The sequence below is a fragment of the Pezoporus occidentalis genome, unplaced genomic scaffold (genome assembly GCF_034315485.1).
Source record: "Pezoporus occidentalis ecotype Australia unplaced genomic scaffold, CSIRO_AGI_Poc_V1 ctg126, whole genome shotgun sequence".
Classification (NCBI taxonomy): domain Eukaryota; kingdom Metazoa; phylum Chordata; class Aves; order Psittaciformes; family Psittacidae; genus Pezoporus; species Pezoporus occidentalis.
The window spans coordinates 540844-612932 of record NW_026913060.1 but is presented as its reverse complement, the minus strand read 5'-3'; the positions used below and the strand labels follow the sequence as shown (position 1 = coordinate 612932).

At 42.8% G+C, this 72089-nt stretch overlaps 2 long non-coding RNA genes across 2 annotated transcripts; one reads left to right on the top strand and one right to left on the bottom strand.

Annotated features, from left to right (window-relative positions):
- Positions 1-31576: 31576 nt before the first annotated feature.
- On the bottom strand, positions 31577-48929 carry LOC134158108 (uncharacterized). Its single transcript, XR_009962591.1, has 2 exons — positions 48814-48929; positions 31577-32412 (listed from the first exon to the last, which is right to left on the bottom strand). It is a non-coding gene; the product is annotated as an uncharacterized LOC134158108 (long non-coding RNA).
- Positions 48930-54497: 5568 nt separating this feature from the next.
- On the top strand, positions 54498-56277 carry LOC134158105 (uncharacterized). The gene is made up of 2 exons (XR_009962590.1): positions 54498-54587; positions 55745-56277. It is a non-coding gene; the product is annotated as an uncharacterized LOC134158105 (long non-coding RNA).
- Positions 56278-72089: the final 15812 nt, after the last annotated feature.

The following is a 72089-nucleotide window of genomic DNA, read 5'->3' as shown; positions in this document are numbered from 1 at the left end:
TCATCCATTTTCCCCTTCTTGAAAATGGGGGTTATATTTCCCTTTTTCCAGTCATCGGTAACTTCACCTGACTGCCATGATTTCTCAAATATGATGGCCAGCGGCTTTGCAACTTCATTCGCCAGCTCCTTCAGGACCTATGGATGGATCTCATCAGGACCCATGGACTTGTGCACGTTCAGATTTTTAAGATGGTCTCAAACCAGATCCTCTCCTACAGTGGGTCCAAGGTCTTCATTCTCACAGTCCCTCCGTCTGCCTTCCAAGACTTGGGTGGTTTGGTCAGAGCCTTTGCCAGTGAAGACCGAGGCAAAGAAGTCATTCAGAACCTCAGTCTTCTCCACATCCTGTGTAGCCACTTCTCCCGAGTGCTTCCTGAGGGGGCCTACATTCTCCCTAGCCTGTTTTTTATTTGCTATGTACTTGTAGAATCCCTTCCTGTTATCTTTAATACCTCTAGCTAAGTTTAATTCTAACTGGGCCTTAGCTTTCCTAACCTGGTCCCTAGCTTCTCGGACAACATCCCTGTACTCTTCCCATGCCACCTGTCCTTGCTTCCACTTATTATAAGCCTCTTTTTTCCCTTGAATTTTCCTCAGGAGCTCCTCATCCATCCAAGGATGTCTCCTGGCCCTCCTGCTGCACTTCCTTCTGGTTGGGATGCAACACTCCTGAGCTTGTAGCAGGTGATCCTTGAATATCAACCAAGAGCCTTGGGCTCCTCTGCCGTCTAGGGCTGTATCCCATGGAACCTTCCGAAGCAGGTTCCTGAAGAGGCCAAAGTCTGCTCTTTTGAAGTCCAGGGCAGTGAGCTTGCTGCACGCTCTTCTCACTGTCTTGAGGATCTCAAATTCGAGCATCTCATGATTGCTGCATCCAAGGCTGCCCTGGAGAGTCACATTTCCAGCCAGCCCTTCCCTGTTGGTGAGCGCGAGGTCAAGCACGGCACCTCTCCTTGTCAGCTCCTCTATTACTTGCAGAAGGAAGTTGTCTTCCACACAATCAAGGAACCTCCTGGATTGCTTGTGCCGGGCCATACCGTCCTTCCAACAGATGTCAGGGTGGTTGAAGTCACCCATGAGAACAAGGGCCTGTGAGCGTGAGGCTCTTCCTATCTGTCTATGGAGTGCTTCATCCGCAGGTTCTCCTTGATCAGGCAGTCTGTAACAGATCCCCACAGTAATGTCTCCCATAGCTATATTCCCTTTAACCCTGACCCACAAACTCTCTGTTAACTGATCACCTGTCCCCAGACAGAGTTCCATACTCTCCAGCCTATCCCTAACATAAAGGGCAACTCCCCCTCCCCGCCTGCCAGGCCTGTCTTTCCTAAAGAGCCTGTAACCTTCCATTCCAACACTCCAGTCATAGGAGCCACCCCACCATGTTTCTGTGATGCCTATTATATCATACCCCCGTAGACGTGCACACATCTCTAATTCCTCTTGTTTGTTCCCCGTGCTACGGGCATTTGTATAGGGGCATCTGAGCTGAGCTCCAAATGAAGCCGGCTCATTGGCTGGAGCGGCTGGGATATCTCTACATTGCTCTGAGCATTTATTATAGGTGCTGGCAACTGACTGGGTGTGTTGGGATGGAATGATGCCCCCCTCCCCCAGCACATCTAGTTTAAAGCCTCCTCCAACACATCTAGTTTAAAGCCTCTTTGACCAGTCCTACCAAAATTGCTCAGACCAGCTCCACCAGCCCCCACTAGACCTGGCCTATGAACTTGGGTCCCATGTTCAAGGCACCCAAACCCCTGACTATGACACCACCCTTTTAACCATTTATTAACCTGGCTAATTCTTTGCTGACAATGACAAACCTATGCAGCTGTAACACCACCATGCTTCACTGGAGGAGAAATGGAAGGCAATGTAGGAATACCTAGTGGGGAGAAGGTGGCCTGAACAGCACATTAAACTTCTGTAGGGAAGAAGCAAGAAACATCACATCCAAGCAAAACTATAAATTACACTTCGGCTATCCCAAAACAGCCAAATCATGACATAACCTATAACAACAATTTATTCTCCTCTAAAGGTCACATTAGTTAGCAGTGGGCAAAGTGAAGGCCCTTTTTTTGCAACTTTGGTCCTCAGATACTGTGTCTGTCTTATTAAGACTAACTTGTTTTCTACAAGATATACACTGAAAATCTTGAGGCTGCTCAGCCAGAATGTGCTAAGTAGAGACTTAATGGGCATTTTACATGGTACGATTCACCATACTTGGACAGTGAGTGATAGTACACTTTGGCAGAATGTATGCAATTTGACAGCAAAAAGGAATTTGATCCTGATATCTTCCCTCAAGTATTCTCAAATTCAGGAAGGTCCATGAATGAGGGAAATAGGGCACTCTCTGATGATAGATCATCATGAAAAGTGATATGGTCCAACTCTGCAGTACACTTTCATGTAGTTCAGGTGATCTGCTAACTCAAGGACCAGTGAACCTGAAAACTGGCAGTCTGCATCTCATGAAGACCAGGCTGTCCCAGCCTGAGCAGAGATGGGTACACCACCCATTTAAGAGAGTGCCAAGCTAAAGGGTCAGGCTGCTGCAATAAAGGCACCAAAGTCAGAAGAAATTACAGGGAGACAGCAATGAAGATGAAAATACACACACACCAAAAGAAACGACTTGTAGCCAAGGCCACCAGCGGTTTTTCAGCTGATGGAAGAGTCAGATACAAGGGATACTGGATGTTTCCTGTGAAGTCAGGAACTGTATGGAAACTAATTCTTCACCTTCAGTGACAAAGCACACAGCAGCTACAAAATGGTTTAAAAAAAAAAATCCAGGACATTCAAAGCTGAACCATTCTCAATAGGACTATTGACTAGGCTTGTCTCTATCTTCTACACCCTGGTGCTGATAACAGCGACTCCTGTAAATAAGCAAATACTGGGACAGAGCACAACAATGGCAGTTAAAAAGGGAAAGATGGAGCAATTTGTATGAAACTTCTCAGGTCAAGTGCAAGTTGGAACACAGGGGAAAAGATATGGAAAAGATAACAAAAAAATCAATCTATGAATGCCTGGATTGAATGGTAGCTTTTCCTGTGATACCTTCAGACTGCATTCTCTGAATAAACTGCCTCTTTCTTCTTGACATCAGTGGAATCTTTTTCTGTTCTTTTCTCAAAACATGGTGCATAAAGCCCATCCTCCAGCCTTCACAGACAGAAATCCTATACATCAGGGTCAAGAGCTCCAACATGATAGAGGATACCTCTTTGGGATGAGCGAGTTCTTCACAAGGTCAGCACTGAATGGTAGGTAAGTCAGTAGATGATAGTGAGAACATGTCTTTCATTAGACAAATATCTTTTTTCACCAGGGACAAGAAAATACCAGAAATAATGCCCAGCCCTCAGTGAGAACAGCTGGAGCTTTGCTGTAGACTTCATTTGTGTAAGATTTTCAGTCTTGCTATCAGCCTGGACTTTGCTCCAGGCAGTTCCTCCTGGTCTCCAACCCAAAGTCCTTCCAGTAAAACCATTCCAACATTAGTTTTTTTTCCTCCTTGCAAGCAACCAAGCAGAAGACCAGGCCATGTAATCTGTGGCTTCTTTCCTGTGGGGACACCTTCATTACCCTGGCTCAGGTATCTGTTAATGTCTGATCTCCTCCTTACTTCAGAGAGCCCCACTAACTGATGCCTGTTCCCTGTCCATATCCATCAAAACGTTCTCTGAACTGACTCTCTAGGTGTATAGGACCAGGTTCATCCAAGCCAAGACAAGGAAAGATACTGATAGAGCCTCCAGACACAATGCGGTGCTGTGACACTTGGGCTGGAGTGGTGTTCTACACTGAGTGGCTTTGGCAGGAGGGTATGGGGAGAACAGTCTTTGTCTTTTCCAGAAAATCCATGCCTAATATATAGAGACACCTCTTGCTGACAGAGTAGTCTGTGCAGCACCAGACAGGATAAAAGCCTTATTAATGTTGGGACATACTCCTTCACTCTCAGCCATCTTGGAACTGCTCTTTTCCTTCCTATAGCTTCAAACACCATCATCAACAAAATGATAGTCAGAAGGATGTTTTCATTTAGAGATTGATAGTTCTCTTTCCTTTCTGGTAAAGGCCTAGGCTTGTGACTGGAGATCTGCTGGATCAAGGGCAGCCAAGCAGTTCTTTCAATCTGCAAGGGGATGGAGCAGCTTTTTTAATAAAAAGGAGAAAGAACTGTTTCCTCCGTGGCTGCAAAAGCTTGTAATTGACCTGACAGAGCATGCAAACCCTGGTTTGCATGGGAAATGCTCTCTTTCTCCTTACACATGTGCTCCTTTGTAATACTGCTGGGGGCTGCTATGCTGCTGTCTGAAGCATCTAGCTCTTAATTAAGTGCAGCAGGGTCTGCTGACACAATGAGACAGAACAGGAGATTGCGGGTAAAGCCCTCACCGAAGACAGCTTAGACAATGCAGACAAACCTGAAGGAAGATAAAGCAGCTAAAAGAGACCTCCATCTGCACACCCCCCCACACCCCCCCCAGCACCATCAGAGCAGACTGAGAAATCCCTGGCTCCAAATCCCACTCCCCTTTTTGCTTCACTCATGGCTGAGAAAAAGTAAGTGTCTCCCTAGATCAGGCTCAAAACCTGTCTTTTAAAGAGCTGCAGATCAAGGTGAGTACTACCTGCTAAAAGAGAAACTGTTTACATGATTTTCATGTCATGATCAGCTCTCTGCTGAGCTCCCTTCCCATTTGTCCCAAGGGCTGCACAGGGAGGTCCAAATAAAGGGATCATATCCCAAGAGCTAAGTGTTAGATATAGCAAAGAGATGCATACAGAAATAGAAGGGCACAGGGCTTGTAACTGTTTTTTTTAGCTATAGTTTTACTGAAATTCAGCATCAATAAAAAGCTTAAGCGAACTGAACTGGAGATGGAGGAGAGAGCATAAATTCTCGGTGTGCATATGGATTACTTGTTAAAGGTACACTGACTGTGCCAACCCAGAATTAGTTGGTCACTCGCTCTTACATGGAGGATACTGGCTTGAAGGAGTGGGATTTAAAGTTTCTTGAATCAGTGTGTTAAAATTCAGTATTTATTAGATCCTGCTTTGCTGAGTCTCTTAGTTGTGGGGAGAGGTACTGCTGCTTTGCTTCCAAATTCTAGTCAGGGTTTTAATTTCCACCCATTCCTTCCTCCTCCTTGCTTTTTCTCTGGTGCCTCACTTCTTCTCCTGTTTCCTTTTTCACCATCTGTCCCCAAACAGTACTGCTTGCCTACTGCAAAAAAATGCAAGTATTGCCAATTTATGCTGCTTTTTTTTTTTTTCTTTACCAATTTATATTTCTTTTCTTCCTCTCTCTTCATAAAATATTGAGTCATGGAAAACAGAGCTGGGAAAATCTGCATGCCTCAAAGATTCCCTTTGCCTAAATGATTTGTCTAACCTGATATTAAAACCATTCAGAGATGGAGATTCCACAACTCCTCTAGGCAAATCTATTGCCTAAAAATAGACTTATGTTTATCAAATAGTCTGAAACTATAATCTGTACTAAAGGATTATTTTGTGTGTTCTACTATACTAAGGCTGGGAAGAACAAGGAGGCCAAAATAAGCTTCTGCCATCATTTCAGGGTCAGAAGAAGTCCTTAGAGCACAGTCTTCCTGGTTTAGTCACAGCCAGTCTTCTGGCAGCTCTGCGTACTGAAGTTAACCTGCTTAGGCTGGTTCTGATATGTATATGCAAGGTCCCATGGTAAACAGTATATCAGTATCTTAGTTGTTGAGATTACAGCTCTGAGTTGTGGCTACTTCCTTCCACACTCAGACATTTACAGACACACAACACCTACCTTGGAAATAATCTTCGGTTTCAGTTAGAGAGGAGCAAAATCTGGGACAAGATGTGAGAGGTTTTCTGGGAGAAGACTGGCTTTGGTGAGTGTTTGGGGTTACTTTTCCCCCAGCATGGACAGTTAGAGACCTTCAGATGATTTAGGAATAAAAATGAGACGTTTTTTGTCTCCAGTGTTACAGTGAACACAAGTTCTCCCAGAACACATTGCTCCCCCCATATCATGCTGCTGGTTGAAAGCCCTAAGACTCCATGCACCACAGATCTTTGACCTTCCTTGAAGTGATGTTTTTTTTTGCCTAGCATGAAGAAAGTCAAGAGTCAGCCAAGGAAATGTGTACTCTGGCTGCATGTGTTATGAAGCTGTCAGTCCTCAGTCTAATGTTCTGGCCTCTTCTTCCAAAAGAAGTTAAAACCAGATGCATATTTTAATAGAAAATGCAAATTACTCTAGTTCCTACATGTATGATCCATGCCTTGCTTAGCCCAGGCTTGTGCAGCAGATTTAAAGAACTCAGAAACATTTCCTCAATTGGTGTCTGGGTCAAGTACTCGGCATGATAGAACAAAATCAAGTCCTGTCCTGTTCATTGGTCATAGCTGTGGTTCTGGAACAGAAAGTGTTGACTAGTCAATAGAGCTGAGCTGAGAATGAAAAGGAAACATAGGGTCCCACCTTGCTTCCCTATGTTGCTAGTGAATGTTAATATTTATTTGCTTGCGTTACTCTCTTCTCCACTGACTGCAATCCCCTGGTCTTCAGATGGAACACTGATGACTAGTGAGGTGTACATGTTCCCCAGCGGAGCACTATTCCTCACTTCTGCCTTTGGGTAGTCTGGAGGTCTACTGAAGACAGAGAAGCAGGAAGCCATTTTGCACTAAACAGCCTAACCTTAGAAAATGTTCATCAATGGCAGCTCTAGAAAATGTGTGACCAATGAGATCACAGCAGGTCCCTAATTTAAAGGGTCTTTGTTTCCATCCCATGTGCTTCAATTTACCTTGACTTTCAGAGCTCTTAAATGAGCATCCACAAAGTGAATTTAGAGGATTTAGTGCATTTTCCTGTTCAGAATAAATAATGAAGTTTTTTTCCCCAAAGTATCCAAGAGCTTAATGCTGTCTGCCTCGTAACTGTTGTAACAGATGCCATAGAAGGGTAAGGGTATTTGAAATCAGCAATTGAAGTTTCCATCCAGGAATTTCCTTTTCCAAACAAACCCAAGATTCAATAAACACTAGATAAACACTAGAGAATCAAAATTATCATTCTTGTAATGATTATCTACCATTCCAGACCACATCTTGCCAACGATGTTTAATCTCCGGCCTCCTGTCCCAGCATGAAGGAAGTTGGATGGGAACATTTATGGCATATGTTAAGATAAGGCAAAAGGCATCCAGTTGTGATTCTGAATGGTTCTTTGCACCTGCAAAAGGTTGGTGCTGTGGCAACCTAGTTATGCTGCTTAGTGGTCCCAAATTTGCTCCCAGCAAAAAGTTTAAGCCTCTAAGCTAAATAATGGTGTATTAGTGTTCTAACTTCTGCTTAGCCTGGGAATTGAGGTTAAGGTGTCTGGCTGCTTGGACTATGAAAAATATGATTTGCCATTGAAATGCATATGGCCTAATTATCTTGAGGCCAGCATTCCTAACTACAAAGTGATGAGATCCTCCTAAGAGTGTAATCTCAGACCTAAGTGTGTGATCTCAGACATATTCCCTTCCCCATGAAAGGGTTCTGAGGATCCGTGCCTCATATAAATAGCAGTGTAAAACCCTATACCTAATGTTGTTGGAAGAGGCTTTTTGCTGTCAGAGAACTTGAAGCCTATGAGGAAAAATTGGCTCTTTGACTGATGTCCAATGTCAATCAAGTTTGCAGAGGCTGGGAGAAATCTGGCATAGCTCATGACTGACCATGAAGAGGAAGATTATTGTCTAGGAAAGAGTGTTGTGTTTGGCTAGCGATGCATGGCCAAGTTTAATGAATTAATTGGAGGAGAAGCTTATTTGGGTCTTTCTGGACTATTTTCACTCTGCAGACTAAGGTAGTTGCTTTCCATGATGCTCTAAGCCTGTAAATTCCTTCTGGCCTGAAAAATATTTTTATTATTATTATTTTTAAGCATGTAGACTAAACACTATCCATACATCTCAGAGCTGCCCAACAAGCTCTTTCCCTTGCATTGGGAAAACAAAGCCCTTTGGATTGTTTATAACCAGTGCTTTAGATGGCTGACTTTGCAGGACCTCTCTTGTTTTTTGGTGACACAAGGGAGGCAATAAGAATGTCACTGAACCCCCAGACTTGCTGTGCTTTTCTTGAATGAGTACCACACATAAACTCTTCAGGGACAGCTAGTCTCTGAGAGGACAAATTCCAATTTTGCACTGAGTGTCACAAATCCAGAGTCAGTTCACTGAAATCAGCAGAGTTATTTTGGATCAGGAGAGAAGAGAATGTAGCCTAAGGTCAGAACCTGAGCTGAACAGTCCTCAGAACCTGCAGAAACTAGATGGTATTTACTTGGAAAGCCAAAGCATATCTGAAGGTATTCAGACTTGAGCTGTCTGACTTGACACAGCTAAAAGCTGTTCTAGTTCTCTAGCTCTTATTTGGTAAGAGACTTACAGCTTCTCTGGCTTCTCAGCAAGAACACTGATCAATCCACCATCTCCCTCCAATGACTCTTGTAATGACTTTTACAGGGTCACTGGGATTATCTCTTTTCCTGGTTACAGTAGTGGGGCCAGCATGTGACATGTTCAATGGTGGGTTAATAGAGCCTTAGGTAGAGAGACAGGGACTGAATATGGATGAATGAACAAATGGAAGTATAGGTGTTGAAGAGACATAGAAAGAACAAGAGAGAAATCAGTCCCTTCCACAGTGCCTTCAAAATGTTTTTTTGGGCATAAAGATAATGCCTCTTCCCCTTACGCTCCACCACCAAACAGAAATAAACAGTGGAGGGAAGGCTTTTCTATTCTGTGATAGCACTCACGATACACATGAATAAGAATGATCAACTGAGTTTTACCTTGACATTATTATTACTTGCCAGGTATTTCGCTGTCTTTTAATAAGGCCCTTGTATTGGCTTCAGCACTGTTTGTGTAACTTCTGGGTATTATCCCACGTCTATAGCTAGAAAACTGCTGCTTCTGCAAAAAAACTAACTTGGCTTCAAACTCTTTTCCTCTTCTTCACAGTGACTTTGAAATAAGTGGAGAAGCTAGTCATTAAAAACCCATCCTATGCATGCATATGCATTAAATTCATACAGTTACATATACACCCCCCCCAAAAAAAAAAAAAAAAGGTGCAGTTATCTTTGATTAGAAGATAAACTACAGAACACTGATTTGTTCTCAACGAGATCAGTTCAGGTACATCTTCTCCAGCACCAATGATTCTGCCCTACAAGTTTAGCCTTAGGATTCCAGAAAACCTACATCAGTTTTCAGCTCCACCACAGTTTTGCCAAAGAATCTTAGAAAAATAATTCAGTCTACAAGGATCTGTTTTCCCATCTGTGATACTTATTCCCAGCCTCCTGGGAGGTTTGTCAGGATGCTGGTTGTGCAAGAGTTATTTAGTTTTGTACTGGTACAGGATGCAGAGATGACTGTGACCTGCACCTCTCAGGGCATTGCAGGTGAGACCTGGCTTTGTTCACGTCTCATTTGGAAACTTCCATAGAGGGTGATATTAGGTAAATTCTGAGTTCAGAATTGTATGGCAAAGAGGTGTCCTTCCTGTGGTCTGTCACACACCCTTCAGCGCCCACTCCTATGTTTTCCAGTGCTGTTCCCAGACCTTTATGAAAAACTCAGTAAGTGAAAGGTGACACAGCTAAGCCAGCCAAATGACTTAGTTTAAAAGCCCTGTTAGAAACAGTCAGCAAGATAAAATTACTGAAATTTCTTTTAAAGCTTTTCCTCTCCTCGTCTTCATTACTAGGAACCCCTCTTTCTCATGTATTAAACCTCTCTGGTCCAGGAAAGCCTGGGCTAGAAACCCTTAGGAAGGAAACTACCATGTCCTTTGGGTTCAGTAGGGACTGATTATTTTTAAGTAAAATGTTTTCAATGACCAGAAGCTATCCTTAAAGTATTTTTTGAATATTACTAATAATAATTAATTTATAAGGAGTGTATAACAAAAAAGCCTTCATTTAAGCAAAATCCATTCTTTTTCCTGTTCTTCTGGTGAAGTTTAGTTCAGAGTCTTACAGTACCAATTCAAATCCCTAGTTAATTAAAATAATATTTTTTCATTGTCTAGGAATATTCTCAATGGCTTAGTAAAAAGAAGTACTAAAAAAGACTTGAATGAAAACAGGCTTCATTTGCACCTAGATATCAGGTTTTTACATTTTCCCCTGAGGTTCAAAACAAAATGCTTGCAGCTTGATTTCGAGATTCATACAGAACACAGCTGACACATACATCAGTAGATGATGTACCTTTGTATGTCAGGCCAAGTTTTGTAGGCATTCAAATATGGACATGAATGACTATTTGAAGTGTGCATCATAAAAACCTGTCTGTATTACTGTACTGGAGCTTAAAACAATTCCCTAGAGTTTATGTGAAAGCATGAAAGTTTCTCTTCATATCAGTTAGGAGAGAAAAATCAAAAAAAAAATCAAAAAAAAAATCAAAGAAATGAAAGAAGTGATTTATGTCAGTTTTGGAAGGGGCAACAGGTAAAGAATGAACTCTAACCCTGAGATTTGGTATCCATTTTATTTCAAAGATGAAGATAAAGTTCACTCATCTTTCCTTAAAAAATATTGTTTATTTTTAATGAAACCCATTCACTCACTGGCCTGTTGGCTTGGCAGCCGCTTCTTAATGCTGTCAACTGGAACATCTGAGTTTGGGAATAAACTCAAGTTCCCAGGACCTAGGCTGGCAGAGGGTAAGTGCATTTGGAGATGCTGTGTTTGAGTCCCTGGAGGAGGGAAAATGCCTGTAAAGCTCTTCAGGGGTAGGAGATTCATGGGGTCTTGTTACAGTAGGCTCCCTTATGTCTCATTTGTGTGCCTTTCTGGCTGGGGGGAATAGCATGAGTGGATGGGGCCATGAAAGGAAATGAGGGAAAAGAACTATTTTTTATTTATTTTTTTTTTTTCTGAGCAGCAGATATCAGGGTCTAGATGCTGGGATTTTTATGTCAGGCTATGGATGAGAAAAAGTAGTTCTTAAAAAAAGGGAAATGAATTAGGACTACAAATAACTCTGGGATGAGTGCTGTCTTAACCCTGTGGGTACTGTCATCATCGGAAACATGTAGCTGTACCATGAGTCCTGCTCTCCGTATGTGACCACAGGTAGTGGGAAGTTATTCTGTTGCAGTCTGACATTAACATTCCTGGTGCAGATTTTAAGAAATTCAGCATTTTGAATGATACTTTGTGTTATGTGGCTACTCATCCCTTAGGAACCCAATCAAGATTCACTACCTCGTTATGTTGAGGACTCCCTGGAGTCCCTGGCTGGAAATGCGATTGGATCACACTGAGCACAGGACTAATTTCAAACATTGCATTCAATTCAGCCAGATTGCGCTGAACCACTTTTCAGTAAGCTGTGAAATTCTGCTGGATTCTTCTCATGAATGGGACTTTGGTCCAACCACAAGAAACTCTCTGAAAAGAGAGACTCTCTCTGCCTTTTTCTAGGTCATCCAGCTAATTGCATTAATTTTCATCTGTAGCCCTGTTTGTAAAGAGGCAGCAAAGACAGATACTGTTATTGCCAGAATGATTTCCCGGTTTCTCTTTCAGGAGAGCCACTTGGTCTCCAGTTCATATTTTCGGTGCCACTTTCCTGGGCATCTTACCTCTACCCACTGTTGGGTTTCTGTGGCAGTGAAAATATCTGGCACAACTCTGATAATATTAACATTAAACCCATCAATTTTACCTGGGGCAACCGACGCATCTTTTTTTCTGGTGCTAATTTGGTTTCCTACCTGGCATTCTGAAGTATCAAAGACAAATCTTTGTATTATTTCTTCAGAACAGACCATTATTAAAAAGGGCTAGACACCATTTCTCTCCACCTTCTAGTGCTGATGTTCCAAGTCACTCAGTATCTCTCTCTCTTTTTTTTTTAATTTTTATTTTTATATTTTTTTTTTCCTTCAGTGGACAAATAAAGTCTTTAAAAGGGAAGAAAAGAACCCAAAAATCTTTTGGTGACAGCTATAAAAATAGAAGTCTAGTTGAATCCAGACACTTCCCTTCCTATCACATTCAAGGCCTCCCTTCTGCAAGGATCTGGTCTTGCTTTCTCTGTTTCTCTACTTGTAACCCACAATTACTGCCTCTGACCTCAGGCTGCTAAAGAGAACTGAAAGTAGAAGGGACATCTTGCCTGAAATTTGGTAGCACTGAGGTCGGTGGCTTCAAGCCTTAACAGAATTATCTCAAAACCATTTTGGCTGTTTAGTGGCAGAGGCCAAGTTTCTGAGGTGGGTGTGAGAAGTAAAACACTTTCCTGTGAAAGCCAGCCTCTGAGGCAGGATTCTGGAGATGGGCTGAATGTTTTGCAGCATTGTGCTGTGGGATTTGGTTTGGTTACCCGGAAGGAATTGGCCTCAAAACTGGCCCTGTGCTTCTTGAAGAAAGATTCCACCACTAACACTTTGCAGAATTACATCTCCCAGTTATTGGCTGGTATTTCCTAGCAGAAGTAATTTGTACTTGTTTTTTCTCCTTTAAAAAAAAAGAAAAACCACTGCCTTTCCAAGAGAACATCAAAGTGCTTAACCAATAAAGCATTTTCTTTCCTGCAGGGGAAGAAAAGCATCCTTCTATTTCATATAGATTTTACATGCATTGCAACACCCTTTTAACTTTTCCAGGCTTAGATTACAGTGCCTGCAGTCCTGGCATTAAAGCTAATTTACACCCCAGAGTAAACTAAAATACTGTCATACTAAGAGCTTTGAGGGCCTTGACTTCATTGAGGTTAATGGAGTGCATCCTGTTAATGTCAACTCAAGGGTAGCTCATGGGAAAATGGAATAATGTCAAAACTAAGCAAATTAGAGAAAAGTGACACTAAGTAATCTTTTGAGGATTATTCTTCGGACAAATATCAAACCTTGCCCTTTGTCATACATGCTATGCATTCCTTCAATTTATTCTGAGATGACTATTTGACTTGACTAGACTTTTCTGTATTCTGCTGTAACAAGATATTAAGCCTCCATGTAAAACTTCCATTCAAATACTTATAGTAATTGCAGTTCTGAGAGTTCGTTGAGGACTTTGTTCAAGAAAAAACACAACCAAATGAGAAATCAATTAATCTGATATAAACACACATTTTGTTTCTGCTGAGGAACTGAGATGCAAGGTCTTTCTCTAAAAAGCCTTGGAGTGAAAACTTATTACCAATGGATGGCTCTGTTATGGTGAATAAGTTGACTTTCTGAGAAAGATCCTGTCATGGACACTTCAGCTCCTCATCACATTTAGTATTACACATTACACATTGTGTAAACTGTTCCTGTCCCCAGACTTGTACTGTTCTTTAGCTGAGAATAGGGCCTGGTAGCCTATTCTGGCCAAAAAGAAAGTATTTATTAATTGCTTACCTCCTTTAATATATGCAACCACTTTACAGCTTACAGTGTCATCACCGGAGAGTGACATCTCCAGATTTGATGAAAATTTCCATTAGAGATGTTGTTAAAAAAAGAGGGAGGAGGAGAAATCTTGGAGATATTGTGACCACAGGACCACTTCTTCAATCATGGCCTTTCCATACAAGTGTTTTGAGTTGTTTCAATTACCAGGCAAAAGACATGTTACAGTCCTTAGACAAGACATACATATTATGCCAAGTGTAGATTCTGTAAGTGTAACAAACAAAACAACTTTCTCCTTTTTTATCCTGTCCTGTCCTTCACTCACTACTTCTTCCCCCTGCCCCTCCAGCTTTGATGTCACTTTCCAGTGATGCCAGTTTTTTCAGCTGTAAGGTGGCTGACAGCAGAAGGATGAGAAATGCCCGTTTGGATCGAAACTTCCAAACTCACTGAGCAGTCAAGGGGCTAGCAAGACTAGGTACCATCTTCCTCCTCAGGTACGTTAAAATGTTGTCCTAAGAAATTATTAGGTGATTCAGATACTTTTCAGTCTTGTGGTAGGCACCTTTGCTGCTTAAATGGGTCTGAAAACAGTCTAGGTAGTATCTATGTCTCTATCTATTCTTCCAGCATATTTCTCTTTTATTATTCATAGGCAGGTTTGTAAATGACAGGTTCCTTTCAGCGCTGTAAGCCAACTGTTTCCAGTGCACCCATGTTGTAGCATCTGCTGTTCTCCCTAATGTTCTTGCAGTCTTCAATAGTGTATAGAAACCTTGTTATCCGGTGGAACTGAAGTATATCTTATGCTGTGTTGTCCCTATTAGTTCTTCAGCAAGGACACTGAGTGGACACTGAATGGATCTTCTGGTAATTGGCAGGTTCTGGTCTTTAAGCACACCATGGGTAGATTACATTCTTTTGATGCACCTAAGGAGAAGCTATGTGAGAAGGAAGGCTGTAAAATTAAATAGTGTAAGGAAGGAGAGTTTTCAATGTTTCCCACAAAGCCTCAGCAGATGGCGGGAGTCAGATTGCTCTAGATGTATCAAGAGAAAGATGATTGTGAAATTATTATCCAAGAGATTCCTCCTAATTTTCACTTCCCAGTGAGCAAGTGAATTTATCTGGGGCCCCTCTCTCTCTTAGATGAGTCACACACACAGATTTTTGTGCATACACTTTTGTATTAATCAGCAGTTTCACTTTGACTCACTCCTCTTCTGTTCACTCCTCATTAAACATTTCAGCAAATGACTTTGCGTTCAGTCCTGTGCTTGTCCAATCCCACAAGTCTTGGCATTCTTGTAAATGGTGAAAGGATGGAACCCATTTCAGGCTGGAAACAAGTGAATTTAGAGAACACTTATGAAGAGTGAAATTAAAATTAACCATGTGGCCAAGCTGCCCAATCAGAATGGATAAATCCCAGCAACAAATTGCCCATGAACAGACAAGTGAAAAGTACTATTTATCTGAACGACTCCACAGCTGGACTCACACAATATGTACATTTGAAAGCAAAAAAATGAAATACAAGTCATCCAAGAAACAACCTGCTATGAATCATTGACAAAGAAATGCATTTGCAACAAGAAGTTTCAAACAGCAAAATTTTTGCATGAGGCAGCATGTTTCAGGTTCAGATCTTACATGGGACCAAGGCTTCTGAATGGTCCCTTAATGCAAAATTCAGAAAAAACCTCCCATACCTTTGGCTGCTTTATGTTTTAGGCAAGACATGAGTTTTAACTCCTTTCTTTCCTTGATCTGTCTGGTGACTTTTTTTGGAATGTTGGCAGTTTTGCAAAACCAATGCTCTTTTTTCCTCTGGGGAAAGGCCTGGGCAAGGGTGACCAATGCAGTCTAAGCAGTGTAAGCAGAATTACTAAAATCCTGCACATAGCTCTGAACACATAATCTAGGCTAAGTCACAGACCTGGTTTGCCAAAAGGACACGAACGAAAACCAACTTCAGTTCCTGCTGGCAGCAAGCTTGGAGGAAAGATGATCTGTTTAAGTCTAGTCTCTTTCCTTGGGCAGTCCCTTGCTCAAAATGAAAACTAAAATAATATCAGAGTGTTCACTGAAAAGCCCTGTATGGTGCAAACACTGTGCAGTCCAGGTGACTCTCTGCCAGGGAGACTGCACAGAGAGGCATGGCAGGTTTTTCCAGCCATGCTCTGCCTGCACACTCCTCTTCTAGTCCTTTTCTGTACCTATGCAGTTTACTGTGCTCCAGTAGTAATGACCCTAAGGACCCGAAAACTTCAATTTAGATTTCAACAAAGCACATTTCTCCTGTGAAGCCCAGTATAATATTTTTTTCTGCACTGGGAGAATTCAGTGCTTTTTCCCAGCAGCTTAGAGGACTTTTCTGGGAATGAGAGGGCATTAGGGTGAAATGTCACAGATTTAATGGCAACTTACCCAGTCTTTCTTTGTTAGGGATATGTGATATATTTGCATGTCTACAGAGTATTTGCCACAGTCTTCCATGAGGCATTGAAGCCAGGCTTTCAAATGCTGAGTAAATCTTTATTCCTTTTTCATGCCCAGTTTAATTTATTCCATCAGCACTGGCTACATAAAGACATAAATCTTCCCATGGAACAGTACAAAATAACCAGCATCAATTTGTAATTTCTAATGACTGAGCTGCAACTGGCAGGTGTCCAGGAATTAGTGCACTTCATCTTTTCCTTAGGTTTCATATAATAAAGTGAATAATTGGAGTAATCAATTTTGAAAAAAAATAAATATATAGCTGCACCTGTTTTGTTCACAGCAGATTCTGGAGAGTAGAACCTACAAGTTAGAGACTACAACATCCTGGTTGATCAGAGGCCTTGTTTCAGGCAGAAACAAAAAGAGGTCCTGAAGTTCATGGGGAAAGCAAACACTTTGGATGTTCAACCATACCTCCAGAGCTGCCCAGTCTTTTGTCACTGGAGATAGACAGAAGGACAAGGTTTCTCATGAAGTTTCCTGCTCCACCAACTGAGGACTGTCACAGAAAAGCATGGGAAGAATCAGGTGTCATCCTTTCTAGCCTCAGTCTTCAAACTGCATAGTGCTATTGACTTCATCTACCCTGAACATTTGCTTTAGCAGAGAGTAACATTTGAAGAATTTAGGACATTCAAGGGAGGAGACGTTTCTAAAGTAAACATTTTAAAAGTGCTCTTGAAGTAGACTGTATTATGTCCTTCCCTCTCCTCTTTCACGGTTTCCTATGAAAAAACACATCAGAGGGAAAAAGCCTGCATTGGGAATGGCTTCCTCATGGATTTCAAACAGTGGCTGTGGGTAACCAGTAGCTTGAAAGAGAGGAGCCCATGGATAACATGCTGAGGAACTGATATAGGATGGGTATGAGAGCACATTCAGAGATTCCTCTTCCATACTGGCTGTCAGACTCAAGAAGCTGGAGTGAACTCTGCAGTAGACTTGGGTCTTTAATTACTCTGGGTAAATGCATGCTAGTGAAGGAAGGAGGGGTGGAGGGAGGAAGAGTGCGCATGAACCTCATGCATCAGTCAGAGCCCACTACTTTTGAATGCACATTACTATCTGCTGTGTGAACTGAAGGAACAACTGGCAGAGGTGGTATGTTGTTACTGTTCAAGAACAGATGGTTAAAGGGAGATGTGATACATATATGTCTCTGCTAGCCAGCAAAAATACATGGATATTCAAAATCCTGGCTCCTCTTCCCGATTCTGGGAGGAAATGTGGAATTAGCCAGTACACTCAACACAATCAATCACTTCGATTTAGTGCGCAATCTTTCTAAAAGGCAGATTGTCATAAAAGGGATCTTAGCTCTGTACACATCTCTTATAAAACCTTTCCACAAACTTACTTTTAAAATGTATAAATGGTCCCTATCTGTCTCTTCAGGCAGTGATATAGGGCTGACTTAGATGGAAAACTGAAAAAATGAGGAGTTAAGGCCAATAACCATGACTTCCCATGAAGCTGGCAGCTTACTACACTTTTCTGTAACTCAAAGAACAAACACTGTTGTGACCACCTATACTGCTGGGTTTTTGCAGTTATGCCATTCTGTTTAGGATCTTAACTCATCTGCCTGCCGTGTAAAAGGTTTATAGTACAGACTGGCACTTTTCAGACACAACATGCAGAGACTGGTGGTTGGACCGCATACTACTCTTACAAGCTCTAAGGACCACATGCACATTGCCATGTCTGGGGGTTTAACCCCAACATAATAGCCCCTTCTTCTTCCCCAGTTCATTCCCTCTCAAGTTTCCTCCTGAAAGCCTTAAGGTTTCAGACTGTTTCAAGAAAAACAATTAGGGAAAAAATGTCTGGTTTAGAAAAGTAATTTATTTTCCTCCATTTCTTTTTTCAGAAATGGCCAGACTGTTAAAACATTAATTACCAACCAAAAAAAAAAAAAAAATCCAAAACAACCACTCCCCCCAAAAACCCCAACAAAACCACAGAGAAAAAAAAGCCAGCCTAAGGCAGAGCATGAATACGGAAAGTTTCAGTTCAAATGATTAAAGTTTGACAAAGCTATAAATCCATGAAAAGAAGAACTTACACCAGAGAGTGTTAAGGAAAGTTTAATACCCATATTGTTATTCTCAATGTTAATTACATAATGCATTAATAAATGGGTAGAGATTGCTATTCACAGAGGTCCGTTTAGGCCGGTACTGCCCTTACTGCCCCTTAGGAATTCATTCTCTCACAGCAGCTGCTGGAAGAAATGCTATCTGCTGTGCAGATACTGCTGTGTTGTTTGGAACTACCAGAAAAAACTAAGATCGCATGTAAGGTTATGAACCCCTTTTCACTTATGTCATGCATCATCAATCTTTGAACATGATGTTCCTGTTCATATTCAAGCAAATAGCATACTGCCATAAAAGTTTCTTAAAAAACTATATATAACAAAATAATCAAACCAATTTCAAAGGTAGTGAACAGAGAAACTGATTCACTATAATAAGCTCAAATGAGAGATGATGATCTAAATACCACCGCATTTTAGGAAAACGTGCACCTGGAATCTAACCAGGGCTTTCACAATGGGCTGAACCAGCTCCTTCAGACTCTGGGAAAGTTCAGGCCCACATTCTCACCCTCTGGCTCGGAACCACCTCAGCTTTGATCTTATGTATATTTCATCAAGCTGCACACCACTGGTTCCCCACTATGGCTCAGGCTGATTGCATCGCTTAAGTGCTACAGACGGTGTGGGGAAAATAATCATTTTTTTTGTTATTTTCACAAAATAAACACATATAAAAAGAGAAAAGAAGCAAAAGAGAGAGAAGGAGGAAGTGGCACATGATATCACGTGAGCCATTTTTGCTAAGATGTGTTTCTTCAAGGGTGAAATGCTGCCATCATGAGATTAAATAATTTTCAGCCAGAAGTTACTGGCCTGAAGAGGGGATTTTCCAGTGAAATTTCCTGGTTTGTGTTACTCAGGAGGTAAGACCCTATGAGTTTTAATGGTCACTGACAGCTGTAAAGATGTTTCTGCACACTTGCAAGAGACACTCTTGTGAGTGCATCTTGTGAGTGAGAGCAGGCAACTACAACTTAAAAACCAGCAGATGAATAATTTCCATTGGCTTCATACTTGCTTGGACAAAATTCAAGTTTTGGGCTCCTGATTCCTGCCTCAGACCAGTTTTGAGTCTGTGGTGATGTTTCCGACAATGTATTTGTTTTGTTTTTTTCCATGAATCCTACTGATTTAGGAAAATGAGCTAGAGCAAATGGCCCGGCTTGGGAGTGTTTCATGAGTACTGATACGACGTATAGAAACAGGAGTTTGAATGCCTAGAGAAGCACTGACACCACAAATGATTTTTGAGCAAATTTGCCCTCTAACTGTTCAGGGCTTTAAGATTATGTTTCACAAGGCTCTAGTCACAGCCTCTGAACTGCCCATTTAACCTGGACTTTATCCCACCACTGGAAAAAAAATAAATCTCCTTAAATCCATTACATTCTTTGACTCAAATATTTTATCAAAGAATTAGATTATATTTCCAACTACCCAGCTTACAATGTCAGTTTAAGAAATGTTTTGTGTCAATGTTTTCAACAGACACCTTAAGAGATGGACTTTTCACCGGTGAGCATTGAGCAAATGAAATTACTGTATTTGTCCTACACCTCTGTTTCTGCAAATGAGCCTGCAAATGTGCCTGCAAATGTGCCTGCAAATGCTTACTAAGCTCTATGGAGCTTGTCGAGCTATGCAGAGAAGAGTCACAGGCAGCAAGAGACCCTCTCTTCCTCATTTCATTCATCTTAATCCCATCATAAGGCAATAATTTAGGGCAGTATTCTCACCGAATTGTGATTTCAAAGCAAGGTAGCCTTATATTCATAGTACAACTCAATGCAAATGACTCGTTGTTAAAAAAGCAACAGGAGTTTCTTAGTGGTAGACAGTATTAATCACCATTTCCCATCGGTGCAGCCTATTATGAAGCGATTAAAGACTGTTTACAATGAGGGATGGAGGGTGTCATGGGGGTGGTATTTGTTTTGACAACCATTCATTTCCCAAAATCCCTGGGAACCATATTCCTGGTTTAACTACATGGAAAACCCTGAGGTCAAAGGACTGAGACAAAATATTACTCCTTTCTCACTCCCTTGTGCCACAATTGCCTTTCTCTGCTTTCTTCAGCCAGTGTCAGAAAGTGTCAGTCTGCAAAGACCCTTCCTTTCCCCCAGAAAGTGTTTGCTGCCTAGTGCTGGGGTACCATGGCCTGCAAGAAGGACTGTGAATTTGGGTAAGCAATTGCTTTCTCCAAGACCTGTTTACCCAGGTCCATTTAATTCTTCCGGCTTTGGGCACAATCTTATGTTACTGCTGTAACTCCCCAAATCCCCAGTACAAACATTTTGGGCAGTTTCTTTGTAGAGTAAAATGCCTACAAACACTTCAGGTTGGTTTCCTCATGCCTGGCAGACCTCCAACAGTTAACCCATGTCCTGCTTATTCCAGCAACCTTCCTTAAATAAAATTAATTTTTGCTTAGGTGAACTTTAATCATCAAGCCAAAAGTATAGGGATCAGAGCCAATTAACAATTAGAAATAAACAGAGCCAGGGTGATTATTAAATCCACTTTACTGTTCTTTGGAATTTTCTGGTTGCTGTAGTACTGAATCAAAAGGATTTCCCACCCTTCCTAGCCCTGAGTACATTTTCCTTGCTGCAAATACCTGACTTCTATGCTTTAAAAAAAAAATAAATAAATAAAAAAAATTAAAACACAAAATTGCATTTTTCTTCTCAAATATGAAATGTAAGAGTTTGGGTGTGGTGGTATTTGGCACTTTTACAGGGTTTTGGCAGTAGTGCATGTATCAGTGTTGCAAGCAACGTGGTATAACCAAGACTGTATGAAGTCTACCCCAGTGTGACCAGGATGTATTCAGAGCTAGAAACAATTCACTGAGCAGGAGAAGATGTCTTACTAGAAATGCTGGGGAACCAAAAGGGAGAAGGGAGACAAAAATGGTCTTTTAATCTCAGAGAAAAGCAAACAAGACAGGAATGTGATATAAGATGTCTGAAGCAGGGCTTAAATACCAGTTTAGGGCTCATGGATTATAGGAAAAGGCATGATCCACACATGCACTCATCCTCTGGGATCTCATGCTGACAGCAGGAGATGAGGATAATCAGCACATTGCAGGATTTAGTTCAGACTCTCTCTTCCAGCAAAGTAAAGTGGATTGAACTTGAGATTTGTAATATGTGTTCTACCACTGCAGGAAAAGCATTGAGGAAAGGGCCATACTGCGTTAATTCCAGATCTTGCAGAGAGCACCTTGTCTGCAGAGGAAAATAATGCGCTTGTGAATAGCTGTAATATGTAACATCAGGAGCAATTAACTGCTGGGCAAGATTTAATGGCTTTTTAAAGTTTCCATCACTAAGTCTTAGGCAGCTTTTTTTTTAAACATAAACCAGTGACAAATTGCTGGTGAGAACAGAGCCAAAGGAATGGTTCTGCTTTAACATCAGGAGTTAATCGACCCAACATAATCACACACTTTGGTTATATTTATCTAATATAATTCACTGAGAAAAATTCTTGAGTCAGAATAGCAGGTTTCCAGAGTCAGAGAGCCTGTTAAATAAATACCACGTTTTGAGGGGAAATATATCAAAAGGAAGTTTCACGTTTCTCAAGCAAAAGGTCTGAGCCCTGGCATTTCTCTTTCTGCTGTTCAGTTCCACAAACATCTGAAATAAGGCAGTCTGCTTGCTACTGAAAACTCACAGTGAAACCAGAAACTGAGGGAATATCCCAAAAGGAAAAGACTGGATGCTCCAGCGAGGTACTGCACAAAGCTGCCCTTGAGTGGCCTTCTGATTTTCTGCTCTGGGGAAAGTCTTAATGCCAAATTACTGAGTTTAGCTGTCATCTTCACTTCAGCGAGGCCAAACTAGGGGTATGAAAATATTCTGAAGATTAAATGGCTTAATCAAGAGTGTCCTTTAGATATTACACCAGAACAATAAGTTTATGTCCCTAGATGATCAGCTCTCATCATATCTACATCTGAGGTAAACGAGCTATTTCTGAGGGAACCTGACATGACACTGGGAAAATTATTGTGGGGGGCTCTGAGAAACTTGGTGTAATAATTTACATCCTTGTTCTCAGGCACCTGAGCTAGCATTCCTGCACCAGATGAATATGTCAGCTCCAAGTCTCCCAGGTAGAGATATAATACAACCAGGCAGTTTTCAAGGTGAATTTATCTCCACGAGCTACTACCAAAAGATGCAAAAAAGAAAACATCCTCTGGACATTGATATTTTAGGAGAGCAGTATTTATTGTGGGAGAATTTTAAGTGGTTGATTGCTTTCCATTACTTAGTCCACTTAAGTGGACTTGTCAAGATCTCTATTTCACCAGTCCTTCCGCTTCCAGTGGCTGAAAGAGCACATCTAGAGACGCAAACACTCCATGTGGCCTCACTTTCTTTTACTCCTTTGGTAAACCTCAGCTTACGACCAGCTACACAGATGGGATTTAAGGGTCACGGATCTTTAACTTGACCACTCTCAAGTTTTTATGAATGTTAAGTTCTCATTGAGGATGGCAGAGAAGGAAAGCATCTCTGATGGGATTTCTGATTTAGGGCTATATTCAAGGACTATTTGAAGTTGAGTTGTTTTTTTATAGGCATTAATTGAAAGACTCCCTAAAATGTATTTCTTCCACCTTGAACTCAACTTTCTTTGCTGGTAAGGATTCACATCCACGATAAATACAATCACTTGCACAGAGCCTTTTTTAGGAGCAATAGAAGTGTAAGATGTGTGAATGATTATTTCCAGCGGTGGCTTAGGTCTTGCACAAAGCAGAATAATGCAGTGAAAGGAATTTTGGGGAAGTTAGGAAAAAGGTACCATGAAAGATTCTGAATAAAGACAAATATAGTGGGAAAGAGTGCTATCTGTGAGACTGACAAGGATAGCAGAGGAGATGGAAAACAAGAGAGCTGGCCAAATCAAGTAACAAAGAAAGTGTGCAACTGATGATCCAAGGACTTCGTTAAAAGGCAGCCAAGGTCAGGGAGACCTGGAACAAAGGGACCCAGAAGACCCCTTCGAAGTGCTGACAAGGAGGGAGAGAGGTCAGTAAATGGAGACACTGCTGGGAGCCTTGCCTTGGATCCTGCAGTGAGGATGCAAATGATGTCTAGGTTATTTGAAGAGATGGAAGAAAACTGTTCTGAGGAAAGAGAACTGTGAAAAAAAAGTTTCTTGAAAAAACAAAGGAAAGAAGTGGTTTAGTCAGAGGTGCCCCTTAAAAAACTTGCCTTTTTGTAAGATCTTCAAAGAATTTTTTCTCTCTCTTGGACTCTTACAGTGTGTTCTGTATGTGAAGCTCTCTGCAAACTAGCCATATATCTATATTTACACACATTCTGTGGCTCTGTTCCCCAACATATAGCTGAGGCAGAGACTGAAGGAAGGTGTGTAGAGACTCTGTAATAGAGGCTTATCCCTCAGCCTCAGGTGGGTATTAATCACTCTGCCTGGCCCAGCTTGGTGCCAGTGGTGAATAAACACAACACATTGATCTGTTCTCAGAGGGACTGTTGAATTTGACACTAATCCCTTTTGATTTAAAATTCTTTACACTGTGGAAGAGGTGAGTGCATTTTGTCAAAACTAAGAAACATTCTGCAGACAGGAGAAAATATTGGACCATCTTACAACAAGCAATCTGTATTTTGCCAAAACCTCCAGAGAGCTTGAAGCATTTTCCTGGGCCCTTTCCCAGGATTCTACTGAATGTTTATCCCATTCCCCCTACTTGGATATTTCTGAGCTACTGCCCCTTCCTAATATCCACAATTCTGGAGAAATTCTCTCGGGAGTATTGCACAATTCCTGCAGCAACTAACCTGAAGGTATACCTTCATACATCTTGCAATAAGATCTGCCCATCTTCTTGGTCAGTACACATTTTCTTCAGTAGAAAAGAGATGTTTTCTGCTCCCTTCCTCTCAGTTATCTCAGTAGGTTTATTACTCTCAACATGACTTTTCAGCCTCTACTTAATTTTGCACTTGCTGTGATGCTGTTTGACAGCTTGTTGCATAAGTAAACACCTAAAAGCCAAGGAGCATCGACCTGGACTAGGTCCATTGCCCTTTTTGGTTATGGTAGAGGTCTACATGGTGTGCAAAGAGTTACCTAGAGAAAGGTCTTCTGGCTGACACAACCTCCTCCTTCAATAAATGCTGCAGAGGGTAAAATACATAATAAACCCAGTGGGGAAGGAGAGGAGAGGGATAGCCAAACTGTTTCTTGTACAGCAGTGCCAAACTTGTTATTTATAGCATCCTGGACCAGAGGCTGCCATTTTCCCTTTTCTTACTCCCTGTGAGGTGAGAGGCATTTTTATTCTCCCCTGCTCCCTCTCTCATAATTTTGGCAGCTCTTCTCCTTGAACTTGACCAAACACAGCCAACCTCAACACAGCTGTTTGATAAACAGAAACAGGGGCAGCAGGCTGGGCTTTGAAGAGGCTTTTGCAGAGCAATAACTGAAGGTTTGAATAATAGTGCACAGTTGGCTGACAGCTCTTCTCATTTGGAAGGACATCAGGCACAAGCAAGAGTTCGTCAAATAATTAACAAAAATGGAGAAAAGAAAGATGCCAAGACAAACGACTTTTGAAATAGTGCTCACTTTATGGCCTCTCTTCTAAACATTAAGTTATACACATGCACACCTACAAAAGGAGTCACCTCATATAGGTGTGTCCAAGCAAGCTTGGTACCATGTCAAGACCTTGGAGGGAGCTCTTAACAGATCCAGGCAGTAGAGAAAAGATGACACAGGTGAGACCAATTGGCTCTTTACCCAGAAACCAAAACATTTCACCCACTTTTTTATTTCTACATTTTACCTCCCTGTGTACAACCCACAGGTACCAAATGGAGTAACAGCAATGAAGAAAAAAATAAATAAATTAACAAATGTTCAAAGTTAGAGGAAAGTGAAAAAAATAGATAAACTGTCTGCTACTATCTGTAAATCCCTTGGAAATACAAAAGCCTGGCAAGAGGATTTGATAGCCTAACTTTGCATACACAAGTTCCATGTTCTGATGTAACGTGTTCAAGAAAAGGAAACTACTTCCAGTGTGAAGGGCAGAGGGAAGTTTTGTTGTATTTTTTAAATAGTTTCCTTTCCTTACCTGGTCTTTTAGGATTGCATCAGGATGTGGAAAAAGTTAAGAGGAAAGGCTGGTGCTCTCAGGATGGGTCAATACCCACATTCTGGAGCCTCTGGCATTTATAGCTAGGATCTCAGTTCTAATTTGCTAAATTGGTCTTTTGTGTTAGAGCTGGCCTTGGACATCTGGTGGTAAATGAGTTTCAGTCCTGCATATTTAGACATCATCCCTTAAAGGGGAAAAACATCTGATTAAACCCAAAGCTCATGTTAAGACGTATCACCCCCAAAGCTTATGTTAAACCATATCACCCCAGTGAAAGCTGTTCCTAAATAACCTCTCATGCACATTGCCCAGTCATGTTTTCAGTATCTTGGGAAGTGGGTTTCCCTTCTCCCCTTTATAGCATTCCCCACTAATGTGGGGACCCTACACCAGAAGCTTTGGCAGATTGTTTTTTCCCCTGTTCTCCTGTAATTTTTTCAGTGGGGGGAGGAATGAAGTAATGAAGGACCATCCCATGACTATATGTATTTTTTTTTCCTCAGCTTCTAACACAGGCAGGACTTTGAGGTCCCACAAGCAGCTAGAACAATTGTTTTTTTTGTGAGCTGGATAGGGGATTAATTTTGCACAAGGTGTTTCTGATGGCTTGCAAATAGTTCCTGAATTTCAGTGTCAGTGAGTGCTTCTGGCAATAGCTTAACAAGAGTGTTAAAGAGAGAAGGCTTGTCTTACTTCAACAGGCTGACAGCATGGTCATTAGCAGTCACCGCTTTCCACCTACACAGCCCTGGCCTGGAGTTCTGTCTTCATCACCTGATCAGCTCCAGTCCCCCAGTCTCTTTGAAGGCATTTATTTCTGCTCTCACAGAGGGGCATGCTAGGTCTGTAAGACTCTGTTCATGATGCAAACGTTTTACTTGAGACCCAGGCTCCATTCTGCATTAAGTGCTTCCCTTACTGAAGGAGCACAGGAACATGTTAATGGATAGCAATACCTGGGAGGAGGCTCTGCATAGATGAGATCTTTGTGGCTAGGCATCCATTTGCTCCAAGCAGTGATACTTAAAGATGTGATCAGACCTTGAAAATGTTTGGGATCCAATGTGATTATGGGACATTTGCTCTAGCACTGTTTGGACTGGCAGGGAAAATGCAGCATTCACCATCTGCGCTGGTGGCGTGGTGCCAGGAAAGTTCTTTTGGGGTGGTACTTAAGAGAAACACTAAGTTTTATGCCCTTCCAGGCCATAGCATTGGATGTGGAAAAAAGCTGTGCTGACAGAAGGCAGCTTTTACTGGCACAACAGATCATGCAGCCCAGGCCTAACACTGGCAGAAAAGATCTGAATTAGTGCCATCAGCAAAGGGGATTTTTGGATAGTCATCTCAAAGGAAGGGGACCAGGGAACAGTGATTGGCTGAGCAGCCCTCAGATGCTAACCACTTTCAGCACCTCTAGGTATGAACTGGATTTAGCCTGGCAATTTCTGAGGTAAAGCACTCCAAAATCCATTACCTCCTCTCTTCACAATCCCACTCATAAAGGTCAACTGGAGGTGTGACCCCACATGAAGAACTGAGCTCATGATATGCAAGAAGGGGCTGCCATTCAAGTCATGACAAGTATGACATTACCATGTTCTTGGATTGTCTCTGTGAGTTTGACAGGGAACTATAAAAAAGAATATCTAGGTGCTTTCCCTCTTTACAGGATTATCCTGGGGGGAAATTATTTCATCCACAAGGTCCTTGTCTGTGAAAAAGAGCAAAACTAATGTGTCATTTCCCTCTTTTCTCTCTTCCTAAACTATCACTCACCGTACTTTGGCAAATGTCTTCTTAGGCATTTGAAAAACCACTGGCACAATTCTTTATAAGTAGCATTCCCTTCCAGAGCAGACACCATGTAGGTGTTGGAAGACTGTTAGAAGGTCTCCCCTAAGCCTTCTCTTCTCCAGGCTGAAAAAGCCCAGCTCTTTATAGTAGAGACGTTCCAGCCCTCTGATCATCTTTGTGGTTCTCCTCTGGACTCGCTTAAGCAGGTCCATATCCCTCTTATGCTGCGCATCCCAGAGCTGAATGCATGTGGGGTCTCACAAGAGCAGAGTAGAAATGGAAAATCACCTTCCTCAGTCTGCTGGTCATGATCCTTTTGATGCAGCCCAGCATATGATTGGCTTTCTGAGCTGCGAGCACACACTGCTGGTTCATGTTGAGCTTCTTGTCAACCAACACCCCCAAATCCTTCTCCTCAGGGTTGTTCTCCATGCATTCTCTGCCCAGCCTGTAGTTGTGCTTAGGATTGCCCCTACCCAGATGTAGGATCTTGCACTTGCCCTTGTTGAGCTTCAGGAAGTTTTGCCTCTTGAGCCTGCCAAGATCTCTCTGGATGGCATCCCTTTCCTTCAGCATGTTGACTGCACCACACAGCTTGGTGTTGTCAGCAAACTTGCTGAGGGAACACTCAATCTCACTGTCCGTGTCACCAACAAAGATATTGAACAGAACCGGTCCCAGTCCTGACCCCTGAGGAACTCCACTCACCACTGGTTTCCACTTGGACATCCACTCCAGCAAACTGTACTTGGAGTCCTCTGTCGACAATGACACAACTCTGATTCCCTCCGTGTGAGCTGAAAGGAACAGAGAGATTTACACTGTGGCTAATTCTTTAACTGAGTCAACTAGATAATCTAGCGTGGCTGTGTTTTCTCCTGCAGATAGGCCTAAACCATATTACCAAAGCACTGAGTAACCAAGACCATCTAGTGTCTTCTGTCCCTCATTGACTTCTGTGTGAAGACCAATTCCAAATATATGTCCAAATCTCATAATGAACGTAACAAGGCAGTTTCTTGATGTCATTCCTGGTTTATATAGAGCATGGTCATTAGCAGTCACTGCAAAAAAAAAATCCCCAAACCCCAACAAATGAAACCCAAAATATCTGATGTTACAGGTAACTGCTCATGTCACCTGGAGACATATGCAGAAATCCATTGAAAATCATGGAGGAGATGGTGGAACAAAATGACTCACTTTTGGGATTTGACTAGTCGAACAGAGATAAAGTCATTATTCAAACATGACCAGCACTTCTGTCTAGCAGACAAAGCCTGTGGCAATGGAGTCAGAACAGCTGGGTTGCTCTCCTAGTTCTGGTGTTGGCTTGCTGCTGGATTCTGGACAAATCTGTCTTCTCCATTTGGAAAGAAAAAGAAAAATGAAAATGATAGCATGGGTATAAAGAGCTTGGAAATCATACAAAGTAAGAGGAACTCAGTGTAACTTCTAAAGAGCAGTGTCTATGGAACCACTGTGGTATGTTTGCATGGGACCAGGCCAATGAGCGTAGGCATGGACATAGGCTTACTGCCAGGGAAGGAACTTGTTTGTTGCCTTAAACTGGGCCTGAGCTCTTGTCCACGTGTGTCTGCACAAATGGGAATTGTAGATGATGCCTTAGGCTACAGTCCATCCCATCAAGAGTTATTCCAAGTTTAGCCTGTCTAAACCCAGGCATTTTAAACTTAAGCTGCAGCCAACAGTTTGATGAAGCTATAAGCTATAGAGTTCTTAATTCTGTCCTCAAATTGCTCTTCACCTTGTGGTGTACATCTAACCTCCTCAGGGACTGCTGTCTCAGAACATCTGCGGGAGACTCCCTGGCACCTATGGAATGAAGTTGCAAAACACAAAGGGTGTGTGTGTGTGTGTGTGTGTGTGTGTGTGTGTGTGTGGCAGGAAGCAGCAGAGCAGCCCTGGCCAGACTGGTACTTTCTTCAGGTCAACATGAAGGATGTGGCTGTAATGTGCTTTGGAGACCCACTAGCTGGGCTGTCAGTGGTCATTCTTAGAAGGATCTGCTCATGGTGTTAAGCACTCTGTTCCACTGTAGGGCTCCTGGCTGCAGAAACAGCTGGCCTTAGGCAGGGTCATCCAACTGGCTGGTTCAGCAGAGCCAGCCTTTGGAGAAGAGACCTCAGAGAACAGCCCTGGCTGGGAGGTTTACCTGATTTTGCCTGCTCTGGATAAATGCTGAACCTGGGTTTCAGGTTGGAGGACTGTTTCCCATTGAGTTTGCTCTGTCTGGCACATTCCTGCAGGAATGACACTGCAAAAGGTAACTCTTTCTCTTAAATGCCTTTCCAGATTTACACCCTCCCAGCCCTACAGGCAGGCTGCCTACTCGTATTTAAAGGCACAGTACACAGAAACCAGAATTACAGCTGTTCAGCCCACACACTCATGTCTGCAGGACAAACGTGCATAGGTAGAGTACAGGAGGCAATGAACGAGTTTTTCCTTCCTTTTTGTGTTTTTTATTTTTTTTTCTTTCAGGTGCTATATGATGAAATGGAGCTATGTAAGAACCACAGGAAGCATTTATTCTAAGTACAGGCTAATGCCATCAGTGTTATTTGTATTACATGACAGCACAAGGAACCACAATATGAATAAGGAAAGGAAAAACTAGTGTTTTCCTGACCAGTAAATCTCTCTGTTGCTTTCTCAGGTTTCCTATCAATACAAATTTGCATTTCCTTGCAGACCATTAGGGATGTCAATGGATAACAGAGCATCAGTGAGGGTTCAGAATTGCATGAGAGTTTGTGAGTAGATGTTGACATGTTTTTTGGGAGGCAGGAGGTGGCTGGAAGCGGGAACTAAGAAAGGAGGTGTTGGTCTGGCTGATATAGATTTCCCTTGATACATAGCTGGTAATTTAAGCCCATCAAAGCAAAATCAGTTTGATATCCTGAAAACAATGCTCTCTTTGTTCAGCTGCAAAAGGAAGACAAGCAGGCAGGCAAAAGAAAAATATTCTTGCACAAATATCCTGCTGGTTATCAGGCAGATAGAGAGAATCAGGCAAAGGATGACCTCTGTTTGAAATAGTCAGCGTCCTGGGAAATATCAGCATGAGTAACTGGAGCTCATCAGCCTGTACTTACACTACAGCTGGATACCGAATGCCCTACCCAGACATGGAGTGTTATTTTGCATTAAACTTTCAACCACCTGAGCACCTCAAGTGAAGTGTGTTCAAATGTCCTGACCAGCTGCAACATCCAGCTGAGAGTAGGCTGCTTTTCAGTAGTGGGTAAATCCCTTCTACATAATGTCAAGTTGGTATCCTGCCAGGAGATAACCTTCCCTCCTTCTGCTCAGTGAGACACAGACCCTCACACAGCATCTATGGCTGGGAGGCTTTACTTCATCTTGTCATCTGAAAGCTGCTGCCTACCAGCTGTGGTCCAGGAATGTCACCAGCTGATTTGGTCATAAACTCTTACTCTCCCTTCCTAGGATTTCCGTGAAGGGCTGCTGGTTGTTCACTCGCACTTTGCTCCAGCTTCATTCAACCAGTACCTGCAGAGGGGATGCAGATATCCCAAGTGGCTGGTGTCTCTAAGGAGCATAGAGAAGTAAGCAAAAGGGGCCACCAGCTCTGCTATCTAGCCCACAGCGGGAGGTGATTTGGAAGGCCTAAATGTACCTTCATGGTGGCGTATAAAAAAATGGAAGTTTCCTCTGTACAGGATACTCACACAAGGGTATAAAAAGTGACCTCTCAAAAAGCTGTAACTCAACACAAGCAGCAATCACTTGATCTTGGACCCAGAGCCTTGGGTGACATGGACTAGTCTGAGGCACCCCTGCCCATAGCATGGGGTTTGCAATTAGATGATCTTCAGGTCCTTTCCAACCCTAACCATTCTGTGATTCTATGCTCTCTCCCTGCAAAGAAAAGGCCACCCACAGGGAAACAGAAGTCATGTTTCATAACCAGAGGTCTGGTTTAGTCTCTGCTGTTCAAATTGGATGACAATTTCTTCTGCATTCTAAATTACAGAGAGGATGAAACTTCTGGAGTAACTGGGTTTTAACATCCCCACCCCATTGCTCACCCTTTCCATCCAGGCAAGGATGACAGCAACAAGCACCACCCAGCTCTTGCAATAGGAGTTATCCGATACAAGCATCATCCATGGCTATGTGGACGTGGTTTCTCTGGTATGAGAGAAGAGGCCCATTTAGATTCAAGCCAGAGTCAACATGACTCATTGGCTAATACATCCTTCACTGCAGGGCTCAGGAGGTCACTGCAGGTTCAAGTCTCACACTGGGACTTGGACTGGTGCTTCATGCTGTGGGGAAGGGAGGGAAGATGCTGAGCTCCTGGAGGTGCTTCCTATTGGAGGAGAGAGAGATTTTAATCTGAGATCCCTGCTGGCAACTCTTGCAAAGGGGGATTAATTACATGAGGGTAAATTCTTCCCTGGTGGGGCTGTCATGGAGCTGATTCTGCTGTTATTTTGGAGGAGGGCTGTGTGTTATTTCTTTCTTTTTGTTGTTGGTTTTGGGCTCTTTTTCATATTTGGGATTTTTCTGGGGGGTGACCTGGTCTTCTGGCTCATGTTCCTTCTGGCTTTCAAACAGGTTCCAGCAGCCAAAGGTGTGTGTATTTGTATGAGCCCTTGCAGAGTTGATACACAAGATCCTGTCCTGGCTAAATCACTACTTTGTTGCTTTGTAGGCCTCTTTCTTTCACCTTTCTGATAGGATTGGGGGAGTGAAAAAGGGGATATGCAATCCATCTGTCTCTCCATTTTCTAGCCATGCAAACCCCTAACATGGAAATGATGGGAGAGCCACATCTCTCCCCTCTTCCCTGCACATCTAGCTCTTGGCTGCTTTTCCATCGGCTGCTCTTATTTTAACACTTCTCTCTCTTTGCAGAGAAATGGATGAAGCTGCAGCATCTTGGGGAACTGCTCACCAACAGCTACAGGCTCAACCAGGGGAAAGGGCTGACCAGGTAAACCCTTCTTTCCTGTCATTTCAGAGGTCCTGCTGGAGCTTTATTAAATGGTCTTCTCCAGAGAGATGACAGCTGAAGAATACACAGAAAAGCCAGATTTCTTCTGCAGCCAGCTTCTGATGTCTTAAGTATTTTTTTCTTGATGAAGCAGAAGGGAATATTCATCCCTGTGGTTCAGCTCAGTTGACAGTGAAATGCAGCCAGCTCTTAGTGAAACCCAGGACTGCGTAGAAGGAAGGGAGGAAAGGAGGAAAGTCCTCATTTCTGAGCAAAAGGGGTGACAAACTTAAGGGAACGTGGATGCCAGTGTTGTCTGAGAACAGCTGGGATATCTCTACTCTGGGAAAGGGGTCTCCGTGGAGTTTTTTCATTCCAAAAGGTTTGCAGCACCTGGTCTTAGAGCATCACCTAAAAATGAGAGAAAAGTGGAAGCTGTCACAACCTCTATAGAAATATGCTGAAGCATGAAACAGTCCTCCTTACAGACACAACATCTGGGTGTAGAGTAACCAGTAAAAAGTATGCAGCCCTCAGCTTGTGCTGCTTCTCCCTTCCAAGTGGCCCCTTTTATCTATCCCTTCTAAATGATTCCAGTGAGCTGCTTCCATGATCACTTTAAATTTTCATCCTTACTCTTTTTCAAGCTAACAAGAATTACCTTTCACTCTGTCAGTCACCCACTAATAACCTTGAATCTGTTTGCTGATCAAAACTGACAGAGGGTGAAAAGAAGTATTGTGTTCCTACTGTTATTGTGAAAATAGGCAACTAGGGTAGAGGGAAGAGAAACCTTGTGAAGGGAAAAGCTACAGCCGGGAAAACACTATTTTTAAGCACCAGAAAATCCAGCCAAATAACATTATGCCCCAGAGTCCATACTCAGGCAGTTCTGCTCTTCACGGGACTGATCGTTCCTGAAGCAGTTGCACAGCAGATTTTACTGGTTGCTGCCTGACTGTCTCATTCCCCACTTTCCTCTTAAAAATCACTGTTGCAAGACCATGGGAACAGAAATAGTTCAAGAGAGCAATTCATGGGACTAGCACTTTGAGAGAGACCTTGTGCTAACCTGGCTGCCAGTTTATTTTAAAGGACAATGAAGAGGGTCAAAGTCATCAGCTCTGAGGTCATTTGAATGGGGATGAGTAAAAATGGGTCAAGTAATCTGTTTGCATTAAGTTTGTCAGCACTCACAGATGATGCTGACCGGAGATTTTTAAAGTCTCCCTACTAAATCATCAGAACTGAGGTGGGATGTGAAACCTGGTGATGTAAGTGCAGCAAGACCTATTGTCAGGCTTTAACCAGACCCTTCTGTCCTCCCTGATTTGATAGAGGATCTTCATCAAGGCTTGCTCTGAAAGAGTTAATGTATTTTACAAGGAAAGCTGCCATCCCTCAAGGTCATTTTATCTCTTAGTTACATGAATTCTAGGAAAGCAAAGATTCCTTCCAAGTTGCTGGTTTATCCAAGTGATGCTGTTACAGAAATTGTTGTATAAGATCCAGGTTTTTCCAGGGTATAGCGAGTGTGTGTGGTGTTTAGATTTAGACTGTGTGCTGCCAAGCTACTGACTCCCTTTTTTTATCCTGTCTTCCTCCTCCCAACCTCTCTCCCCCAAATCACAAGCCTAAGAATAATTAATAAGAATAATAAATAAACAGATGAAAGTGGAAACATTCCCAAAACCTGTTATCACACAAGCAGTTTCAGTCCAGATCATGCTAGTTTCACATTGAGCCTTGGAATTGTCAATTCTCATTACTTCTCAGTGTTGAGTGCAGGAACAGAGAATTTCAATCTCTGTTTTCCAGAATCAATCCCTCTGTTTAATGCGGTGGGGAAAGTTGAGATGAAATATAGGTCTCGGGGGACTTCCTCTGTGTGAAAGCTTATTACAGCTGTAACAAAACCTTCTAATCAGAACGGATTCTGTTACATGCAAGATATTCTGGTCTTGGGCGGGGGGGGGGGGGGGGGTGGGGGCAAATGAGAAAAAGATGGCAAAAAGCTTTAAAAGCAATTAAATGAGAACCACATTCATCCCCCCGGCTTCTTCTTCCTCATTGCTTGCAATTGCTGTTTACACAGACTATTTTCTCTTCTGCATTTTGCCAGGGGTCTTGTGAGATCTGTAGGAGTTTTACTGGGTCAGGCTGTTGAATAACATTGTGCAGCAAAGCAAAATTTACAAACCTGGATTCACCCACAGGAATGGAAAACTGTTTAGTGGTGTTTGAAATATAGAATCCATATTACCATAGCGAGAGAACCTAATGGGCTATCTAAATGTAATATTCAGTTACGGCTGAAGACAGGGAACCACTTAAAATGTGTCATAGTGTCCAATATAATAATAAAGTCACAGACAGAATCAGGGTGTCTCTGGGCTTTTACTATATAAATGGCTTCACTAAAGCAACCAAGAAAAATGTAAGTGCCAGACCCTAGTGTAGACATGTACAAGTTGTTTTCCTCTGGTTTAGTTTCAATGAATTATATTGGCTATAAAAGAGATGCAGAGAAAGTGTGAGGGGGGAAAGCAAAAGGTAAAAAATGATAGTTTCTTGCTCAAGATCAGGGATTAAGTCACTATTCCATGCACTGCATGGCACTACCTGTTTCTTGTTGCTTGATATGGTCTAACAACCTAACTGATTCTTTTGGGTATCTAGCCATGCTATGGGTGTTCTGCAGCAGGGTGGTCCACAGATCAGAAATAATGTTGAGTTAGGAGAACATGGAAAGGGACTGCACCATGCAGGGGGCCACTTTAAGACTTGGAGAGAAGACCTGTGAGACAGTCCTTTGGGCTCTGTATGCCTCCCTGCCCATGATTTGCTGGATGAGGCTGGCCACACTTTCATTTGCTAGTGGTGAATTAACTGCCCAGTGGTCACAACCCAAGGTGCTGGGAGTTTTGAGCACCATGAGGGCACTGGGTGAATAGGGTTAGATTACAGATGTGCTTTTCAAATACTGTTTTTACATTCCCAATGGCAAAATGAGTCGTTTGAGCTGGTGACAAAGACATCTGAGAGAAAGATATCTTAGTATATGAGCCAGTGTTTTATTTCCACAAACCACTCAGTTTGTACCCTCAAGAGAGACTTGTCAGGATGAAACAAAGACTGGCATAGAATTTGTCACTGTCAGATGCCTTTTTGGAAGGGACTGGCACTCAATTCTTGCACCCAATGCTTAGGAAATAAGAACCAAGCTATTAGGCTGAATATCCCTGGAATGAGAACCTTCACTCCTCTGTTACTGGTTTTAATGTGATCTTCATCTGAACCTCCTGGATGATTCACCAGAGCTTTTCTGGGGAAATTCCATGTTATTGTTTCTTTATTTAGATATTTTCTTGGGGAAAAAAAAAAACAAAAACAACCAAAAAAAAACCCCAACACAGTACGCAACACCACTGATGTTAAATCCTGCTGGACTGTAGGTAGATGAAAATCAATGAAAAGATGCTTCCTGCCTCTTGAGATTTGGGCTGCCATCTGACCCTATTCTTTTGTCTATTGTAAGTTCTTCTATGGTCATCTCTTATTCCACATAATTCTACCAGTTGACACGAATTTGGGGGAAATATTAGGAAGCTCCCTCTCCAAGGGTTACAGTGACACTACTAAAATAAAAGCAGCAAGTGCCATGGTGTTCATAGGCAATACGGCCATGATAGTGATCTGGGGAAGAGATCAAAAATCATCTTATCCTCCCTGCTATCCAAGTGAAACACTGTCTGCATGCTGGGGCTCAAAGAAAGCAATCTCATTTTCATCCGTCTCTCCCATGTATATCTCCCCCTTTTCTCTTCTCTCCTTCCTCCTAAGAAATACAGGACTTGGGGTGGTAAAATTATAAAGCTGCTGTTTAAAGTTGTTTCATTATGTGAAATGAAACTCAGGTAATGAATATTTCCAGCCCAGCCAGTGCACTCTCTGAGGTATATTTTTATCTCCACAGTGCCAGAGATTAACTGTACATTTATCTTAATGGTATCACCCTTTAGTGTTAATGGAAGCTATGTGTGTAAATCCCTGACCATTCAAATGAGAATACGCTTTGAATGACCACAGTAAATCAAAGTAAATGGAAGACCCCTGCAGGCCAAATTCATCCCCAGAGCAATTCCTGAGGCTTTTAGGAAGCTTATGCCAAGCAGGCACAGCAAGAACAAACACAGTAGATCATGTCACCTGCTTTATGATTTCAAAGTAGTCATGATGATGATGATACTTCCAGTTGTAACAAGGTAATTTGTGCTTTAAAAACGACTTGCAAAGGAAAAGCTTCACTGGATTTGGTCATTTTGGGACACCTGTAGTACTTGGAAAAATGGACTCAGTTGTTTCTTTTTATAAAAAGGTTGATTTATTGACATGTTTGTAATTTTTAAATGCCTGTTATTTCTGGTCTACTTTTCTCTGAAAAATGGAAAACTAGTAAAAATATGTCTATGAAGGTATCAAAAGTGATGCCTATTGAAGAAGGGAACATATATTTAATTTCAGCTGCTTAGATACCTTTGGACTGATGAAATTTTGTGAAAATGTGTCCATTTTAAACACAAAACCTATCAAATTCTCAGCAACAACTCCAATGCCCTTTTCCAAGAAATACAGTCAAGAGAGACATAGAAGAATAAAGAGATGTAGTGTTCCTGAGTCTGTAAAGTAGAAACAAATACCATACAGCATAATATATTATATAAAGTCTTTTGTGCTTCATTTAGGCACAAAAATCGAAGTAAAAGATAGACAAGCCATTGTCCTTCCCTAATTTGCAGATTTATGTTTTTTTTTTTAGGTGAGGAACGCTGTAACTTAAAGGACACTGATGAAAACAGGGGTAAATATACATCAAGAAAGGAGTTTCTTCTTTCAAAGAGTCTACAACTATCCATATGTAGAAATGGCCTGGAATTATATTTCAGACTTCATCAGCAACTCTGCATTGCTTGAAAAATACATGAATTCCTTTTGCCTACAGTTTCCAAGTAGAACTGCTTGAGCAGAAAAACGAGAACTGGGAAGTTAAACCTTTTTGCTGGTTTTCATTGTGAAATAGAACAAAATGCAGAAGGGAAGACAGAGGTCATTGTTAGCTAAAAAGAGAAAATATCAGTACTTAGGTTGTTTGATGGGGGCACTTGAAAAAATGGCTCTGAATCCCTCCTTCAATCTGTCTGATTCAGTGATCTCTCTCTTCCTGTGTCACTTGGCTTTGAGGATTGCTCTGTCTCCACGGTGACAGAGCCAGTGCTTATCATCAGCTTCACCCTGCTGTGCAGGATACGTCGAGCTTGGTGGCAACATTGTTAAGTAATTCCTCATTACAGCTTTGCAAGGAAGGAAGAGAAACCCCCAGCTCTCAATGTCTCCATCCAAGGTCTTTTGGATCTCATAGATCAGACATAGTGCAGGCTATTAGGGGGTTGGGAAATCACCAGCCAAGTACCTGACCATCTCTGATCATTTTAATGAGCCCAGTGTTTCCACACTGGATAAGTCTCAGCTGGAGCAATGCATTAGGAAATGAGAAGTATGTGGAAGGCAACAAAGAAAAGCCTGGCTATTTTCAGTTGGCATAACCTGCTATAAAAATTCTCTTTTCCACTCTGGATATTGATTAGAGGTTTGCATGCTGAAGAAGGTGAACATCCCTCCTACACCTTGCACCCCCCGAAACATTCACTTTTCTTGTACGCATGCTTTATTTCAAAGCATGGGAAGGGGCTTGGAAATAAAGTTTCTAGTTTCAAATCTAGTTTTCTGTTCAGCTGTCTTCCAACATAACTCTAAAATTAGTTCATGTGCTTACGACTGCTCTATAGAAAGATTGTGGCCATTTCCATCCCTGGAGCGTCTCCATTCTTGTTTCTTCAAGAACTTCCCTCCCGTTTTGTTTAGAAATCTTTTAAGCATTTCCTTATTTACCTAAGCAACCCTGGATCATCAAGCAGTCCACAACTACCTTACTCCAGGAGGAATGTAAAGTTGCCATCAAGAGCAAGGGGAAACTCTTTTGCACCTTTGAAATCACCACAGAAGTGGAACGAGCCATTGAGCGAAGGTCTACATCTAAAACTCCCCCACGCTGCAAACTGTTCAAATCTGACCTACTACTTTGAGTTAAATTGAAGTCCCTCCAATATCTGTTTCTGGAACTCAAAATATTTTGTTAGTTTATAGCTGTGCCTGAACTTTTACTCCACTCCTGTGTGCAACCAAGACTGAAAGCCTAGGAGACAACAAACAAAAAGGGTAGTTCTTGGCCCAAGTGACAATCAGGAAGCACTGAATTTGTTGTGAGACTAATTAAATTCCTGACCTGTTTCTGCAGTGGTGAGAGGATTACAGAAATCAGCTGGGAATCTGATGGGGACCTGCATCTAAACAGAAAGATGCTGTGCTGACAATTAAGCTAGAAAAGTACTACTGGTGTCCCTCCATTGACTCCAGTGGCACTGAGCTTGAAAAAATAGACTCACACAAAACTGTTTTCTGAAAAACATGAGACTTCGGGGACAAAGATGGGAGAGTGAACAAATGGGGCTTTTTTTGTCCCCTCTGAGGAGGAGGGCTTGCAGCTAAAGAGGAGCTCTTCCATCTTGCCCTCCCCCTTTGAGCTGATGACCCCACCTGTTATGAGCCAGAAGTAATCAGAGAGACGAACAACACAAGCGGTATTTTTACAGGATGAACCCACCAGGTCAGCTGGAGGCCTGCTGTAACCCAATATTGAGTTGTGGCTGCAGACAGGCACGACGCAAGGTTTGGGGGAGGAGGGTGATGAAGGATGGGTGGAGGGAAAGCAGGGCAGTCCCAAAAGAGGCAGAAATTTGCTTAGGAGCCTTCTGTTTCCCTTTGGTGTCCCTGAAAAATGAATAGTGGGGATTGTTGATGAAACGTGTGAGCCAGGGCTTGTTTAAGGGGGAGGATAAGGGAAAGTGGTGGGGTGGGGTAGGGCAGGGGCAACGGGATCATTTGTAGAACAAAGAGCACATGTGTACGCAGGCAGTGTGTGTCTAGTCCACAGGGGAAGGGGGTCACACAGAGGTATCTGTTTCGTTCATTCACCCGCTCTCTCTCCTTTTGTGCATAGTAAACAGAGACCCATATCACTTCAGACCTCCCCCTTTCTGACCCCTCCTGGTATCGCCAGCACTGGACCAGCCCATTTCTTCCAGGGTGTAAGACCCTGGAAGTCCCTATTGTCTGCCCATGACAGAGCTCCCCCTATGCCTCTCATGCAGAGTCAGAGACTTGCTACTGAAGGGGCTGCCTGGGGAAGAAACACCTGCAAGGAGCCACAGCTGTGGTGCAAGCTGCTCTCCTAATGCTCTGTTTAGGATTACAGCACTCTAGAGCATCACATTACCCCAATGACTGCATTGAAACCTGGTATTAATTCACATTAGCAAGGATCAGATTTAGTATGTTGGGAGGGGGAGGACTGTTATTGTTTCTAAAATTGCTGGAGCAAACTTTTAGAACTGGTCTTTCATTAATCCTGGCAGTAGTCAGAGGAGTTTCTTTGTTCCTCCACACCCCTGGCCACTCATCCAATCTCCTCTTGCATGAATGCCTCTAAACACAGGCACTTGTTTTCATGATGGGGTTACTTGTTCATTTTTAATTTTGGTGTGCCAAATTTAGTAACTTTCAAAGCAAATTTCTGTATGTTGTGGAATTGCTTTGGACTGCATTACAACAGAACAGGGTCTTCTAATACCGGGAGACAGATACAATGTGGTGGGGGATGACCTCTTCTCCATGCCCATGTTGGATTACCCAAGATGAGAAAAAGGGAAAGAGGTTCTAAGCAGTAAAAACAGTGAAAGTCTGGGACAGATTTGAGCAAGGAGGGTATGGAGTCTTCATTTCCAGTTGATTTTAAGAATATCTGCCGGCTAGATATGATTTGTCCTTGTGTGGGTACATTTCATACACCCTTCAAGGTCCCTTTCAACCTGTTTTGTCTTTTTTTTAATGCAGCCATTATAATAGTGAGGTGAAGTTACTTTTCTCACCTGAAAACTTCGTGTAGGATACATTTCTTCTCTTTCCCTACCCATACCACCTCTTCTTTACTGCGTGTTGCTGAAGCTGTTTCTATATGAGGAGTGTAGGCATTCCCTGGACTTACGGGTTGTACATTGAGCGGTGTGTTTGATTGTGTCTGAAGGGCCTCATGATACCACTCTGGTGATTTTCCAAGCCAAAGGCCATTCCACACATATATATAATTGACCCCTGATCTGTAGCGGTGCTTCTTGAATCCAAAAGAACATAAATATCAGTAGCAAGACCTGAACTGCTCAGTACAGCTAGTATTAAATATCACCTGAATGCCCTGTAGAGTCTTGGAACGGATATGAAAAAGGAAGTGAAAGAAAGTATTTGAACTGAAGCCTTCAGAGACTGCAAATCTCCACCATGTTTGTTAATTTTATTTATAGTTTCAGAATGATCTTGAAATGTCATTAATATCAGCTGTGCTACAAAATTTGGAAAGAGGAGGGTGGGCTAGAACAATAGGAACAGAGACAAGACATGAGGTCTCATGCGTTATACAGTGCCCGGGGTGAAGAGCGAGGACTAGCGCATCATCTACTAACTCCTGCATGACATTTCTTTGTGTAGAGGAGAGACTACTTCTGCCATTTTTTAGAATGTCAACCTTGCGCATAGAAATCTTCTCTGGATCATCCAGATTTGTGAAGCCAGAAGAGGACATCTGAATATCAGGTTTCATCTCTTGTACAAACATGGGCTATCAAACTTCAGCTTATTACTTCTTTAATGAGCCCAAATATTTTGTTCTGTAAAAACACCCAGGAGATGGGAAATCAAGTGTTTTGTGTGGGGCTTTATTCCACTTAAGCTGGTAAACCCTGATTCCCTTCCCCTGCCACTCTAATGTAGTCCCATACCATCCTGATAGGAACTGTATACACTGCAGAGGACAGTCGACTCCAGAGTTCTTGCTATCATCTCGAGATGAAAGTACTGTAAGATTGACCATCCATACTATCTCATACATGCCATGATGCCACTCTCAGATGGCAAACGTTGCAGGCAGCTTTGTCATCAGTCAGTTTGGGATCATACTTAGTGAGTTGCAGTGATGGACTGTCAGAGCCTGGTTCCCTCTGGAATCAGTAGAGAAAAGTAGGTGTTGACTTATATTAGGGCATCTATTGTGGCCAGGCTGAATATAGCTCTCAATCTTTATTCCTTTGGTAGGTCTCCTGCTGATGCTGTGTTTTTAGCGCTATTACTTTCTCTTCTTCTCTGTGCTCTGACACCCAAATTTATTGATGTTCATTTTAATTCTCCTGAAATAAAAAACAAAAAAGGAAAAGAAAATCCTTCCTTCATTATACATGTGTGTTTCTCTGAAGGCTCCAAGGATTACACTGTTGTATATGCAAGCTGAAGGCAATGCTGTGCCAACCTGATTTATCTCTTCAGCTTGTTATCACTCTCCTGACAACATGATTTCATACCAGGCAGAATTAATGGGCTCCTGATAGAGTCACAGCGCAGCTTCTCAAAGGCCATTCTATCTGGGAAACTCCAGATATTTCTGGGAAACCCTGGAAGTAATTAAGTGACTCCAGGAAAATCCAAGGAGTTAAGAGAACTCTGTTGGGGTTGTCCAGGCATGTTCTCCTAAGCTGCATTTGGATATATCAAAAATTCATAATTCTCTGCAGATCTAGGCATTTGAGTAAAATGAGTGTTTGGAGGGTACAGAAGGACCAACAGAAGAAGCTTGGTCATTAGTGGGAACTACTTTTCTCTCAGTCAGCATCAGACAAAATACAGTGTTAAGCTGTCCTGCCTGTGGATCTTGATGTGTTTGTGAGAACAGCATGTATTCCCATGACACGAGGGAGGTTTAGCAGAGAGCACTGAGGGAGCTTTTCTGAAAAGACATAACCACAGCTCCAGTTGCTCCTGATCCGTCAAGATCACTCAGCGTTTTCTGCAAGAAAAGTAGATGACCAGTGTTTGGGTAGGATTTTTGTTATATAAATGAATTTGCTTCTGCTTTAATTTTCTGCTTTCACCATCAGCTGCAGGCACATCCCTTTTATCCTTCCTTTCCTGAGCTTTTATAAACATTTTGCTGTGAAACAGCTACTTCCACTCCTCTCTACATTTCATCGAGGAGCAAATATGTCTCTGGTATGCCTTCTGGCTGGATTTGTGCAGAATGAAAGGTGCTGATGCACTGTCTCATACCAAGCAATACTAACAAACCAAACAAAAAGGAACTTCTTTAAAGCCAGTGCAGAAAATAAACTGCTGTAGAAATAGTGAGCATCATCTAAAAATGAGTAACAGTCAAAATAAAATCAATTTGTTCTTTGCAACAAGACATACACAATCACATTGCCTGACTCTCATTAAGGCATAGAAAATCCAACATCTGTATACATGATGAAATTTCATAACCTCCCCTGTATAACCTTGATTGCTTTTGACACTTGTGACTTATGACAGGTTTAGAGGTCAACCCTGAAGCATGAGTATTGTTTCAATCATGCTGCTCACTCTCATGAATTACGTTAGCAAGGGCTTGGTCACAGTTATCTGTACAACAAAGAAATATTGTAGTAGAAGTTGTAGCATGGTAGGATAGTTGTTGTGGTGATGTAGCTGAAATGTCTGGGAGAGAGATTATCATTGTTGAAAAGTCTACACAGTAGTTTAGTGCAGTCCATGGGACATATTTTTTTTCTTAGGATTTATGAGTAAAGCTTGGTAATTGATACATATTTTGGATTGGTCACCAGAATGGAAAATTGGAAAGGAATTAAGTCTCAACCAACATGACAATCTTTTGAGTTTTTGGATGAAAAAAGAAGGTTGATTTTGGATTTGACAGAAATGTTTCACTAGACTGAAATTGAAAGGCTTTTTACACTTAGCTACTCTGACCATTTAGAAAGTTGGTGGGGTTTTTGTTGTTGGGTTTTATTTGTTTGGTTGGTTGGTTTTGTTTTTTCTTTTGTTGCTTTTAAATGCAATGGCTATTTTTATTTGTAAAGTACCATTTCAAAACTCCTCTGAATGTTTTGTTCTAAAAGATTTCAACACAGATGTGGTTTTTGGCCAGAAATATTCACCACACTCTGCTCAGTTTGGTGATCTCTTCCAGTCCTACCCTAACACCAGTTTTTGGCACATTAACTATTATTATTATTAATAATAACCATAATATCATCACCCAGCTGTGCTTAGAAGGCCTGGGCAACAGTCCCAGATCTGCTATGACAAATCTTTTCAACTCTCTGGGCTTCTGTTTCACCTCCCACTCTTTGGCTCTCTTATCTAGTCAGATTTAAAGTCATAGGGTCAGGAATTCTCACATACTGAGCCTCTTATATACACACTGATGCTTAGATGACTGCTTCCCCTGCAGTAGCATAAATGGTGGATATTCTGCTCCATCCTTTCCCATCTGCCAGCCCATTACAGAGAATTTGGAGGTGTCTCAGCCTCCTAAGTTTGCTCATGATAGAAGGGAAACTGAGGAAGCAAAACTGAACAGGAAACGTTGGCTTTGTTTGGTTTGGTTTTTTTTTGTTTATTTGTTTTGTTTGCACTCCATATGCAGAGACTGATTTGTTAGTTTGTAGAATGGGTGAAACCAAACTGTGGCTATAAGCACTGCAGCCAATCTTTGCTCAGGTGTGATTAACTTCTGTGTGAAACAATACAGTATAAACACAAAATACTGTTTGCATAGAAGACTAGCAAGGATCTGAGGCTGAATGTAAATATAAAAAAAAAAAAACAGGGCAAAAGGGTGGGGAGTAGGTTGAGGGAGTCAGATATATGGGAGAGGGAACCAGGCACAGAGCATTAGAGCCAGTTTGAAAGCCAACACTTGCAGACTGCAGAGATGGTGGTAGAAAAATCAACATACTTTTGAGGCAAAATACTGTGGAGAAAGTTTCCAAAAAGACTCAAAGAGCCTATCTCATACAGTTTAGTGTTCTACCAGGAGCAACTAGGACCTTATGTGCATCTTTGTAAAGCAATTAGGATAGCATCAAAGACACCTGACTGCCTCATTTCCTCCTTCCATAGTATTTGATAATTTGGCAACATATTTGCTGAAGAGGTTAGGAGATGCTGCATAGCACACTCTGGAGCAGGATGCCCAATCAAGAACCTGCAAGAAGGTCATGGAGTGCAGGAGAGTCCAGGTTTGACAGCTGACCTGCCCTGTGTTATGGATCTTTTTTTCCTGACTGTTCTTCCCAGAAAATAAGATTAAAAAGTTGTTTTTTGATGCCAAACCACATGAGGGGTCCATTTTGATGGGATATGTGACTTATCCCAGTTGCCTGGAGGGACAGCTTCTGAATTCTGCTTCCCACATTGCCTCTGAACTGATGGATTTTTAAAATGAACATACCTCGTTTACGGATCTCCAGTAGCTGGCTTTGCAGCGGGGCAGAGGGAAGGAGGCTGCCTCTCCAGAAAGGTTGCTGTCCGGGAGGCTGGGAAAGGCAGCAGGTTCACTGTGGTGTGAACAAAGGCCTCCAGCACACCAGAGAGCATCTGCTCAGCAGCTGAGGGTAGTGCACCTGCTGAACAAGTGCAGCCGTGCTACTCCTCTCTGCCCTGTGCTTTCTGCGGACCCAAGACTGGGTTATCCACACCCCCCCATGTGACAGTGCTGAATGCCAGTTCCAACACACCAGAGAAACACCTTGCATGAGGAGGAGCAGCTGCTGGGGGCTTTTTTGGCAATGATGTAGAAACTGAGTCAGAAGCTGATCCTAGCATAGGGCTACATTGTCAGCTTTCAGATGTTGGCCCTGACAAAGAAGGTTTAACTGAGCCTTGGTTAGAGCTTTTGCATCCATACTGAAAACCAAACTTAAATCCTACTGTGCAAGAGGGGGACTGTTTCTTAATTGTTGCAATATTTCTTCTGGGATTGGTCACTGGGCCTGGCATCAAAAGGGTGATTTTGAGTTGTAGAAAACTCTTTTGTGGGTTTTGTGCTAAGAGTGGCTGAAACTTGCTACCAGTTCATTTCAACTACATCCATCGAACCGTAACTCACTACTGCATACAAGTTCAGCAGGAACATTCCCAAAACCCCCGCAGAAGAAATTTACAGTTGCTCAACGCTCTGTTACTGGCGGCCACAACTGTGTGTGCTTCACATGTCTTTGTAATCACTTAATGACTCATTTCCTTAATCTCTCATTTCCTATGGCCTTATTACAAGCAATTCATAAACCCAGATCCATAGCTGTTCTCTGGCTGTAGTCAGGAAGCACTGAACTGACTGCATCTGGTTGGTTGGCTGAAGTACCCCTCTCTATTCCCCTCTGAAACTTTCCACTGGACCCTGTCTTTTGCTGCAGTGACACCTACTGATGAGGTAAGAGTGTATTAACTACACGTTCCCTTGTTGCCAAACCCAGCCAGCAACCACTTCCTGGCTCTAACCAGATGTTTCTGCTTTTCTGGAGCAAATTTCACACTACACCGGGAGAAGTTTTGCACGGTCTTGACTGTAATGCGTAGGTGGCCAACAGACCTGAACAGAGATCATGGCAGCAGGAGGAAACGGCTCTTTGTGTCTAGGCTTCCCATTTAGTCACCAACCAACTGATGGCCTTGGGAAGCAAATCTTGCACAGAAGTGATGCCAGAGGCACTGTGTGCTATTGACTTAGGAAGCAACTAAATGGCCAGCATGCCTTTGATTTCCTCTACGGGTTCTTTCATTTTCTGAAGAAAGAGCTACCATCAAGCAGCCATATGCTTGATTCTCCTCATTCCTTGTGGTGACTGGGAGATGGGAAGTGACAGCTTGATGCCCATTCCTAGGTGCAGCCAGGCCAGGGATTTTTCTGTCAGTGAAAATCATTTTATTTTCAAACCCCAGCATTTTCCCTGAACAATTATATGGAAAAATGCAGTTTCAATTAAAACACCATAAAAAAATGACTTGCAGCACCTCAAGAAGGGATGGGGTGGGGTCAGTAGTTCAGCAGGGCAAGAGGAGATTCAAAGAAAGGAGGAAGGAAATAAGGACACTCTCACTGTAGGCCTTGGCTTCTAAACCACTTCACCATAAAGACTCTCTTTCTACAGTATACCTAAACATTGATTCACAAGGGAGACAGCATGATAAATGAATGACAATAGGATAGGATATGAATTGTCAATACATTCTCTGATCTCCCCCCTGCTTTGAGATCCTATCTAAATTCCACTGAAGTTTGACATCACAAAACTGAGGCCAGGACCAATGGATAAGCACTGTGAAACAGTTCTGTAAATCCATGATCTCTAAGCCTGTCTGTAAAGACAAGTGCTACAACAATTGTATAGAAGCTTTAGGACATAACAGGTCTGCACAAGAGAAGGGGCTCTGGAGAGGCTCTATCTCGCACTAGAAAACCTGGTTACATTTTAGCCATGGCTTTGTAGGATAAGAGTGCCTGAACATAAATTTCCCTTGTCACTTCGATGCAGAAGCAATGCATCTTGACCATTCATCTTCCATTTCATTGCCACAGCACAAACAGGGCAAATACACTAAAAAGCTAAATGACTTGCCTACCCAATGTATCAAGCATGAGCTTGATGAGATGCAGCAAAGTAAAGCAGAATCTGCCTACAGCCCACAGTAAGGTTTTTGCTTAGAGATCCTCATATTAGAAATGACCTTGGTTACTTATTACTAGCTGCTGGCTGCAGTATGTCAGGTACTGTATGTGGGACCACCTCCTTCTGTATGGATTTCGCACACTTCTACTGCCTGGTTTTCAAGTAAATTTAGAGTCTTCTGGGCACAAAGATGAATTCTCATTGTTTGTTACTGTGACTTCTCCTGTAGGACATGTATCTTGAAACAGGCCATATCTTGAAGACTTGAACCCTTCTGCAGGTGGGAGATGCTACCAAAAGAGGGAAATTGTAGATGCAAATCCTTTCATGTTAGACAAAGCTCCATGTTGAAAGGTTTGGAGTCAGCAGTTTGCAAAGGTATTCAGCTTTTTAGAAATTCCATCATGGTTGATGGAGATACAAGTGAGGGGCATTAAAAATCATAGGGTTTCCACAGAGCCCACAGACATAAGCAGCAAGATCCTTCAAAAATACCATGTTTGTCCTAAGTAAATCAGAGCTGCCAGAGTTCAGGGGAAGAGAGAGATGTCCTCAGGATGGTACATAGAGAGCAGAGTGTCTTTCTAGTGTCTAATTTGTTAGAATAATGCAACAAGGCAGATCACATAGCAAGAAAATCTTATATAACTCCCCCTATACACAACCTGACCCGGTGCTACAAAGAACTCCAGTGTTGCCAGCTGAGAAACCAGTGTTTGTACTGAGATCTTGCAGTCCCCCACCACAAGAAGCCATGGCATCACAACAGATTGTCTGTGATTCCCAGTTTTTACAGGCACAAGAGGTCAGTGCCACAGCGTTTGCAGGGAATGTGACTTTTCAGCTGTCTCTCTCTCCCCAGTACACTTTGACATTTGTGCAATCTAATAGCAAAGAACCAATTATTCTCTACACTCATATATTTTCCTGCATAGACTCAATGCCACATGGTTGCCAGGAGCAAGACATCACGCTAATCAAGGCAATAATTCAAGGGAAGACAGTGGGAGGCTGTCATGATTGGGAGCCCTGGGTTCTACTCCTGCCTCTCAGCCATGAATATGGACTCAGTCACGCCTGCTCCTTCTTTCCCTCTCCCACCAGTCTTTGCCCTGGTCCTCTCCTGATGTAAGTTATATACAGAAATCAAAGAAGATACATCACTGTACACCAGTATCTCTTGCCATTACTCCAGTTTCCCTATGACCTTCAGGTCTCCTCTTAATAGAGGCACTGTTGTCCAGTGTTTATTATTTCTCTCTTCCATTTCTCAGCACCCAGAATTAGCTCCCCTCTCTCCTTGTGGCTGCAGCAAATGGAGCCATTGGAAAAGTGACACTAAGAAAGGATCATTGCCTTGGTGGCAGAAAAGAGGAGACTGCATTCCCAGAAGAAAGAGCCACACAAGTATCCCACTGCTCACCCAGTGTCCATAGCCTCTTTTGACCTCACCTGCCACCACTGCATACTGTGAGCTCACAGCATGGAAGATCAGAGACACTTCCAGGAAAGGATCTTGCCTCCAACAGCTGTCGTAAGGTACTGCCTATAATTTTCTCCACCCATAATAGAAAATGCATTAAATGTCACCAAGTACTGACAACTTGGTTAACTGTGATCACCAAAATCCTGAAACTGAGGCACATTTCTCAGTTGTGCTAAATATTGACTGTACCCTGGGGCCACTATATACTCCCAGTGTGTGTATATATATATCTATATCTCCCATGCTATACCTGAGATATATTATGTATATGTAGATAGATAGATAGTCCAGTCTATACTTGAGCACAAGCAGGCTAGGAATTCAGTTTCAAGTGTGTGGAAACACCCACTTTCCCAGGCTAATATGGTACTGCAACATGGCCTCAAATAGAATAACATGAGGAGAACTCACCTCGTCATCTCCTGGAAGAAGAGGTTTTACAGATATTTTATATGTTTTAATATCATTGTTGACTGTTCTGTCACTAAGTGTCTAGGGCTTTTGCAGTGGAAAGTGTGGAGTGCTGAGTGAGTCTGCTAAAAAATCATTCATCCCCTGCAGATAGGTGGGGTTAATTCTGACTAGCATAAACCTAATGGGGGGATGGAGAAGGAGGATAAACACATGGGCATTAAAAACAGAAGTTTAAAGACTTACTGCACAGTTAACCTGGACAGGTAGTATTATGCTTCAGCGTCATTTGTTTTCGTATAATTACTTCAGATTTGTTTGTTGCATACTAAAAACACCTACAAAGGACCTGCAAGCTTCAAATCCCACTTGTACTGCATGGAGGCAGTGGTTGCACTTTAAAAGAGCACAGGATTATTCAGTGGCAACCTGGGGTGCAAATCAGCTGAAATCTAACCTTAATCACTATGGGTAATCAGTGGAAAGGGCTCAGTTCAGGCTACAAGAGTAAACACAGATGAGGCTGAAAATACTCAAACCTTCTTAAGGAGGAAAAGTATGAGGTAGAGATGGTTTTGGCTGAGAAAAAAAAATCATATTTCAGAGAAAAAGACAAAATGCTCAGATTATGGTGCATTCAGACACGCATACATGAGCAGTCTTCCTCTTTCATAGTGGGATGCAAATGCTTCCTATCTTCCTTTTTGCAAACAGAAGAGACAATTTCAACCTGAATAAGTCTGATTTTAAATGAGCAAAAAGTCGGTACTCCCCCTCCCAAAGGGAACTGGCAAGATACAAGAGCAGAAAAGCAACACTACAACTGAAATGCCTGCTTGTCTACTTCAGCGTTATGGTGCAGAGAGTTACACAAAAACTAAAACCATTACATACCAGTGCTCTAAAAAAAAATAATAAAAAAGATGGAGAAAGTTAGAGGCCATGGTGGTTTTTTTTTGCAGCTGGAGCCCCCAAAACTATAGGAAGCAAATGCTTTGCCTTCTTGATGTGTATGTGGTTTTTTTTAAAGGAAAGAAGCTACTAGAGAAATTGGAAAAGATGACTCCTGGTACCTAAGTGGGAGATGGAAGCTAAACTTTATCTAATCAAGACTCTGTGAAATGGGTATGTAGGGGAAGAAAAGAGGAGGGGAAACCTTTTCTTACCAGGACACACACACCTGAGCAGCTCTTGTATGGGAGCTAATGTTCCCATGATGTGGCTATGCTGGTGTAGGTCCTATTGAGTAATTGGATCCTCCAATCAATGAAAGAAATGAGCTGCTGGTCCTGCCATACAACACCTCCACTGTCTGGGTGCATGCTCTTGCTCTTCCAAGACTGATATATCACTGTGGAGCTCTGGTTATGTTTCACCACTCTCCAGCTTTCTGATCTAAGTTATGCATGTCTTGGTGCTCCTGTGTGTGTGTGTGTTTTAGTACATGGCCTGGAAGGTCAGGAATGTTGGCCCCATGTGATCATATCAAAAGTCTTCAAAGCCCATCCTTTTCTACAGCTGTCCCATACTTCTTTGTCTTTATTAATTACACTTTATTAATTGCTTTGCTTTTCATTGGAAGCCTAGGGGAGTAAGAAATAGGTGAAGTATTTCCCATGGAAAGAACAAAGTCTCAAAGTTACCTATAAGATGGATCATTTATCTTATTCCAGATTTAAGAAGAGACAGTAAGCACATACTATCAAGTGCTGAGGGTGTTGCAGGGGCTGAGTCCCTCTCAGTTAGTTTGCATACCAGGAACTTGTCTCCTGCTGGATCAGACCTTCAGACATGCAAGGGGGAAACTGTTGAAAGGAGGAGGTGGATGAGGGGGATGTGTTTCTTACTTTGTTTCGGAGGCAGCTCCGTTTATCTCCACACATTAAGGTCCTCCATATGCTGTTTTTCAATATCTTGTCACTTCAAGCTGTCTGACACGAACTGTTGGATGGGTCTGCTGTCTTCTCCAGGACTCATTCACATCTCACCCAGATGCCAGAAAAGGTTGTAAAGAACAGTGGAAAATGCAAAATATGACAGTTAAGAGCATAGGTGTTCCCCATAGTTGCAACCTACTAACCCATTTTCATCAGACAGTGTGGCATAGCCTGTGTATCAGGATCAGTGAACATTACCAGAAGAAGGAAAAGGCTAGACTAAAGCCAAATCAAAATCAAACCATTCTCCTGATGTATTTGAAATAATAAAAAATTTGCCTTCCTAACCTCCCCTGGATCTTCTGGAGATCTAGCCCTAGATCTTTTGGAGGTCAAGCATCCACCTAAGACTTCGCAATTTCTGTCTCATTTCACAAAAAGAGGCTCTGGAGTTCAGCAGGGGGTGGTGACATCCATTATCAGAGCTTTGTTGTTTGTGTGGGGATTTTTTATATGTTTGCTTGGGGTTTTTTTGGGGGGTTGTTTGGGGTTTTTTTGTTGTTGGTGGTTGGGTTTTGGTGTTTTTTTTTAATTTATTTTTGGTGTTGTGTTTTGTTTTATTTTTTTAAATGGGAAAACATGAATATATATGAGTCTATAAACCATTCTGCTCTTACTGTTTCATTCTTTGTTATCTGTGCATGCTCAAGTGCAAGAGTTACAGAAGGAGGCAGGACAGAGCCAGCAATTGGAGAAAAGCATCACTGCAAACCTGAAGTGGACTGTGAGTTCCAGTTAAATCCCAGTGGCACCAGTCTCAGGAAGTTTGCAAGTTCACATCTGAAGTTCAGCTTTGCAGCTGCTTTTGCTTTTTATGGGATGCAAAGAATTGCTAAATCCTGGATCCTCAAATTGAGTGTTAGCTCTCCTTCTGGGTCCCAGCCTACAGTTTGGGTTCATCTAAGCTTTTAGGGGTTGGGGGACAAGATAGATCACTGGAGATGCAAATATCTGATTGTTTATAAGCACTGGGCACCACCAAAGTAACTTTTGAAACAATATTTTTCCAATCTTCTGGGTTTCTAGGTACAGATGTTTAAAATGAATGCTGTGGGATTCATTTCCATAGGTTACTTTAGAAATCAAAAGCAGAAATGGGTTAAAAACCAGGTAAGTTTGGGGAGAACAAGCCCATTGGTCATTAATACAACAGTCTAAATCCAGTCTCCATCTTGAAAGGTTCCTAAATAAATGAGTGCTGAGAGGATATTATGGGAAAATGCTACATTATACCTGACCTGATTTTAAGCTCTCCCTAAACACATACACTGTGGATCATGTTGCTGACAGATTATCCTGGCAGAGATGGCTCATCTCATCTGAAACTTGGAGAAAAATGGGGAGGAAAAAGTGAAATACGTGGGGTTTTTTACCCCTTAAAATGTCCTCCCTGAAGAAGCTTGATTAAAATTGGGAGCTGTCAAGTTGGAACTGGAATACTGGGGAAAACTCTAACTTCCTCCAAAGAGCTGTATATAGGGTTAAGGAAAAAGAAACAGACAAACACGGCCTTCCACAAGGGTTTTGTTGCCTTGGTACTCTCATGGGAGCATTGCTGTGATATTTGAGAGCCTATAGCCCTGCAACTAAGATCCAGCTGTGCAAGCGATGATATGCAGTAGTTACTAGGAATAGCAGGGAACCAGGCTTCAGTGACCCAACTGCCTCTTCTAGTCCTTATTTCTTTGTTTTCTTACTACAATAATAGTCAGATATTTCCATTCAGTACTGATGCAGGGTTTTTGGGGTAGCATGAGGCAAGTACCTGGGGATAGATACGTATTTCACATCAAGTTTTCTGGGTAATACAGGTTCTTTTGCACTTTTGTCAGCCCTTGGATTCTACCAACTACTATCAATTGGGAAGGAAAAACAACCTAAGATTTTTACTTTGTTCCACTTGGCCTTAGCCCACCAACCCATTCCACACAGAGTCAAATCCATCTGTCAAGCAGTAATGGATTTGTTTCCTTTCCCTGATCATTCCTGGGCTGAAGCTGAACTGATAACCTTAGAGACTGTCTTTTCAGGCTGGCTGCAAACCAAGAACGTCATTTCACAAAGAAGAGCTGAAGTTCAGAAACAGGGTTTTGCTGCAATGTGGAATGAACCTGGGACATTTTAAATGCTGTCAAGAAACAGTGAATGCCCTTGCTGCCTCCTTCCCCTCACTAAATTCCCCACCTTCCTCCTGGAGAGCAGAGCACCAATCTGTGTCATGGAAAACACGGATTCAGATGGCTCCTGCGTGGGTTCCTACGCACTTTTAAAGTTTGCATGCCTGAAAATTCATTGGACTGTGGAGTAGGGTAAGTAAAACATGTTATTTCTTGCATGTCAGGACAGATTAGTGGAGTGACCACACAGCACAGCCTCCCTTTGGCAATAGGGGTAAGACCTCCCTTGGGCAGGGTCCCTACTGCATTACTTCCAGAAAGTAACTGGTTGCTTTAGCTCTCTGTGCTCCCTAAACCTCATCTTATCCCTGTGCCATAGACTTCTGCTGCTTCATCTGAGTCTGCTCATTACGTGGCCTTGTTCAGCTGAGGGGGCGGAGCTGCCTAGCAGGCGCTCTCAGTGAGCAGGGACCACTTCTAAGAGCACCAAGGTGAAATGGCCCTGGTTTGCACCCAGAAAACCAGGAAAACAGCCAGAATATGGAGCTGAACCTCCCCACTTCAAATGAGTACCTACTCCCTCCTTTTTTGACCACGTCTGCTGTTGTGGGTAAGAGACATTTTCATCTGAAACCAATATATTTCTTCAAAAACTTTCTGTTTTAATAACAAAAATCAACAGTGATATTGTCAGAAGATCCCAAGCAAAATCAACTCTTAAGTAAGGCAAGAATGATCCATCATTTCCATGGAATTTGCTTTAATGCTGCCTGAAAATACCCACCTTCATGATTAGTTTAGCAACAAAGTCAGTTGTGCCCCATAGCAAAGAACTAGACCATGTGGCAACTCAGCCTAAAAAGGCAAGAACCATTTATACTGCTAATACCCTTTTAAGGAACATGCAGAAAACCCTTAGGTGAATTGCTGCAAGGCTTGGATGTCCCTGTCAGCCCCACAGCACCTCCTGTTTCCTCTTTCAGTCCTGAAGATGGTCCTCAAAACCTGCACTTTTTTAGGCTGAGGATAAATTTCCAGCACAACATAGTCTATGCCTACTCATCTTCCCTCCCTAGTGTCAAAAGGCAAAAGGGAAAAGCTGAACATTGCAGATTACCAGCTTAATCAGAAAGGCATGCTCTTGACTCTGCTGAGGGCTTCTCTACCCTCCCAAGTATGGTGTGGCTGAAGAGGATACTGTGACTGCTAGCAGGCCAGGTGCTAAAGGGCTCCCATATTTATTTGGATGCATAGCTGAGTGTCTTGCATATGTTCGCTGCTGATGATCTGCACTCTATTAGTCTGCTTAGTGCATCTGTACAACAACAGCCAGCCTTGCGTGGTATTGCCACATTTCCAGACAAGTAAAAATGCAGCTAAAACTTTGAAGGTTTGTTTATAGCTTGAGTTTTCCCTCAGTGCATTTGTTCCTTTGCTTGTGTGCATGAGAATGCGTGTTGAGGCGGAAGGGAATGGCTCCTAAAAGGAATAAAAAAGTTTGTGGAATGGTGTCTGCTGTCTTATCTAACTGTAGTTCACTAGCCCCAGTGGAAAAAAACCTAGGTCTAGACATCATGGTGTAGGTGGGGGGTGTGAAAGAGAGGGAGAAAAAATAAAACATGCAATATTGCTCTTTAAGTGGCTTACTTCCTTCCTCTCTGATACCAAACAAAATTTTAATGACGAAACCTGCTAACAGCTGGGGCTAATTTGGAGGTTATTTTTATGGGAAGAGCAACAAGACAATAAAAGGCCAACCCCAAATGTGGCTCAGTTCAAGCATTTCTCCCAGCAGACCCTCTAAAATTGTTGTGATTCGACCTACTCCATCCTCATTGCGTCACCTCTGCCTGGTAACCGTGTGTCACAGGGATGTGATCACACACTACATGTCTCCTCCAAAGGATGTGGAGGCCTCTGTAGCTCCTTGCTTAGCAAATTGCAAGGCAGGGCCGAGTTTTGTGGGGTTCATCTGGGGACTCCCTGGAAATGTCATCAGTGCTTACGTTTATATGTCACCGGATTTTGAAAACTTTTCCACTTTGCTGTTGGTTGGCCCCCTCTTTATCCAGAGTTACACATCTACTGTGGAAGATGACTTGTCCTAAGGTTGCCTAGGGCTCATGGGAGTTTCAGAGCTGCATGTTACTGTAGGATGCATGGCTGTCGCTGTGTAATGGCATGAAATGCAACTTGCTCCTGGGACTTTGAGAAGGACTGGACTGCACTCAGCAGCCCATTTTGTAGGATTCCTTCACATGGACATGAACTTGGGGGGTTGATAGAGTTGGGTTGTTTGGGAAAAACAATTTTCTGGCCCTGACCATCGCTGTACCAAGTACCCCAGGAGGGGAGAAGGGGTGCCGCTAGCCATCGAGGGAGTCCTCACCCTGGGACCCACCTTTGACAGAGGGGAAGGAATGTGTCAGACACAAGATTAGCCTTCTGGCACTGCTTGGAGCTTAAATAACCACCACAGGTTGTTAAACTAAAGCCATTGGCTCCAGGAACAGAGGAGGTCACCAGCTGAAGGGGGAAGAAAGCCTCCTTTTACAAGTGAGAACCAGCGCCTCTTGCGACGCTGCCATATAAAATCATGCAGCACCTGTTAGATCTTTTCTTGCTTTCTCTCAAGATGTAGGAACAGCTTGGCTCTATAAAAGCCCCGATGTGTTTGTTTTCATTCTGAAGAGCTAATCCAAGCCCCTCTCTTCCCAAAGGACAGGGAAGGAGGGGCTGGAGGAGGTATTTTTATTTTTTTCCTTCTGCTGGGGAAACAGGTTGGAGCTGTTAAAATAACTGGCAGCAGTAGAATCCTGCAGACTTTGGCTGCATTTTAAAATAGAGAGATTTTCCTCTTCTCCTTACCTCTCCCCTTGTTTTTTTGTCTTCTGATTTAGCCATAAAATTGCCAGTTATTACATTAGCAGTTGCAGAAAGCAGGAGTTTTACTCATTAGAGTGGCTCTGCTCAAGGGTTCTGGTAATACAATTTGGTGGGAAGGACCTTGCTAAAAGGCTATAAAACTGAGCTGAGGACTCACACGACAGTGTCAGGAGGTTGCTTTCGTGGTTACTTTGGTAACACGCAAGCAAAGCTTCCCTCTCTTTTCAGGACAGGGAGATGGGTTTAGTTCCAGATCTACCTACACCTCCTCTGTCTTGTGAAGAAGTCTGCAAGCAAGCAGCAGCAGGCGCACGGGAGAAAGCCCTGGAGAAGGGCAGCTCAGCTGTGTATATCCCTGCCTGCCTCCTGAACTCCATCAGAGGCCAGCGGCATGCAAGCCTGCACCTTTCCCAGTCCTCAGGTCACACCTCGCATATTGCAGCCCCAGATGCTGCCCACCTAAGGCAGCCAGAGAATGTCACCTCCTGGCTGAGACTAGACCCTTTCAGCAGTGGGCAATCAACAGGGTATATTGCCTTCACACAGCTTGAGCTGCATTGCTGGTGGCAGCAGCAAGCACTCCCTGCCTCCTTGCAGGTGTAATCAGCCAGGCAGCTCAAAAGAAGAAAACTGCCTTCAGCTCACCAAATTGTACCTGCAGCCCTTTTACCCAAATTAGAGTCTCAGCAGAGACCTGTTTTTCATGGGATTTTCCCAGAAGCTTTATTGCTCTTTTTCTTTAATACGGAAGATTTTAAAGGGTGCTGCAATCCTCAATAGACTGGGGCTGTGTTACCAGAACAGATGAGATCTTGTTCTGAGTTGACTCTCACCTACTAAACCCCATCCCCAACCCTACAAAATGATTTAGCAAAAAAAAAAAAGCAAGAGAGAGTCCTGCCCAAGTGCACTGCCAGCCTGTTAAAACTCCTCTTGTGAGATAAACATGCCTTGCAAAGCTCAGGAAAAAACACCTCTGGAAGCCATTGTAACACTGCAACTACTGGAAAGATGCCTCCTTAGCAAAGCTGTCTGTTCAGGTGCAGATTTAGACTCTTGATACCACAAAGCATCTCTGGCAAAGCCACAATTACTGGCATTTCTACCTTGCTTTTATTTCCATGGAGTTCAAACTGGTTAGTCAAATGTACGCTGTACTGCAATTGAACCAGCTTTCCTGCAAAATGGACCGAAATTTGACTCTGGGAGCTGGATACATCCTGCTTTGGGGCCAGACTTGGGTGAAAGGTCATGTTCCTTAGTGGGCCCCCTCCTCAGAGAGACAACACAGGCTGAAATCCAGGAGCTGCAGTGGCCAGAGCTGCAAAGCCCAGAAATATCTCTCCTTTGTTCACTGCTGGGAAATTCTACAGAGTACCTCATTGGGAAGTAACAGGCCTGAGAGTCCTGATTTAAAGAGCAGTTAGACACTTCTCATTAGAGATGGCATAGCACATTCAGTGGTTGTGCTTGGAGCACAAGGACAGACATTTGACTGTACATGCCCAAGAGTCAACTCTCTCTCACCCAAACTGGGCAAACTCATATGAGACAATGCAAAACTGACTGAAGCTTTCATTCTGATGCTGCATCCAGCAAGACCATTGAAAACCTTCATTTGTTACATCCCCATCAGGAGTAGTCCTCACACCACCTCCATAAGATCGACCATCCAGTCAATTTTCAAAAAATCAGGCTTTCAGCACAAAGTCTCAGCAACGGGGTCAGGAAGACTCTAGCGTCCTCTGCCCTTTCCTCCATTATCTCCTCGTACCTTCCTCTGAACTTTCCTCCTCTTTGGCAGCAAGTTTCAAAAGTCAGTTCCATGACTTTATGGACAGATCTATATAAAACAGTGACTCAGTCTTCAGTCAGTTACTGGCAGAGATGTATCAGCTGCACACCACTTAAAAATGGTGACATAGAAAATAACAATTAAACAGAAAAAGAAAACATTCTGGGCCAAAGCTTTTGGGTATGAAGCCTCCCATGTGAGTCAGCTGTTTCTGCCATTTAATTTTAGAGATGGATGCAAAGAGTTTCTTTATGAGTTTCTTCTCCCTCAAAGTCTGAAGATTGACTCCAAGAAGGATTTCTGTCTGTTCATCCAGAAGTCATGTTCAGAAAACAAAAGGGGGTGGTGGGTGGTGGGGTGGTGAAGGTGTAAGCTACTTATTAGATATTTTTTAGCATCAAATTCACAGCTATAAGCCGGGTTCTGAATTGAGGATTGTCCAGTAAGGTGCCTGTTCTGAATGCCTGGATGCTCTACCAATGTTCTGCTCATTGTTAAAAAATGCAATCATTTTTGGTCACTTTAAATTGCAAGTCTCAGGAAAAAAAGAAAACTGCTAGTAATTTCAGATACTTTTTTCTCCTCCCAGAAATTAAAACCAGTGCCTGGACTGGTGCCTTTGAATTTATTTATCTTTTTAAAATTAAAACAGCCACTTGAAAAAAAAAAAAAAAGCAGCAGCTACTGGCTTTTACTTTAACTCAAAGTTTCTGGCAAGTGCAATGCCAGGACTTTATTTTTTTTTTCTTTGTATGGGAACTTAGGGGCAATTTGGTGTGAGAAACTTTCCCAAAGAATCTGTATAAACCACACCAAAACCCAACAAACTCAACCAGTCTGAAAAGGTCCAGGAGTGCGAGGAAGGCACATCTGCATACAGGCTGGGGACATCAGCAGTTCTCAGCTGGTTGGCAGCAGCAGCAATGGCTTCTGCATCTCCTCAGGCAACAGGGGGTTGGATTTGAGGGTGCTGGAGCCAGCAGGACACCTGGTCCCGCAGCTTCTGTCTTCTTCCCAGAGGATTTGAAGGGAACCTGAGGAACTGAGGCACTCCTTCCTTGTGGGCAGTCTGGGCACCTGACTTCTGTGGGCTGCTGGGGAAATCCCAGGCAGCATCTCAGTACGGCAGGCAGGTGTCCAAAACTTTGGGTCAGAGGGCAAGTGAATCCTTGAAGCTTTAGTGTGGACACAGGAGAAATCCCCATGGAGGACAGGACTAGAAGTTCTCTGCAGCCACAGGTGAATAGGTCTCCAGAGGGAAGAGGACAAACCAGGACAGATCAGCGCAATCATCTTCAGTGATGGGTACTAGGAAGGAGTAGGCACACTGCTGGAGAGCAAAACCTGCCCATTAAAATGTGGCTTTTGGTGGGGAAAATTGCCCAATTGTTTTCCTTTTTTTTTTTCTTTCATAAAAATGGGCAATTTTCATTGAAGGTTTGCTTGCTGCATGCCTTTGGACAACGCACTGCCCTCTGCTCTGAGTTCTTGTATCCTTATCACAAGAACAGGGGACTTTCAAGCCAGAACTTGGTGAGTTATAGAAAAGCCTTCCTTCAGGCTTGTGAAGGGTGTTAAGTGCTTCCACCTGCCCCTGCAGAGAGTTTTGAAGCTTAAATACCCCCAGCATTAACCTCGTAGGCATCATTGCATATTTTCTCTTCAGCTCCAGGTGGGAGAGGGGAGCATAGTCCTACGTGTTCACACCATCACAAGCCCTGGTTCACCCCCTTTCTCTTGCGGTACCTCAACCAGAAACAGAACCTTGTTCCTGGCTGCCATTTCTTTCTCCCCGCTGCCTTCCTGGTTCAATTTGTTTTCTGCTCTCAGGCATTCACAGAAAACGTGTGTCTTTTACTTTGTCCTGTAAACTCTGTGTGACCATGGGAACAGTTCCTGACCCAGCTGTCAGCCTGCATGCTCCCCTCATTAAACTTTGGCTCTTGCCTCAACTGGACCTTTAGGCAACATCCAGGTGAACACAGCTGGGAAAGCGCTTTCATCCATCTCAGGGATGCATAAGGCATCCCTTCCCAGCCTGCCTTTCACCACAGAGAGCTTCACACCATGTCCCTGCTAAAACACCTTCCTTCTCCCTGCTCTTACTGCCCCTTCTCAGATTCCACATACACAACTCTCTCTCTCCACAAATCCTTTTTTTTCAGGGCACAGAACCAGAGGAAAACCAGAGGTCAGCAAAGTGGCTTTTGCAGGGAAAGTCTGTACCAAATTAGCGAGGGCCAGAATTTACAGGCAATGGTATTTTGTGGAGCCTGAGCTTCTTATTGAACCTATCAGAGCATGTGAAACATTTTTACCAGTCAGAACCAGTGGTGCGCAGAGTCCAGGCTCCTGAATTTGTGCAGAAAACTTCAAAGCACTGTTATGTGGCTCGAAAGGCCACGTGGATCCCACCTGCTTCTTAGCTCAGCCAAGTGATTTAGTGCTCCTTGGACATCTCCCTTGCACCAGCTGGAAGCTCACAGAATGAGCAGGCTAACAGCACTGACTGTGGTCAGCACCCACCACTTTTGCTTGTACGTTCTTGAGGCACTGAGGAGGGGCTACGGTCAGTGGTGCCGTGCAGTCCCTACCTGTGTCCCCCCAGCTCTCTTCAATGGCATAGTCTGCATGACATCCCACCACGAGAGGGATGGGGAAGGAGATAGGATGACTTGCAAGACAGCCTCATGCCATGGTTATGCCGAGTGTTTGACAGAGGAGACCACTGAGAGGTCTCAAACATTCCTGAGAACAGGCAGCAAGCCCAGGAACCCATCTGAGGGGACCAGCATCAGGTCACCTCGCAACCCAGCTCCACACTGCTGAGGAACCAGGCAAGTCATCTGTGAATTATCTCAAGCCCCTTTGTCATCCAGATCCCTGGAGTACCTGGCAGAGTGGCCCATCATGTCAAGAGGGCAGATCACTTGGGAACCATTGATTTCCGGTAAAAGCTCGAAAATCTACCCTTAAACATTTGGGACAAGAGGTGAGTTACCTGTCCGGCCCTCACAACCTACTTAGTGTACCCAGGCCAGAGCAGCAGTGAGTAAACAGGGAAGATGACAGTGAGGGAGAGGTTTTAACCAAGGAAATGCATATCTCTTGCTGCTTTCAAAGGGTGTTGGTATTAGTTCAGAAAGAAGATCCAAAGGCTGAGAGGGGCTGTGAGAGCCATTTTTTAACCACCATATGAGAGTTACTGTAAAATAAACTCTCATCCCCAGGGAGGACTGAGCAGCAGGCTGCTGTGTGCGTGTGCACACGCGGGCATGAACAGAGCACACTGCAGAGTGTCAACTGCGTTTTGAAGAGCATGGTTTAAGGCCATTCTGGGGATTTCCCAGCTCTGACAAAGAATTTAATTTCCCTCTGCAGGCTGGGAAAATTCAGCAGGGGGTTGCTTAGGACACTGAACAGGGTATCTACAGTGCGGAGGCAGCGTGTCCTGCTGTCAGCAGCTGTGTTGGGTCCAGCCACAGCAGGGTATTTAGGCACATGGAGAGCACTTAGGCTCCTGTGGGTTTCACCTCTGTGGATCTGGTCCTGACAAAGACAGGCCTGTCTGCTTTATGTGCAGTAACAGCCCTCAAATCTCATGCTAAGGGGAGGAGAGGGTGGTAGGTCATCTCCTTGGGTTAAGTTGGAAGTGCAAGAACTTTCACTGACAGGGCAGATGGCAAGGCCAAGCTTGCCAGACCACTACCCATTCCTAACAGAAGAGAAAATATGCTTTTCAAATCAGAAATCTTCCAGACTTACAGTGAAAAAAAGCAGAAACAGAAAATATGCAGTGAAAGGAGGAGAGAGCTAAAGCGCGTCCTAACTCTGTGAGAGAGAATTTCCCAGGAAAAAAAAGAAAAAGGAAAGAATATCTCAAAAATGAAAAATCCTTGGCACGAGTTCTTACAGTCCAGTACATTGGGTGAGTTCTGAAAAGAATTTCACTTGGTTTGCAGAGTGAGGAGATAATTGGAGAAGCTTTGAAGAGAAGGGTGAGACCCAGTTCATGCACTTTCCTGCAGTACCCTAGGATTGGGAGATCTCAGTGTAGCTCTCTGTCACCAGTGCCCTGCGTGACCTTAGGTAAGGAATTTAAATAACCTATGCCACAAGCTTCGTTGATATAATAGGTGATAATGGGAGAAAGGTAATGTTTTGATTTATAAGCCAAACTTTAAAATCTACATTACAAATATGTAGACTGGGATTCATTTGAAATGTTTCCAGTAAAGCATCAAAAACAAAAAGCAGTTTGTTTTATAGGGAAGTCAAATATAAATACTCTATCCAGTCCAAAATAAGCCTTTCTGTTTATTTTTCATAGTTTGGAAAAAGGTGTGGAGAAGAGAAAAGTATTGTCTCTATTTAAGAAAAGTTAAATATAGATACATCTATGTAACATTTAAAAACAAAAACAGGTAAAATTTTTGAAATGCCAGACCAATAAATTTTTTTTACTGAAGAAATTCAACATGATTGATGTTATTTGAAATTAATACTGGGGGGGGGGGGGAAGAAATTAACAAAAAAGTGTATATATTGGGAAGAATCCTTCAGTGCTAAAAACCAACAGCACCTCCCAACCTTGCAGGAGTTTGAGGAAGGTAAAATCAAGCATAAAATCCTCAGAAACTATGTGACAGGATGCCAGATAAGTGTCTCAGGAAGACAGGATTTGATTGTCAGGGGCCTGTTCTCACAGAAAATAAAAGGCTTCAGTTTCTGTACAATTATGTACAGACAAGACATGTGTTTTCACTGCATGGCACCAAGCCTGGAGTATATTTTTTGCTCCTGATTTACAAGGAAAACTTGGCACGAGGATGACCCACACAGCAAGAAGTGGGCAGATTTAATACAGATGCATGGAACAGCCTCCCAAATCCAGAAATCTTTAGTGTCAGGCATAGTTGGTTTTGCTTCGACATAGCTACATGATACTCTCTACAGGGGCCTTCTGAGCTTGGGATGGGCTTTTTGGATGAAACCACTGTGGATTTCTAAAAGAAAAAACAGTCTATCTTTGTGCCCTTCCACCTATGTCTGGGATTTTGCAATAACAGGGCTTTTGGACTACCATAGTCTGCAAAAGAAGGTGAGGTTGAGTGGGAAAGGAGAAGGTTCTCTGCTTCTGCCTATGATTACAGCAGCTGTCGAGGTTTCTGCTTTGGGGCCTTTTCACATGTGTTGGCTCCACTTCCTTCCTCCCAGGACTGGAGGAGCAGGAGAGTAGAGATGAGTTTCCATCCCAGTCCTGTTCAGGACAGTGGGAATTCAGAGAGGTGGGGAGTAATTCTGTTTCTCAGTAGCACCCGCATGTCTGTGCAGCCCCTACACAGAACAGTCAATGGACATGGAGAGTGCCAGAAATGGAGGTTTTGAACTTCTCTCCACTGCTCCACCCTCTCCATCAAAGGTAGCCAGATCACAGCTGGCCCATGACCAGCAGCACCTCAAGACGCTGATGACTCTTCTCCCTCACTTACTGTCCCCTTCAAGACGTGCTGCAGATTGTTTGCACCACCAACCTTCATACCTGTAGACCTTCACTGGCAAGCAGCCCATTCACCATCTTTCATGAGCCATTACATAACTATCACAGAGAATTAATGTTGCTCATTTAAAGGGAGGTTGGCAGTTAGTACCAGGAGCAGCTGTGCCCCTTTCAAGATTTAATCAAGGTCTACAAACAAGCCAGAGGAAGAGACAACAGACTTCGAACAACAAGCTGACTAGTCTGACTCTGACATTTTCCTTCTGTATTCCTGAGGAAGATCCTTCCCTCAGAGAAAGCAGATAGCACTGTTATGCAGTGCTAGAGGTATCATTTGAAACTGTAAAATGGAAAAGCCTTCCTTTTCAAGCAGGTCTTCATGTGATCTTTCTTTGTGAATGCCACATAAATCCGTATCACAGGCAGGTATGTCCTTTTAGAGTTAAAAAATTCAAGTCTGGCTCATTAAGGACAAAAATTCTAATTTCATTTGTGTTCCTAAACAGTGCTAATAGTAGCATGGCTCTGTCCTGGCATATGAAGCTTTCAAGGACAACATGAAAGGTTTTCTTGTGTGCATTCAGGGTGAACATGGGTGTGAAGTATCACATGCATAAGCTCATATCTATGTACGTATATATATGTGAATACATACATACATATATATATAGTGCAACTGTGATGGGCTGAAAAATCAGGCCCTCAATATTTATAACTTTGGCTCATATCCCAAGCAAAGCAGCCCTAGTGCAGAAGCTCTATTTGTGGCAATGGGATCTACACACTCCATTTTAGTTCTAATCCTAGGCAAGCTGGCAGACATAAGGTTTTATGGGAAGCAGAACAACTAATCCATGCTGAAGTGCAATGCAGAAAGTTTCCTAAGTATAGCATCCCCTCAGAAATATGAGGGCTCAAGTTAACCCCCTAAATCCTCTTTATCAAAGTCAGCCAAGCTTGGGGATGTTAAATTGATTATGTGGCCAACGCCAGCAGCCCAGGATCTTAGAGCAGATGGAGTGCTTATTGGATAGGTCTCCAAGGGAAGTGTAGAAAAAGGGCTGAATTAGCAAAACTGCTGACATGGAAATCTCCTGGAGCTCAAAGCCTGAGCACAGTTTTGCTGAATCCAAAACATTCACGTTAGAATTTGGGAAGGTCTTGCTTGGAGACCCTGATTCTGCTTTGAAGAACAGAACATTGAGTCCCTGGCTGAAACAGACCCTTGGGTTTTCCCTGAATGTGAATAATTATGAATGTTTTTTGCTGTTCCATGGCATTATTGACCAGTCTGGGGCATACTCTTTGGCCCCTGGTATTCCCATCCAAAACCATGGCTGTGTCCAGCTCTGCTCTAGTTCCTAGGCTGAAATAAACAATCAAAGAGGGGTTTCATTCTGCTTTGTGAGTACTGGCTTATGGCCACCTGTAGACTGGGGGTTTGGTTACAAACTTTCTTACAACACAAAAATGTGGGCAGGCCCAGGCTTTGTGTTTGGACACATCTCTCCCAGACAAGGAGAAATTTCCAGTTGCTTGGATGATGAGTCAGCAGAAATGTTGGTAATTAGCAAAGATTTTCTTGTTTTCCTTCTCCTTCGAACCTTGAAACAGACTCACATTCTTTTCTTTTTTTGCAGCTTTGGCCAGTGGTTCACATGGCCTCCCAGCTGAGATCTCTAACAGGAGATTGCCGACTGTACTGGGAATTTTCTGTGACCCTGACAATTGGCCCAGAAAGGAGGGAGCTGACACCTATCATGCTCATTTCATGCGAGATCCTGGAGGGACTTACAACCAAAGGTCCTTCTTACCAAACTGCAACTCACAGAGTCAAAGCACCAAAGGTGAGGAGAGGAACGCAATGAAAACGTCCAATGTAGAGGAACTCTTGGATAATATTTCTCTGCTGAACAATCAGTAGTTTGTGGGATTTTTTTCTTTTTTCTTTAATAAGTAATTCTGGGAGAACGAATATTATCCAGAGGAAAATTTCCTGATAATGAAAACTACAGATTTTGGCAAACAAATTCAGCCTCATGAACTGTAAAATGGGAACAGGTTCACCAGCTTCTCCCTTTCTACTGCCCATGAACTAAAGAAGAAAGACTATAGAGCTGTCACTTGAAAATTCAGTCTTTTTCACTACTGATGACTGCCACAGGAACTTCTGCTTCTATGGCACTGGTCCAAAAACTGAAAGCCTGATGCAGGGAATAGCTGTGTACTAACAAATATGACCAGTTATCCTGCGACTCTTCTGACTTAAGGTCTCAGTGAAGACTCAGAGTAGTTCATCTAAGTAAGACGGGTGTAATTTGAAAACTAGAGAAATGATACTTCAGACAAATCAAGGATCTGACTTCGGTGCTACAAAAAAATTTTCCCCAAACTAATAAAGTAGAAAAGTCTTGCGCCAATTTATCAAAGATCCTAGACAAAACCCCTCATCTCTCTGACCTGAGAGCTGAGCACCTAAATGTCTAAGAAGACTGGTTGTAATTTCCTCTAAACTCAAATAACCAGAGGAGAAAAGGGATAAAAACATAGGTCACTTTCACATTCTTTTCACCCTGTTTTTTTCTTCCCTTTCTTTTTTTCACATGTGGGACTTTTCAAGAGAAAATGGTGTCTCAAGCATTATGGGAAGGAAGGAGTAGTTGAGGCAAAAAACATGGTGAAAATTTCCTAGGTCTCTGGTGGGTGGAAGTTCTGTGAACTGCAGCTCAAACAGTTTTCATGAACCCTCAGAAACCTATAAATGTTTTCAAAGAAAATTTACTAGCAACCTTTTCATGAACATTTGCCAAACTCATTTGAAAAAGGGAGCAAATTTTCTGTCAGAGAAGCAATTCCTAGCAAGGGAGCCACAAGCTGCTTTGAGCTGCCTTGGAAAAAAAAAAAAAAAGGAAAGGAGGAGGAGGAGGGGGAAAAGCATCTGTAAACCATAGTCTGCAATTTTGGCTTTGGAGCTCAAGATAATAAGACCACTGACTGACAAATTCCAAGAGTATTTTCCTATTTATGTTAAGTTATATTTATTTGTTCAATATGTGAGGATGTGATTCCTTGCATTAATCATTAGCTTGGTAGAGCTTTTCCTGCTTCCTTGCCAAGATTAAAAAAGAAAATAAAAGGACACACATGAAAAAAAGAAAGAGAGAAAAAAAAAAAGAAGTTTCCATGTAGATATAAGTAGTATTACATGGAATAAGCCCCCCTTATAGGAAAGGGCAGGACAAGTTGTCAGGACAGCCCTGCAGTCCAGGCTTTTATTTATATCATTGTTGCTGGGAAATTTGCAAAAAGGCGTGCAGATGCTCTCCTCATGGAAACAAACAGGTCAAGTGTGAGCCGGATTTCAGGGGTCTGGATAAACCTCTCTGAGCCACACTTCTCTGTCACACTTGAACTCAATCCTCCATATGTAATAACCCAAATTACTGCTTTGGTTTCTCTTCAAGGGTGTGGTGGTTGAGACGCCAACCTTCCAACCCACGCTGTAACAATGGCTAACATTATGGCATATGCCATGTACCACCTGTCTTCCATACCTATAGCACGTTCCCCGGACATTCCCACTAAGCCCAATATGGTGTTTAATACCATACCAGGGTCCTAAGCATTGGAGTATACTGGGGCATGTTCCAGTGTAAATAGACACTGATCCCATTCAGAACTCAAAAGTGTCATTCTGGTATGGAAGTAAAACTGAGATATGTAATAGCAATCTGTCTCCATTTCCTGAAGAATTTGCCCTTTCTGTGTTTAGTGCTGGAATTAATAAGTACGTCCACTCAGTGTAAACATGAACAATTGTTTCCATCAGTTACGTGCACCAGTAGGAGGAAGTGAGAACTTGGAGAGATGCCTTTGGAGAAGCTGTTAATGAAAAGGAAGGGGGAAAGTGAAGGTCCTATACAAGGATGTTTTCATACTGGCTGGCTTACAGAGGAGCCTTCAAAGAAAAAGAGACTCTGTTTGCACCTACAAAAAGCTCCAGGCCAGGAGTAAAATCATGCTTGGATAAAATAGTCAAGAGCAGCTATGGGACCTAGTAACTTTAGAGTCAATGGAAAGATAGAGTTCACCTGGGTTGGGTAAGCAGAGAAGATTCCTCTCTTGAGCAATGCGTAAGGCAACTGTAGGGAGAGAGAGAGAAAGAAAGAAACCTAGGTGTCACTTGGTCTGCTGAACAGAGGAGCTTTTGAAAATGGTTCTTGGGGTTCTTACAATGCTGTATAGGACTGATAGAAGTTGCACCTTCAGTCTTCCCAGGCACTGAACCAACTTCTTCTCCTCCATTCCTATGTATTTTATGATTTCAGTTTCTTTTGCACCATACATTCACCAGCTGCCACGGTCAGAAAGAGGGAAGGTAATGTTTTCTGTCTTTCTTTCAAGCTGGTGGGTAAAGTTGGCTTAACAACTGATGATTTCTGGTATGCTTGCGGAGCAGGTGAAACTTTAGCACTATCTAAGCAATGAAGTCTTCCCCTCTTAGCAGAGACATGTGTCCTGGCAAGCATCTCTCAGACAGTTAACCCACCAACTTAAATTTCATCCTGCACTTTGAAGTGAGTCATCCGAGTGGGGAATTGAAATCTCCAAGGTACACAGGCTTTTCCCTGCCCATGTGGGATAGCTCACTGCAACAGTTCTTCAGAAACAGGGCCAGTTCAGGGCTGTGTGACTCAAAAAATCAGGTTTCAATCTCCTGCCTTGGGAGAGTAGTCCTCTTGTAGGAAAGTATTCCTCAAGCCAATTTTTCCTTTGCTGAGTCTCAACCCACTGCTCTTAATTCTCTACATCTTGCGTTAGCCCCCCTCCACCCTGGACCTCCCTGAATGACTGATCTTTCTTTTTGGATGATCTTCAGTTATTTGCACATCATTATTTTTCTCTCCTACTAAGTGGTCCTGTAGCCCATAGTAATGCTTTGTGTCATAATGTTTTGGGTCTTGTGTTTATCTGGAGTAATTTTCGTGTCTTCTTTTTATGAAAAAAATAAAAGACAAAACATATAAATGGAAAGCAAAATCAAACACATTCAATCACAAATCAGGATGCCATCTGCCAAAGTTTTTTCCAGAGCACTTTTATTTATGGCTTACTTTCAAAACTTTGCAAATGAAGCAACATAATGGAAACGTTGGCACCACTTTATCTTTTTTCTACATTAACCTAGAGACGTATGAATACACCAGGGATTCATGGGTGTGATACTTTGACCCTGTGGAAGCCCCGTTGGGAATAAACAAGCATCCCTTTGTCTTAACTTTCTTTCTTAGAACTTCCTTGGGTTCATTAGAAATCATCCTCACCATTATTTTATGTATCTAGAATGTCAGGCATCCCAAAGAATACTTACTTCATGGACACAGTATCCATTTGTTTCCATACTACAAGCAGCAAATACTATAGCAGAGGAGTCCCATGTCCCAGTTAACAAATATCAGCTCCTTGAACAGGAAGATGCATTAATGAGAAGGTTTAAAAAGTCATGACAAGGCCAGTGAAGGAATCTCCAGGAAAATATTTTGGAACAGGTTAAGCACATATGTTTAGACAGGGGAATCACTTTCTGCTAGTGGCTTCTCTCCACTTCTTGCAAACAAGTGTGGATAACTAGCTTAGTCTGCAGTATCTCCCTTATAGACATCTAAAATTAGGATAGGAAGAAACACTGAAGTGTTAAGAGTTATACTTTAGCTGCAAAATGGGAAATTAACAACAGTGTATACTAAGAGAAGAAATATCTTACAAATGTTCTGAAATGCTCACATACTTCAGACACCGAGCCCACAAAAGTGGCTGCGTTAGATGCATTTGTATTGTATTTCATCTCCTCTTTCTCTCTAAGTATGTGGGAGCTTTTGACTTAAGTCATACCCTAAAGGTAGGATGCCACTATGGAAGCACTCCATTCCTTCCTTGGAGTAGATCATGATGGCTATTTCACAACAAACACTACATCTACGCAGAAGCTTTGCAACACAGTGCTGCAAATACAGGTCCATGATTTCCAGCCTTTGTTCTGTGGATTACTGCTAATGGGAGCATAAACGATGACTGCAATAAAATAGTTTATCTCTGCTATAAGACAACCTTCTCATGTGACAGTTAGTGCCTTTGTTGGAAAGCCCATAAGATAATCCACAAACTGAAAGGGACATCGCTACTGTAGGAGGGGTGGTGAGGAGGCAATGACAGGGAAATCACCCAGGATCTGAGAGTTAGTGATGCTGACAACCTAGAATTTCAGTTTTCAGGAAGAAAGTTTATCTCCATTTCTCCCCATTGACTGCTGTGGCCATACCTGCAGTATAAGGCTTCAGGCCCCAACTGCTTAGACATTACCACTTGCTGGCTTTTTTTCCTGCAACATACTGCGTTCTTTCTAAACATCTGTTTGCACAGCAAGATGTGTTGAAAACAGTGTGGTTATTCATTTACACACATTTTGACATGGAATAGCTGAGTGATTATATTAGCAAGGCTGATGAGTTTTCTTTACAAAGGGAAGCCCCATGGAACAACATGAAACAGGCATTGTTGCAATTTTGCTGGAAAGAAAGAGGGAAAAAATTCAAACCCAAAAAGAGCCCTAGCTCACGGCATGTCTCCACCCAGCAACAGAAAGGCAAGCCAGAGATCTCTGAACAAGTCCTAATTAAGGCAATAAGTTCACAGAGCAACATACATTACCAGGGGGACTGACTGCTTGGTCTAAGAGTAGCATGGCTCAATTAATGTGCCTGACGGTGTAAACTCCAATTATTCCTTCAGAACAGAGGTGCTTTGGGCACAGCACTGCATGATCACAGCTGGACTTCTGCACTCCCATCAGATGGAAGGAGAGACTGTGGGTCATGCAGTGACCTGGACTTCAAGAAACCTGTGTTCTGCTCCAGGTCTGGTAACTGATTTGCTATATGCAAAAGACTCCCAGCTGTGTACAGTTCCAGTATGTGTTCAGTGCTCTTCTTCCTTATAGAGACAAGGACAGTGATTCAAGACAAACCCCTGATGATCTTGTACTGGGAGGGTCTTCCAGCCACAAGCAATATGAATGACTGCTATTGATAGCTTGTTTGACTGTATAGTTGGCTGTTGTTTGGTGTCTGCAGCCTTTCTATGCCTTCAAGCAGCTCTGCAGCTCTAGGAAGCATGTTTTCAGAGCATTTTCCTACCTCTACAGAGAAGGTGCAGCAGAAACCCTTCTTAAGACAAGCCTCCACTTCCTTTTTCTTTCTTTATAGGGCGAAAGTAAAGCATGTTTTAAAGAGCTTTGTTTCTGCTGTTTTCACTGGGAATTTATTGCGCATGAAAGGGATTGGGCTGTTAGCTCCAACAGCTTCATTTCATTTTCTGAAGAGCAACTGCAGAGGCAGGCATTGGCCTATCCCCTGGGGCTAGGTTCCAGCACTCGTGCAGGGAGTTAGCAGGTGCCCATCCTCACCACAAACTCAGCTCTCCTTCTGAGCTGGCAAGCTGGGCTGGGACAGCCACGTCAATGTTACGTGCTATGGCACAAACAGGATCATCTCTCCCGCAGTCATCACCAGGAGGGTTGGAGGCCAGGGGGCTGCTTTATATGTACTGAAATCTACTTCAAATCCAGTTCGTGGAGGGCAGATGGCCCTCCAGGGCCAAAATCTGAGTCTCCATGAAACCAAAACCATCTTGAAAGTTTGTCCCCAGTTCAACCATAAGTTCCCAACTTCTTTTCTGTTCTCTCCTTCATAAACAGAGGTAAATATGTTGTCTGAGAGCACTTCAGGCTAAAAACTATGACTTATATAGTGCCAGAAGCCACACTAGATAATGTGCTGGCTTTCAGAGGAATGAAGTTCTTCCTCCCCACAGCACCCCACTGACGATCCTGGCAGAGATTAATGGTGCAGACAGATGTGCCCTCTGTCAGCAGCTGTGCTGATGGGAGATATCACTTCTCTTTGTACTTGTCACACCTCTCCTGCCAACAGCTTCTCCCACTGCATGCTCCCTTCCCTGTTTCAGCCACAATGAGCTGAATTAGTTAACCTCTTAAATAACAAGGTCTTTGCAAACTCAGGCCAGTTAGGTTGGAAACAAGTTGAGGAACTTTCATACAAGCAGCTTTGCTGCTGAATAGCTCAAACCAGAGTGCATGTGTCCACAACCTGGACATCTTTTCTCCTCCAAGGGGCTTATGCTCAAGTAGTACAATGGACACAGGTCTCTGAGAAGTGCATCAGGGGAAAGTTGCTCTGCTGCTAATCGCTTTGTTTCTTCCTGTGGCTAAAGTCAGAAGACTTCACTGGATTGCAAAGCCTAGCCTTCCTTCCTTTTGGAGACTGACTGAATAGAAAGGTTCCCTATGGAAAAACTTGTAACATTAATTTGACAACCTTTTATATGTGGCTTCATAGCAATCCTGGAATTGTTTTTTTGTTTGTTTGGCTGGTGGTTTTTTTTTTTGTTTGGTTGGGGTTTTTTGTTTTTTTTTTGTTTTTTTTTTTTAAATTTCAAGCAACAGAAGAGCCTTCAGGAGCAGGGATAATCTGAAATCATGGTTCTACAGCAGAGTTGCTTCCTTTCTTGTGGAGTACCTCATGAATCGAAGACGAACTGAGCGGGAATGGTGCTGTGTGCACATAAGGGTGCCCCAATCAGCCCCATACTTCATGCAGATGCGACAGCAGGGAAACATGTGTAAGCCAGTGGACAGTGCTCATAACAAAATTCTACCAGTCCACATTTGATGTAATCATCTGTCCTGTTCCTTTGGTCTATGGGTCAGGCAGACCTGTGACTGGCCTACTGGATACACAGCATCCCAGACTGGGAATGAAGCCATGTAACAAAGGGTATGATAGCCAGTGGGACCCTAACTTATGGATCTATTAAAAGAAATTTCCTTCCATTCTTCCTTAGCACCCCAATTCTTCCTCTGTCACATGCCTTCATAAAATGCTGTTTGATATGTTAAACTGGAGCAACTATCCTACACATATATTCATCTTCAAGGACAGCTTGGCTCACTTGAGGTTTCCTCAAGGTAGTGAGATAGCAGCTAATATCTCACAGAAGAACTCCAGCTTGCAAACATAATGCTGGGCATGTCAATATACTCACATCTCTTGGATGCATGTCAGGAGCTCACTGCTTTGTGAGGCTTGGCTAAGACTCCCAAGCTCTCTCATAGGGAATTCATCAGAACAGATAGGATCTCTTTCCTTTGTGTGTGCAAGCATCCACACTGATACCATATTTGATTTTTCACGAATCAACCCCCGTAGGTG